The sequence below is a fragment of the Rhinoderma darwinii genome, chromosome 1 (assembly GCF_050947455.1).
Source record: "Rhinoderma darwinii isolate aRhiDar2 chromosome 1, aRhiDar2.hap1, whole genome shotgun sequence".
NCBI classification, from domain to species: Eukaryota; Metazoa; Chordata; class Amphibia; order Anura; family Rhinodermatidae; genus Rhinoderma; species Rhinoderma darwinii.
The window spans coordinates 180,778,970-180,851,058 of record NC_134687.1 but is presented as its reverse complement, the minus strand read 5'-3'; the positions used below and the strand labels follow the sequence as shown (position 1 = coordinate 180,851,058).

General features: G+C 42.0%; 1 protein-coding gene across 1 annotated transcript; it reads left to right on the top strand.

Moving 5' to 3' along the window:
- Nucleotides 1-16,738: 16,738 nt before the first annotated feature.
- Nucleotides 16,739-45,875, top strand: LOC142738593 (alcohol dehydrogenase 1-like). Its single transcript, XM_075849769.1, has 9 exons — nucleotides 16,739-16,824; nucleotides 31,292-31,393; nucleotides 32,569-32,710; nucleotides 35,663-35,750; nucleotides 40,948-41,167; nucleotides 41,675-41,935; nucleotides 42,592-42,727; nucleotides 42,823-42,961; nucleotides 45,625-45,875. The coding sequence occupies exons 1-9, from the start codon at nucleotides 16,807-16,809 to the stop codon at nucleotides 45,656-45,658; spliced, it is 1,140 nt and encodes a 379-aa protein (XP_075705884.1). The 5' UTR covers nucleotides 16,739-16,806; the 3' UTR covers nucleotides 45,659-45,875.
- The last annotated feature ends 26,214 nt before the right edge of the window (nucleotides 45,876-72,089 follow it).

Here is a 72,089-nt window from a genome sequence, read left to right as displayed (position 1 = left end):
GTATGTTCACACAGATTTTTCTGCAGGCAGAAAATTCTGTCTCAAAATTCCGTTTGGAATTTTGAGGCAGATTTTGATCTGCCTGCACGCCGTTTTGCCGCGTTTTTCTCTGCGTTTTTAGCTCGCGGCCATTAAGCCCCTCGGGCAAAAACGCAGTGAAATACGCTTTCTCTGCCTCCCATTGACATTGAGGTCAGAGACGTAAACGCCTGAAGACAGGGTATGTCGCCTCTTTTTCCCGTGAGACGGTTTTTCCGCTCGCGGGGAAAAAACGCCTCCGCCTCCCATTGAAATCAATGGGAGGCATTTTCAGCCGTTTTTTGGCACGTTTTCCGATGCGGTTTCCGAGTCAAAAAATGTGTAAAAAAAAACTGTGTAAACTGACCCTTAGACTGCAAAACAATACAATATCCAAAAATGGCGACAGCACACTGCGAACACTAATGGCACCTAAACAATATAAATAAATAAATATGCATTGCTGAATGTACTTACAATAGTGAGGTTCTTAGCGCACATTTTGATCAAATTGCCAGCCCACCTGCCAGCAGCAATGCAAATTTATTTATAGTGTTTAGGGGGCATTAGTGTTCGCAGTGTGCTGTCGCCATTTTTGGATATTGTACTAATCAAATTTTGCTGTCATATATATATATATATATATATATATATATACATATTTACTTTGAGGTGCTGCTATTGCTTCCTATATATAATGCAACAGTCTATATACAGTATATGTTGCGTGCAAATACATCCTAAGAAGAATGTGATCTGCTCACAAAGGGGAAGATCAGGTGATTCAAGTCTGTTGGAGTCGTGTTGACACTTGCTAGTGGTAAACTGTAAACTGTAAACTGTTTGAACGGTATTTGGTTTGTGATGTTAGCCAATAGGCCTTAGTTAGTTTAGTAGCGCCGGAAACATAGGACTTTTGTCTCTGTTTTTCATTTAGTTATATGCACCATTTTGTTCAATATAACAGAAATGGCAGAGGTCAGTTTTTAACCGAAAACCATCAGTTGTGGACTGAATTTCCTGGTGTGCCTTCTACTGTAAGTGGGTGTACCTCTGGAGATAGCGATTCCATGAGCTAATCCCATTTCATAGGGTATTTGAAGAATCATTTTTTTTTAAAATAAATTATTTTATTATAATTTTTAATATTAAGTATACGTTAATAAAATGCAAACATGAAAAAGCACAAACATCGGCACGCATGCCAATAGAAAGTAACTGTCACGTTGGGTATGTGGACCCACTGGGCCGTACCACCTAGATGGTATGGCAGCTGGCCAACAGGACACAGTCTATAGTTCGTATAGTGTACCTGTGGTAGCTCAGAAAGTAGTAAGGCAGGCTCGGCTGGGACTAGGCAGCAGGCAGGTGCCAGGCGTGGTGTAGCAGGATAGGTGTGGTATACAGTACAGAAAGACATCAGCTCAACACGGTACTTGACCAGGATAGCACGGAATACAGGTTACAGGTAGCAGGAACGGGCAACACTGGGAACTGGAAAACACTAGGAGACCATTTGCTTAGACAGACAAGGGTAACGACAACGAGGCAAAGCAGGAAGGGGCTGGGCCCCTCTTATAGTCCAGGGTACTCATGAGATAATTTTGTACATTAATTCAGGGACCCGGCTGGAAGAAGCGGAAGTGAGCGCTGGCGTCTCCTGAGAAGGAGACAGTTCCATTGCTGCGAGTATCAGGAGGTGAGTCAGCATGACGGCCCGCGGCCATGGGAATGACAGTAGCATTGCAAAAAAGAGAAACGATCAACAGCATAAGTGCACAAGAAAACTTGACGGCTACCCACTGTCGACATGTCACATTTGCATAATACATGAAGTACAATAGTATTAGAAAGAAGTAGAGAAATACAGAAGGGGAAATAGGAAGGAAGGGGAAGGGGGTGCGAGACCAACATACAGATCAAGACCAGAATGATTGGAGTTAAGAGACTACGATGGCCCTATATTCCGGCGAAGATTGAAGTCGAATCCAATTGCACCAGGTCTTGATGAAGTTAGCATGAGTTCCTCTCATAGATGCGGTAAGAGCCTCCATTTTCATGATCTCCTGCATTTTACCAAACTACATGGCAATTGACGGAGGGTGGGATTGTCTCCACAACGCTGGAATACAGGCTCTAGCTGCATTCACCAGATGGCGAACCACAGAACGCCTGTACGTAGACAACGGAACGTCACACAGATGGAGCAGGAAGAAGACCGGTGAACTCAGGAGAGGAAAAACCTTGAATTTTGAGGTGATACGCCACACTTCTGACCAGAAGTCAGTCAACTTCGGACATTCCCAAAAGGTGCGTAAAATCGTGGTACATGGTCTCCACATCTCCAACACAGCGGGGAGACCACAGGCACTGGCGTAGCTATAGGGGTCGCAGCGGTCGCAATTGCGACCGGGCCCCGAAGCCAGGGGGGCCCACAGCCCCCCGCACCACATCAATAAAAAGTTACTATAGTAACTCGGGCCGCGGGCCCCTGTTACTATAGTAACATACTTTACTTACCTTCCTGGTTCCGGATCGCAGCGGAGGTCCTGACGTCAAGCGCTGTGCGCAGCGCATGACGTCACAGCGCTATGCGCCGCGCACAGCATCGAGACGACAGAACTCCCGCCGTGGCCGAAGAGGAAGGTAAGATTAGCCCTGACTGGCGGGGTCCGACTCCCGGGACCCGCCAATCAGCTGTTTTGAAGGGGCCGCAGCACTCGTACGAGAGCTGCTCCCCTTCCGGTCACACTGTGAATCGGTGTCGGCGATTCACAGTGTGAGCAAGTAGTGAAATGAAGGGGAAGCAGCTCTCGTATGAGTGCTGCGGCCCCTTCAAAACAGCTGATTTGCGGGTCCCGGGCGACACATCAGCTATTGATGGCCTATCCTGTGGATAGGCCATCAATGTTTAGGGACTGCACAACCCCTAAGCCTACGATGTATCAGGCTTAGGGGGCCCATGAGACAGGATCACAGATTGTGTGATCCTGTCTGCTGGGCCCTGTATCTAAGCCAATCACATGGTAGGCTTAGATACATGGCCCATGCGTGATCCTGTCTGCTGGGCCCTGTATCTAAGCCTACCACACTGTAGGTTTAGATACAGGACCCCAGCACACAGTAATGTTATACAGTATAAGATTACTGTCTGCTGGACCCTGTATCTAAGCCTACCTTGTGGTAGGCTTATATACAGGGTCCCACAGACAGTATCACACATGGGCCCTGTATCTAAGCCTTAGGGTATGTGCACACACACTAATTACGTCCGTAATTGACGGACGTATTTCGGCCGCAAGTACCGGACCGAACACAGTGCAGGGAGCCGGGCTCCTAGCATCATAGTTATGTACGACGCTAGGAGTCCCTGCCTCTCCGTGGAACTACTGTCCCGTACAGAAAACATGATTACAGTACGGGACAGTTGTCCCGCAGCGAGGCAGGGACTCCTAGCATCGTACATAACTATGATGCTAGGAGCCCAGCTCCCTGCACTGTGTTCCGTCCGGGACTTGCGGCCGAAATACGTCCGTCAATTACGGACGTAATTAGTGTGTGTGCACATACCCTAACACATGTGTTACTAATCATTTTCTGTGTGTTTTCTTACAGGTTCGGTCGTTGGACTACGGCGGATTCCAGGACTACTTCGATGACAGCTTTTTTTTTATTAATAAAATGGTTAATGAGGGTTGTGTGGGTTTTTTTTTTATTTCAATAAAATATTTTTTCTATGTCTATGTGTTTTTTTTTAAACTATATTACTACCGCCTTAGTATTGGCCGCCGGCTGATTGACAGCATCCATTGCTAAGGCGGGGCTTAGTGTTAGCCGATGCAGAGGCTAACACTAACCCCCATTATTACCCCGGTACCCAGCGCCACCAGGGGTGCTGGGAAGAGCCGGGTACGATCCAGTACCTGACCATCTGTAGTGATGGTCGGCCACTGCGGTGGCCGCAGGCTGGTATTATCAGGAGGGAAAAGGCCAAAAACAGTGGCCCTTCCCACCCTGGTGATGCTAGGCTGCTGCTGCTTTATTGTATCTGGCTGGTTATGAAAAATGGGGGGGACCCCACGTCATTTAAAAAAAAAATAATAATAATAATTGGAAAGAACGATGTCGGGTCCCCCCATTTTTCATAACCTGCCAGATACAACACAGCAGCAGCAGGCAGCATTACAAGGGTGGGAAGGGCCACTGTTTTTGGCCTTCCCCAGCCTAATACTACCAGCCTGCGGCCACCCCGGTGCCTGCCCGTCACTACAGATGGTCGGGTACTGGTTCGTACCCGGCTCTTCCCAGTACTCCTGGTGGCGGTGGGTACCGGGGTAATAATGGGGGTTAGTGTAGCCTCTGCACCTGCTAACATTAAGCCCCGCCTTAGTAATGGAGGTTGTCAATCAGCCAGCGGCCATTACTAAGGCGGTGATAATAAAGTTTAAAAAGATACAAGCACATAGAAAAAATATTTTATTGAAATAAAAAAACAACCCTCATTAACCATTTTATTGGGAATAAAAAAAACGCCGTCATTGAAGTCCTCGAATCCGAAGTCCCAACAACCGAACCTGTAAAAAAACACAAACACACAAAAATAATCAGTAACACATAAAGACGCAAAATTATTATTCTTACCTATCCTGGGTCCAGCGCTGGAGCCGCAATGTCAGCGAGCTGGGCCCTGTATCTAATCCTATCATGTGTGATACAGTCTGCTGAGCTGTGTATCTAATCCAATCATGTGTGATACTGTCTGCTGGGCCCTATATCTAATCCGATCATGTGTGGTACTGTCTGCTGAGCCACTGTATCTAATCCTATCATGTGTGGTACTGTCTGCTGAGCCACTGTATCTAATCCTATCATGTGTGATACTGTCTGCTGGGCCACTATCTAATCCTATCATGTGTGGTACTGTCTGCTGAGCCACTGTATCTAATCCTATCATGTGTGATACTGCCTTCTGAGCCACTGTATCTAATCCTATCATGTGTGATACTGTCTGCACAGCCACTGTATCTAATCCTATCCATAGTTTATAGGGTCGTAGTGCTATAGATATGCTATGCTGTCTCATATACACACTTTTTTTTGGGGCGGACACATATGTATTGGGGCTATTTCCCGGACATTTTAAGCCCTGAGGGTATGTTCACACGGCAGCGTCTGTTACGGCTGAAATTACGGTGCTGTTTTCAGGAGAAAACAGCTCCGTAATTTCAGCCATAAAGGCATGTGCAGGCGTCTTTCGCTGCGTCCATTACGGACGTAATTGGAGCTGTTTTTCCATGGAGTCCATGGAAAACGACTCCATTTACGTCTGAAGAAGTGACAGGCACTTTTTTGACGCGGGCGTCTTTTTTACGCGCCGCTTTTGAGCCGCATTTTCGGACGTAATTCAATGCTAAAACGCCAGAATTACGTCCTTAAATAGTGTGTCTGAACCCAGCCTTAGTGACGCCCCGGCTGCTAGTGCGCATTGTTGGGTCACGTAGGAGACCCAGCGATGCAGCTGAAAGCGGACCGTCGGCCATGAGAAGTTTGCAGGGGGGGGGCCAGTAAGAATTTTTGCATCGGGGCCCATGAGCCTCTAGCTACGCCCCTGAACACAGGTATCAATGTATGCAATCTGGAAGGCACTCTATACCATCGCCATAGGATCTTAAACCCAGCTTCCTGGAATCTACTAGCCATGGAAGACTTATGAGTCATCGTAAATAAACGATCCTTGTGTTCAGAAGTAAAAGTTAGGTCTAAGTCTTTCCCAATTTACCAAATAGGAGAGCATAGAGAGATTGGATGGGGAATATAGAAGGACATAAAGTCGGGATAGCGTATGACATATTGTGCCCGTGCCAGTGCAAAGAAGTTGAAATGGGGTCTTGCATCGGGAGAATTCTGATGGGTTCGGTAATGACGTGAGAAAATGTCGTATTTGAGTGACCTGCCATGATGTAAAGGAGTGAGGGTCTGACAAAGATGCTTACATTTGACTTGGGCTAGTTAATTACTGATAGGCAGGATTAGTGTTTTGCTAAACACGAAATCTTCATAGTGGAATCCACAGCAGCAGCTGCTGATGCTGTATCAGCTCCTGGCACACACTGTGCTTGATAAAGCAGCTGATCTGCTAATAAGAGAGCTGCACAGAGATATCTATAGCAGAAGTAGCTGAAATACAAGAGATTCATAGAGGAACCCACAGCAGCAGCTGCTGACGCTGCATCAGTTCCTGGCACACACTTTGTGACAAGGAGGGTACCAGTCCCAACTTGGAACTAAAATATTTAAATATAATAATTTTTTTTAAAAAAAATATAAAAATATAAATAAATAAAAACCAGGAAAATTCTAAAATAAAATATAAATATAAATACTAGAGTGTGATGGTATTAACCATTTAAATCTCATTACGTATCCTTGGCCTATACAAATTTATTACATATGTCAATGTAAAGAGCGCAAGCACTAGTGAACGAACTTTATGGATACAATTGTATTACTATCTTAAATTGCTAAAAAGTTAAATAAATCTCACATTAAAGGTTAGGTTCTAACCAAAAAAAATTCCCATTGGTATTTATCCAGTGAAACACTAGACATCCAATTCCCATCCTGCAGGAAATGAACAGCTTGACCCTTACCAGCGATCAGCCAGCGCTGGAAGGGACCACGCTCTCCTCCATGGGGGAACGCAGGATTGCCCAGGATAGGGAACAATGGGGAAGTGGATGGAGAAATTTCATTCCGGTGAAAGATTCGTGACGCAACTGCTAAGGTGGGCCCAATAGTCGGGTGTGTCCGTGCTAAAAAGGGTACATGTTTGCCTAGCCAGGGAAATACCTGCAGCGGAGAATCAATGAAGGTCTGCTCCATAGATACCCATTGTTTAACCTCACTTTGTCCACACCAGTCCAGGATTCGTGATAAATGTGAGGCCTCATGATTTGAGGCAAAATTCGGGAGGCCAATACCACTCTCACATTTAGCACGGAAAGCATAGAACGGGCAATATGAGCTATTTTCCCTACCCAGATGAATCTGTGTAGTATGGATAACAATGTTTGGAAGTAGGGACAGGAAATCTGGACAGGCAAGGTGTAACGTCCGTGGTCATTGACCATGAACTCCTTCAATCCAGCCGACGCCCTTCTCTCCAGAGATGTCTGCACATGCGGCAGTCCTGTTCCAAAGTGACCACCAGGGTGCGCTCGCGAGCTCAGTCCAGCCTTAAAGAGGCTCTGTCACCACATTATAAGTGCCCTATCTCCTACATAAGGTGATGGGCGCTAGAATGTAGGTGACAGCAGTGCTTTTTATTTAAAAAAACTATCTATTTTTGCCACTTTATTAGCGTTTATAGATTTATGCTAATGAGTTGCTTAATGCCCAAGTGGGTGTATTTTTACTTTAGACCAAGTGGGCATTGTACAGGGGAGTGTATGACGCTGACCAATCAGCATCATGCACTCCTCTCCATTTAGGCAGCGCATAGGGATCCTTTTAGAGCCTTATGTACTGTCTTATACTAACACATTAACAATACTGAAGTGTTTAGAGAATGAATAGACATTCCACGGGATGTCTATTCACAATCTCTGCACTTCATTACTGTTTCTATGGTAGTTACAGCAGAGGAAGCGTGATCTCGTTGTAACCTGTCATTTACCGTGTAATCTCGCGAGATTATGCGTCCTCTGCTGTAACTACCACAGACAGAGTAACGAAGTGCAGAGATTGTGAATAGACATCCCGTGGAATGTCTATTCATTCTCTAAACACTTCAGTATTGTTAATGTGTTAGTATTAGACAGCACATAAGGATCTAGCAGGATCCCTATGCACTGCCTAAATGAATGGAGAGGAGTGCATGATGCTGATTGGTCAGCGTCATTCACTCCCCTGTACAATGCCCACTTGGTCTAAAGTAAAAATACGCCCACTTGGGTATTAAGCAACTCATTAGCATAAATCTAAAAACGCTAATAAAGTGGTGAAAACAGGTCGTTTTTTTTAAAATAAAAAGCATTACTGTCACCTACATTATAGCGCCGATCTTCTTATGTAGGAGATAGGGCACTTATAATGTGGTGACAGAGCCTCTTTAAGGAGCCAGGTGTGAGATTTAGCTGATTGCTCCCAGAGCACCCTGGACTATAAGAATAGCTCTGTATTGTCTGAGCCTTGCTGTCGTTACCTTAGTTTGTCTCTGCAAATGGTCTCCTAGTGTCTTCCAGTTCCCAGTGATTCCTGTTCCTGCTACCTATAACCTGTATCCCGTGCTATCCTGGTCAAGTACCCTATTGAGTTGGAGTCGTGCTGTGCTGTGTTCCACGCCTGTCCTGTTATACCATGCCTGGTGTCTGCCTGCTGCCAATGTCCTTTCCGAGCCTGCCTCGCTACTGTCTGAAGCAACCACAGGTACACCTATATGAACTATAGACTTTTACCTGTGTCCTGTTGGCCAGCTGCCATACTATTAAGGCGGTACGGCCCAGTGGGTCCACGTACCCAATGTGACACAAGGCTTGGAAAAGGTACAAAATCAGAGGAAGTATGTTAATTTTAAAGATCGAGCACTGACCAAACCAGGTAAATGTGACCGTCATCCAGGATTCTAGATCACTCTTTATTCGTTTAAGAAGTGGAGGGTAGTTCGTCGCATAAAGGCAAGACAAACACTGGTAAGTAGGACACCCAAATATTTGAGAGAGTTCCTAGCCCACTTAAAGGGGAAAGACTCAGACAAGTCCTCCACAAGAGATTGTAACAGAGATATTGAGAGCCTCCAACTGTAGGTAATTCATTTTAAAGTTGGATAGTATCAAGTAACTATTCAGCTCCGCCATCAGTTAGGCAAGGAAATCCTGGGGAGATAAGAACAAAGAGAAAATCATACACACATTCTGCGACTTTGTGGGTCATCCCCCCTAGAGGAACGCCCATTATATCTTGGTTGGAGTACACATAACATAAGAAGGGCTCCATGCATAAAATAAAGATTAAAGGGGACAGAGTACACCCCTCCCTCATGCCATTCGAGAGAACAACCGGGGAGGAGAGGTGACCATTAGCCTTAACCTGTGCCGAGGTGGAGGAATAGAAACTTGATATCCATTGCATCATATGTGTGCCTATTCCAATATACCATAGGGTCGCTAAAATGACGTCCCAATTGACCCTATCAAATGCTTTATCCGCATCCGTGGCCAGAAAGAACGTGTGTAGAGCGAGGCAGTAGTCTGATAAATTAAATTTATAGCCCTAGTGGTGTTATCACGTGCTTCTCGTAGAGGCATAAAACCCACCTGGTCTTTATGGATAACATTTTGTAAAAGGGGGGTCAGCCTATACACCAGAATTTTAGGAAACAGCTTAAGATTAACGTTCAATAAAGAAATTGGACGTTAGTTTTGACAAAGGTAAGGGTGCTTCCCCTCTTTGGGTATCATCGTAATGTAAGCACGGAGTGTGTCTTGGGGAAGAACACTCCCCGCAGTAAGTGAATTGAAGGCGTGCAGAAAATGAGGTGAGAGAAGGTCAGAGCAAGCCTTATAGTATTGCAAGGGTAGGCCATCAGGACCTGGAACCTTCTCTGACAAAGAATGCTTTAGTGCCCACGACAACTCCTCTGAGGAGATAGGAGCCTCTAGAGCAGCAGAATCAGAATCAGATTTTGGAACCACTAGGGTCTATTTCTTAGAAGATCATTTGTAAATCATATATTAGGCCTTATAAATTATATGTGAATGATAATAACAACCAAGGTTATGATGCTATTAGAAGTGGGCATGTACTGTATACATGGAGGGTGGACCCTCAGAATAATTTCCAATGTTGTGCACAAAAAACTCCAGTCCTACACTGTGCACACCTTTAACAGGTGGCTCCCCTTTATAGTTAGATATAAAGTAGAGATGAAGAGATTATTCCAGTAGATGAGCCAGTTGCCGTTGAACAGTAACCTTTATATATTTCCCAACAGTGTGGTACTTTACTATTGTTATACTACCTCAAGAGAACGTATTCAAGTAAACAGGTGATGTAACAAGCAGATATTTGTCAGGACTGAAGCCAGTGAAATAGACCAATTTATCCATCGAGGTTGGTTACACCCTGTGGACTTCTACCAGTCCTACAATGCCGCTATGAGTCTCAGGAAGGCTCCTCCCTATAACAGCCTCCCTCACCTTCAAGTAACCTGCGTGGTTGTACCAGTCACTTAGTTAAGATGTGCCATCATTTCCATGGATCCTTTTGGTTGCAACGCCAATACCTTTCCCAGATAATTCCAGCCAGCCGAAGCGCCGAGCTGCATCTCTCTCAAGCCAGGGGGCAGAACCATTGGCTCACTGCCCCACCACTTACACTTGTAGGCCATAGGCTGTTTAAGGCCTGGCACATTCTAGAGGACGTCAGCGTCCCGCTGCTGGTGACGTGACAACGTCATGGCGCAGGTGATGCGACAATGTCACGGCCCCGGTGACGCGGTAAAGTCGCGACGCTGGTGACGCAATGACGTCATGACGCCAGCCATGGAAGAGCACCTATCTGCCCCCTCATTGGAGTGGGGTTAGTTGAGTCTTTTTTTTTTTTTTATTGGCACAAAGAGGTGCTAGTATATGGAGGGCACAAGGGGGCCTAACTACTGTATGGAGGACACAAGAGGGGGTTACCTTCCTAACTACTAGGGGCGTAACTAGGAAAGACTGGGCCCCATAGCAAACTTTTGACTGGGCCCCCCTTTCCTAGGTGCCAGCCCTCCCCTACGTGCTCCTCTCCTCTAGGTGCCCTCCCTTTCCTAGGTGCCACACACAGCCCCCTTTCTAGACAGTGCCCCCAGTAGATAGTGCCCCCCTGTAGATTGTGCAATACAGCTCCCTGCAGATTGTGCCATACAGCCCCCCGTAGACAGTGCTATACAGCCCCCCATAGACAGTGCTATACAGTCCCCCCTGTAGACTGTGTTACACCCCACTTGCAGATAGCGCTTCACCTCTCCCTTGTAAATAGTGCCATACAGCCCCCTGTAGATATTGCCATAAAGCTTTGGCTCCCATTTAGACCAGGTTATTTTACCACTCATGGCTTCTCCCCCAGCGACAAACCCAAGCTCTCAGGTACAGCACCCCTCTGGCACTTAGGACACTTATCCTCTGCTGCGGCTCACCGCCAGTCTCAAGGCAGCATTTTTGATCCCACTCTGAAAATGTCCTCTCTGGCCTCCCGTTACTCCACGACATTGCCCACCACCAGCCTCACAGGGACTGAAGTCAGGACCCAAATGCAGACAGAGGATCCCACATCACCTCACAGGGTCTAGACACACTCTCTCCAATTGGCATAAACTCTTCTCCCTTATATCTCTTCTGGCCCTTCCTAACTAATATCCAGGTGCACAGCACAGTCACGATGAGAGCCTGTTTATACATGTGCACAGTGTAGTGAGCGCAATATTATTGTGTTGTTAATACTCATTCTGTAGGAAGCCATTTTAACATTCTGGGCTGGAGAGAGAGCCTACACTTTCTAAACAGTATAGGGCATATATTACTCTTAGGGCTCATGCACATGACAGGGCCCTATGCACAGAGCCTTACAACCTTAGTGTATTGGCGTAGAGGTTTCCCCGAACTTTGTTTGTACAGAAATATTCTCCTCTATATGGAAATATTCAAGGGAAGAATAACTCTATACATAAAGAGTCTGATGGAGCATACCACGATTTTTTTCTCTGTTGCATTCGAATGAAATCCAATAGAAAAAAAACCTGTATGCCTGAATATAAAATCAGAGGCATATAGGAGGTACTGTAGAGGGCTCGTGTACCTCTATTGCTGCCCTATTATGGCTCCGTACAAAACCAAGCTGTAGTACGACTGCGTGCATGAGCCCAGGCTAAGATTACACATGGCAGAATTTTTCTGTGGCAAAATCTGCATGTATAACACTTTGGTGCAGATTTTAAATGGATTGCACCCTTTGCAAAATCTGTAAGAAAAACAGCAGAGGGCCCCTGTGCAAAAACAGTATATGGGCCCCTTGATCCCCTTTAGCACATCATAGTGCACCCCCCTTATGTCTCTAACAATCCACCGGTAATTGGAAGCTATAAAATGAATTTGCTCATTCTCATATATGGAATATAAAAGCTAGCTGCTTTCTAAGTAGCAGTGGGTCCCCTTATCTCCTGAGCCCATGTGCAGCTGCACAGGTTGCACATATTGTACGTCTGCTCCTGCCGCATTTAGAGCATGTGGAAAAACCTGATGCATGCCCTAAAATACACATGACATTTTTCTGCAGCATATCAAAGGTTTTTGTTTTTTTAAAACCCCATTAAAATCTTTACATGTGCATCCTCGCAATAGTAGAATTGTATCTTACTTTACATTGTATTGGCTCTATCATTGCAAGAAAAGTCAGATTCACAATGACTCCATTGAAATTAGTTACCCATGATGCATTATTTGTGTGCATACATGGGTGTAGTTCTCAAAGTGAACAATTAATCTACATGAATGTTTGCTTTATTCAGCAAGATTATGTGTCAGACAAGTTGCCAATGGTTAAGAAGCCACTGCCAAAAATTATACATGATAAACATAGTGTGGGAAGGTAGGATTGAGTTTTCTTATTTAAATGTTCAGCGTCTTAATTTATCTGATAGCTGTGAATCCTTTACACAGAGCTCCCATGAGTCCCTCTTAAGTCCCTTTTATGTGGGCCAATTATCGGGCAACAAGCGTTTATTTGAACGCTCCTTCCAGATCATTGCCCTGTGTAAACAACCCCTATGGCCCTGTTCTCACTAGCGTCTTGAATTCTGTTCTTAATGGTATGATCAATCCATTGTCCGGTTTTAGATAGGTTCAGACAGGATTTATTTTTTGCATTAAAAAAAGGGTTTAAAAGTGTCTACAAAAAAGTTTTTTTTTATTTAGCAGGAAGTTCTGTCAGAAAGTCCACCCCAAATCCTGTTTCCTTTGGTGTTTCATTTGGTGTAGATTTTCAGCTGGATTTGCCAAAGAAAATGTGAGAAGAGGGGAATAATAAAAAAAAAAAAAGGGACTATATTCACCCACCCTGACACTTCGGTAGTGACGTGCCCCTGGCTGGTCTGTGTTGAGCCACCCACCTGGGATGACATCTCGTCCAATGTAATGCGGCAGCCAAAACTGTCATCCCAGGAGGCCGGATCAACACAGACCAGCCAAGGAAGCAGGGGCGCAATGCTATGAGAGTGCCAGGGGAGGTGAGTATTGTCTTTTATTTTTTTTCTAGTTGCGATTTTTGCCGTGGAGTAGAAAATGCAACATTTACCATTTGTTGCAGATTTTCCCTTCCCGATTGAATGCATTAGGGAAAATCTGCAACAAATGCTACAACAAATGTTCGGCAGCAGATATCCGCACCGCAGGTAAATTTCTGCATGGAAATTTTCTGCAGCGTGTAGATGAGTTTTGTTATACACTGGGCTGTGTAAAAGAACCCGAAGAGGAAAAACCCTCCATACATTGCATATAACGCTTTCAAGATGAGAAATGACCAATACATTTACCAGAGTATCCACAGGTTGTCATGTTTAATACATAGGATTTAGGTGCCTAAACAACCACTAAAAATGACAAGCGTCCCCTCAGATTAACAACATGCCTATATTCATCTCTTGGCCACACAGTGTGTGGATGTGTTTATGATTCACCATCAATATGCATTATACACCAATAGCACTTCTTCAGTATAATGAGTAACACCAATGGACTCCAGAGGAGAATGGAAATTGGGCCCTGTCACTCAAGTATTGCAGCAGCCTAAAGATATATCCAGAATGCAAACAGCGCAAGTTAAACTAATGATTCATTAGAGATTGTGAACGGTTTGCAAATGATAATTAGTATTGTAAATGGTATTTGTATATTTCATGAATACCGCAGTGATTTGCCTTTAACTAGCCACAGGCTCACAACAAATCACTGATAAGTAGCATTTATGTGAATGAATGCCATGTCTATTTTAACAAAAAAATCACGTAGAAAAGATTTGGTCACAAAATTTATTGGGTATTCTTAAAAATATTCATGACTGATTAACATTTTCTCTAAGCAAATAATATTAATTAGATTTATAAATCTGATTACAGTTCAAAGGAATGTTAAAATCCAATATAAAAAATAAGAAAAGAATATTCATGAAACTACAGTATCTTGTTTAATGAAGAAAGTTCCAAAATCTAATTACTAGAGTCTTTGCCGGTATAGGAGTAAATCTTTTGTCTTGTTTTTTTTTTGTTTGTTTTTTTAGCTCTAAAACAACCAGGCACCCAAAATTATCTGCATTGTTGTTACACCCTACAAGACATTGTCAATGCAAAAAAGTGCTAAAGGGAACTTGTCACCAACATTTCACCTTTTAAACCAGCAATACCTTGTGGAAGGGAAAAAATCATTTTTATATAACCTATATTTGTCTTCTAAGTAGGTTCTGTACATTTAGTATTCAGTTTTTTAGTGTTCCTGTACTGTATGCTAATGAAGCATAAAAGAGTAATATCTTCGTTGGAAAAGAGTCATATCTTCATTCCGCAAGCCTTTCCGAGTTAACCCCGTCTCCTTACATTTGACTGACAGATCCTCACCTCCCCCCAGCACACATGAAATCCCGCGCTTGCACATCAATGTCCTATTCTGGCGCGTGCGCGCAACGGAACACAATAGCGGCGCATGCGCAGTGACTAGATTTGAGGGCCGGACAAAGCAGGGAAGGGTATCGTACCATACATGACGGGCGCATGCGTGCTAGTTCAGATGAGATTTTGGCATTCAGGGTGGGACAGTTTTCGGCGATGGAAGGGCATAAGAAAAGTAACTAACAAGACTGCCGTGTTATCATAAAAGGCGCAAAATGTTTGCAGACCATTATTTACTGTCTGAGGAGGTGTTTAGGAGAGGGGATAACGGCAATGAACTGTTGACAGCAGCGGCCAGTGAGGGGTGAGTAGAGTTCAGTAGGTGAAATGCTGGTGACAAGTTCCCTTTAGGCTATGTTCACACGGAGTATTTTGCCGAGTTTTTTGACGAGGAAACCGCGTCGCAAAACTCGGCAAAAACGGCCCGAAGACGCCTCCCATTGATTTCAATGGGAGGCGTCGGCGTCTTTTTCCCGCGAGCAGTAAAACTGCCTCGCAGGAAAAAGAAGCGACATGCCCTATCTTCAGACGTTTACACCTCTGACCTCCCATTGACTTCAATGGGAGGCAGAGAAAGCGTATTTCACTGTGTTTTATGCCCGCGGCGCTCAATGGCCGCGGGCGAGAAACGGCGCGAAAATCGGCGTGCAGGGAGAGGAAAATCTGCCTCAAAGTTCCAAACGGAATTTTGAGGCAGATATTCCTCTTGCAAAATACTCCGTGTGAACATAGCCTTAAAGTGCCAAGGAAATGTTAAAAGAAAAATCTGAATTTCTCATGTGAATTTTTACGTGAAATCATGATGTCTAAAGCCGGTGCTGTTAGCACTAGATATCTACCGATTTTGCCTAGGACATTGTATAGAAATAGTTCAAGCATTCATTTCTCATCATCTTGTGTATGATCTTTAGTTGACATGTGGATGATTTATATCTTGAGTGGGTTTATTTTGAAATGTTGCTAACATATTATTTTCCTGTTTCATAATACATACTACCCATCACCCACATAAGCCTAAAAGCTTAATCTCTGGGCATACATACATTAAACACCTGAGCCATACATCATTAATACCTACTTCAGATTCGGACACCATTCTTTGTGTTTTTACTTTCCTCGCCCTCCCTAGGTAACACATTGTATTAATTCTTACATGTACAGTACTCAATATAAGCTTATGCAATTGTAACGTATTACATAATGTTATTTAAGCTGACATTGTGGAGTACAGTAAAGCTTCAGGAATAAGATTAATTATCTACAAAAACAAAATAGTGAAATCAACTTTTTTATAATGTTTACATATTAAAAGAGAATTGTTATGTATAGAAAAATATATAGTCTAAGGAATGACTCATTTTCAAATAGGGCAAAGCTTCATATTCATTGCTGATTCTCGACATTGGATTTATTTTACATTAGAATGCTTATTTTGGTAATACCTTTAAAAATATAGTCGTAGGACGATTGACGTCTTATAAAATTGGCCCAAATTTGTGTGTCTAAAATAAAGTCATTATTTTGCAAAGTTCACTGGCGACAGGGACCAATATAAGTGAATATATGCGGTTTGCACATCACTGCAGAATGTCCCTAGGAAAATTAATTTGATTCCATGTTAGTAAAGTAAAAAAGGCTGCGATAGTTAGAGCAATTGGTTGTGATTAAAGGGTAACTACAGTTTAAGGACATATTACATACACATTGCGGTATTCATATTATCACAATTTTTCCGTTACGGAACACTCAGATGTAGTTATCACACAGACAAGCTAAGCGTATAGGCAAAACTTATGACATTGTAAACAGAATGACTTTGCTAAAATGTCAAAAGACATGAAAAGAATAGGGCATGAACAAGTATTTGTGTGGACTTGTATATCGGACACACCTGGTGAAAATTGTCTTCTGGAATACTGAGCAAGTTTGTATATTTGATGCCAGGAAAGGGTTCTTTAATGGGTGTATTCAAATTTAGGCACAATCCTCTATATAAACTGTGCCTGCTTCAGTATCCAAGCAGACAAGTTTTGTCAGGCAGATAAAACCTGATAATCTGTTTTTCCATCCCTGGACCTTCTATCTGAGAAAAGATGTCATCTGTGGGGAAGGTGAGTGCTCTTATATCTGGTTTATTATAGTATGATATAACGTAAACTGGAACATCGAGCTAGTATGTATATTGTAGAATATCCAAAAGCTAAGCTGAGTTTATACATATAAATCCTTTACACTTATAAGTGTATGTCCATTGTTTTATTAAGCATATGACTTTTCACGAACAGATCTAAGAGAAAACTACTACAAAGACAATATACAAACAAACAAAGACTCAAAAAACACTCATGACTTCATTCTTTGTTAAACAAATGTCATTATAAAGTCAAATTCCCCTTAAACTCCAGTCAAATAAGGTCATTTTTGTGTTTTGCAATTTTAATGAGAATGTGCATCAGGATGACTGTGTAACTGTACGTTATAAATACATTTCCCTTATTCAAATGGACATTCGAAAACAACATAGAACCTTAGTCAGCCAGAATTTGGCAGGTCGAAGCAGATATTTATATATAGAAATGAGGTCTCATTGACCAGCTGCACTTTTGTTTTGCATCTCCATAACACCTCCTTTTTATGAAAACCATCCCTGATCTAGACCAGGTTTTCGTAACACAACTTCAATTCCCTTAAATCCTCTGTATAGCCTTCTCCTTTGGGAGAATCACCCCTCTAAAAAAAATATGGTGGGTGGTTGTCTCAAAGATGTGTGTCTGGTTCTTCACCTGTTCTGCTGCTGAATTGTTTGATATCTACAGTAGATTATTTTGTTTTGGTTCTTCACTTGTTCTTTTAGTATAGGGAGTTGAAATTTGTATAAAACATTTTTATAGGCATTGGTAATATTATCGGATCCATAACCTGGATAAAAGCAAGTAGGAATTCTAGAACAGGAAAACAATTTACATTTGTACAGGACTTAGAATTGCCCACTAATACACGGGCACATAAAGAACAACATGGGATAGCTTTTATGTTATTATAGGTGTGGATGTCTGAATATATCATCCAGTGATAACTAGAAGGCATTCAAATCCTAATTTATCACATGTACTAGAAAATTGTTTTACATGACACTACACGCACATTGTGATTTATTGCTTCTAATGTTAGATTCCACCCACTGTGCCAGTTCTCTCCATTGTAGTGGATACCCCTTTACCTCTGTATTGCTGCTTCATGGCTCCATACTGCATACAGATGACCTTATAGATTATAAACTACCCAGCCTGGATGAAGAAGAGACCTGTGGCTGCATTACGTTGATGCTGATTGTGAGAATTACAATGCCACACCCTATTGAAAGCTTGGAATAGACTTTGATCAATGAGGCGTCATTTGTATTTTTAATAAATGACTATACACATTTAAAATATTTCTACAATATCTAATAATACAAGTGCAAACATTTTCCCTGCACACACTTGACTTAGCCATTTGAGATTTGATTGATGTTAACAGGAAAATTACGTTGGGGGCAGATTTATTAATAGTGTCATGAAATTAGACAGAATAAAACTATACAGGCGGAAACCAAATTGATCACAATGGTGCACGCTGAATGATAAATTTGACGCAAGGCGCTAGACATGTAAGGCCTTGTTTAAACAGATTTTTTCACAAGCTGATTCTGATGCTTTTTCTGCACCAAAATCAGCAATAAAAACAGCTCTATTTTGTCTCCAATTGTTTTCAACAGGAATCAGCACCATAGTGAAGATTTTTCAGCGCACTTAGTCTATGTTCACATGCTTAACAAAAATCGGCTGAAAATACGGAGCTGCTTTAAAGGGAAAACAGTTCCCGATCTTCAGCCGTTTTTTAAGCAACTAGCGTTTTTTGCAGCGTTTTTTTACGCCCGTATTTTGAGCTGTTTTTCTATTGAGTCAATGAAAAACGGCTCCAAAAATGGCTCAAGAATTGACATGCACTTCTTTTTACGAGGCGTTTTTTTACGCAGCAGTTTTTAAAAACGGAACGCCATTTTTCCCATTGAAATCGATGGGCAGAATGTTTGGAGGTGTTCAGCCTCCGCATTTTTAGCCGTTTTTCACAGCCTTTACGGACAGAAAAACGGCTGAAAATAGGTTGTGTGAACATAAGGGTATACTTTTCTTATAGATACTTATATATACTTATAGATACTTTTCTCTTCCTTATGCGTCTTCATGATTGTCATACGTTTGTGGCAAAAAATTGTGCACACCATTAATAAATGTGGTGCATTTTATAACACTTAGCCACACCCTTTTTTCGTGACACTTTTCAAATATATTAGTATTATTTATTTATTTTTTAACTGCAATTCAGGATATAGACTGGGAAGAACTAATGTCAAATAATGGAACAAATGATAAATGGGAGATTTTCAAATCTACTTTGAGTTATTATAGTGCAAAATTTATTCCTACAGGTAATAAGTATAAACGACTCAAATTAAACCCCACATGGCTTACACCTTCTGTGAAAGGGGCAATACATGACAAAAAAAAGGGCATTTAAAAAATACAAATCTGAGGGTACAGCTGTAGCCTTTGTAAAATATAAAGAGCTTAATAAAATCTGTAAAAATGTAATAAAATTAGCAAAAATACAAAATGAAAGGCAGGTGGCCAAGGATAGTAAAACAAATCCTAAAAAATTCTTCAAGCATATAAATGCAAAAAAGCCAAGGTCTGAACATGTAGGACCCCTAGATAATGGTAATGGGGAGTTGATCACAGGGGATCAAGAGAAGGCAGAGTTACTAAATGGGTTCTTTAGCTCTGTATATACAACAGAAGAAAGAGCAGCTGATGTAGCCGGTGCCAGTGCTGTTAATCTATCAGTTGATATACTGAATTGGATGAATGTAGAGATGGTCCAAGCTAAATTAAATAAAATAAATGTGCACAAGGCTCCGGGACCAGATGGGTTACACCCTAGAATTCTTAAAGAGCTTAGTTCAGTTATTTCTGTCCCCCTTTTCATAATATTCAGAGAATCTCTAGTGACTGGTATAGTGCCAAGGGACTGGCGCAGGGCAAATGTGGTGCCTATTTTCAAAAAGGGCTCTAGGTCTTCCCCGGGTAATTATAGACCAGTAAGCTTAACATCCATCGTGGGGAAAATGTTTGAGGGGCTATTGAGGGACTATATACAGGATTATGTGACAATAAATAGCATTATAAGTGACAGCCAGCACGGTTTTACTAAGGACAGAAGTTGTCAAACTAACCTAATCTGTTTTTATGAAGAGGTGAGCAGAAGTCTAGACAGAGGGGCCGCTGTGGATTTAGTGTTTTTAGACTTTGCAAAGGCATTTGACACTGTCCCCCATAGACGCCTAATGGGTAAATTAAGGACTATAGGTTTAGAAAATATAGTTTGTAATTGGATTGAGAATTGGCTCAAGGACCGTATCCAGAGGGTTGTGGTCAATGATTCCTTCTCTGAATGGTCCCCGGTTATAAGTGGTGTACCCCAGGGTTCAGTGCTGGGACCACTATTATTCAACTTATTTATTAATGATATAGAGGAAGGGATTAATAGCACTATTTCTATTTTTGCAGATGACACCAAGCTATGTAATATAGTTCAGACTATGGAAGATGTTCATGAATTACAGGCAGATTTAAACAAACTAAGTGTTTGGGCGTCCACTTGGCAAATGAAGTTTAATGTAGATAAATGTAAAGTTATGCATCTTGGTACCAACAACCTGCATGCATCATATGTCCTAGGGGGCGCTACACTGGCGGATTCACTTGTTGAGAAGGATCTGGGTGTACTTGTAAATCATAAACTCAATAACAGCATGCAGTGTCAATCAGCTGCTTCAAAGGCCAGCAGGATATTGTCGTGTATTAAAAGAGGCATGGACTCGCGGGACAGGGATGTAATAATGCCACTTTACAAAGCATTAGTGAGGCCTCATCTAGAATATGCAGTTCAGTTCTGGGCTCCAGTTCATAGAAAGGATGCCCTGGAGTTGGAAAAAATACAAAGAAGAGCAACGAAGCTAATAAGGGGCATGGAGAATTTAAGTTATGAGGAAAGATTGAAAGAATTAAACCTATTTAGCCTTGAAAAAAGAAGACTAAGGGGGGACATGATTAACTTATATAAATATATTAATGGCACATACAAAAAATATGGTGAAATCCTGTTCCTTGTAAAACCCCCTCAAAAAACAAGGGGGCACTCCCTCCGTCTGGAGAAAAAAAGGTTCAAGCTGCAGAGGCGACAAGGCTTCTTTACAGTGAGAACTGTGAATTTATGGAATAGCCTACCGCAGGAGCTGGTCACAGCAGGGACAGTAGATGGCTTTAAAAAAGGGTTAGATAATTTCCTAGAACAAAAAAATATTAGCTCCTATGTGTAGAAATTTTTCCTTCCCTTTTCCCTTCCCTTGGTTGAACTTGATGGACATGTGTCTTTTTTCAGCCGTACTAACTATGTAACTATGTAACTATGTAACTATGTAACTTACAGAGATATGAGGATATTGCTATTTTTCTAATGTCTTGTGGATGCCATTTTCGCAAGAGTGACAACAGAACCCGCAGCCACATGTCTTTCACAGGCTAGGTTCACACCATGTTTCATCTATACATGTGTTTATACATCAGAATATTTTCCTGACATATACAATATGTCGAACATCCACATAGCCTATTATTATCTAACGTTCATACCTTTGCCTCAACTGTATTGAAAAGCGCAGTCTACTTTGCTTTTCAATACAACTGTATAGGAAGAAAAAATACACCGGAAAGCATACTTTTTTCAGTGGGAGTCAATGGCAGACGTAGACAACGATATAGAAATACAGATGCCTACACGTCTGGGGAATACGTTCGGTTGAGCGTTTCAAGCTGTCCCTCAAATGTAATTCCCGAACGTGGTGTGAACTTATCCTAATAACAATATGTTGCTGTAACGCTACTTCAAATGTCTATTAACCCCTTCCCTCTTTGGCCACTTTTGACCTTCCTGACAGAGCCTCATTTTTCAAATCTGACATGTTTCACTTTATGTGATAATAACTTCGGAATGCTTTTATCTATCCAAGCGATTCTGAGATTGTTTTCTCGTGACACATTGGACTTTATGTTACTGGCACCATTTTCTCGATATGTTCAGTATTTAATTGTGAAAATCACCAACATTTTGCGAAAAAATGCAAAAATTAGCATTTTTCTCGATTTAAATGTATCTGCTTGTAAGACAGGTAGTTATAACACACAAAATTGTTGCTAACTAACATCCCCCATATGTCTACTTTAGATTGGCATCGTTTTTTGAACATCCTTTTATTTTTCTAGGACGTTACAAGTCTTTGAACTTTAACAGAAATTTCTCACATTTTCAAGAAAATTTCAAAAGGCTATTTTTACAGGGGCCAGTTCAGTTGTGAAGTGGCTTTGAGGGCCTTATATATTAGAAACCCCGAAAAAAATTAACCCATTTTAAAAACTTCAACCCTCAAAGTATTCGGAACAGCAATTAGAAAATGTCTTAACCCTTTAGACGTTTCACAGGAATTAAAACAAAGTAGAGGTGAAATTTACAAATTTCATATTTTTTTGCAGAAATTTATTTTGAATACAATTTTTTTTATAATACAGAAAGTTTTACCAGAGAAATGCAACTCAATATTTATTGCCCAGGTTCTGCAGTTTTAGGAAATATCCCACATGTGGCGTGCTACTGGACTGAAGCACCGGCTTCAGAAGGAGCACCTAGTGGATTTTGGGGCCTTATTTTTATTAGAATATATCTTAGGCACCATGTCAGGTTTGAAGGGCTCTTGCGGTGCTAAAACAGTGGAAATCCCCCAAAAGTGACCCCATTTGGGAAACTACACACCTCAAGGAAATTATCTAGGGGTATGGTGAGCATTTTGACCGCACAGGTTTTTTACAGAAATTATTGGAATTAGGCCATGAAAATTAAAATCTACATTTTTTCAAAGAAAATGTAGGTTTAGCGATTTTTTTTTTCTCATTTCCACAAGGACTAAAGGAGATAATGCACCGCAAAATTTATAAAGCAATTTCTCCCGAGTAAAACAATACCCCACATGTGGTAATAAACGGCTGTTTGGACACACGGCAGGGCTTAGAAGGGATGGAGCGCCATTTGGCTTTTGGAGTTCACATTTAGCAGGAATGGTTTGCGGAGGCCCTGTCACATTTACAAAGCCCCTGAGGGGAAAAAACAGAGGAAACCCCACACAAGTCACCCCCATTTTGGAAACTACACTCATTGAGGAAATTATCTAGGGGCATAGTGAGCGTTTTGACCCCACAGGTTTTTTGCAGAAATTATTGGAAGTAGGCCCTGAAAATAAAAATCTACATTTTTTTCAAAGAAAATGTAGGTTTAGCTAATTTTTTCTAATTTCCACAAGTACTGAAGGAGAAAAAGCACCGTAAAATTTGAAAGCAATTTCTCCCGAGTAAAATAATACCCCACGTGTGGTCATAAACTGCTGTTTGGACACACGGCAGGGCTTAAAAGGGAAAGAGCGCTATTTGGCTTTTGGAGATCACATTTAGCAGGAATGGTTTGCAGAGGCCATGTCGCATTTGCAAAGCCCCTGAGGGGACAAAACAATGAAAACGCCCAAAAAGTGACTCCATTTAGGAAACTACACCCCTTGAGGAATTCATCTAGGGGTGTAGTAAGCATTTTGACCCCACAGATGTTTCATAGAATTTATTAGAATTGGGCAGTGAAAATAAAAAAAATCCTTTTTCTTCAATAAGACGTAGCTTTAGCGGAAAATTTTTCATTTTCTCAACAAATAAAGGAAAAAAAGAACCCAACATTTGTAAAGCAATTTCTCCCGAGTATGGAAATACCCCATATGTGGTCATAAACTGCTGTTTGGGCACACGGCAGGGCTCAGAAGGGAAGGAGCGCCATTTGGAGTGCAGATTTTGCTGGATTGGTTTCTGGGCGCCTGTGGGACCAAAACAGTGGAAACCCCCCAGAAATGACCCCATTTTGGAAACTATACCCCTCAATGCATTTACCTAGGGGTGTAGTAAGCATGTTAACCCTGCAGGTGTTTTGTAGAAATTAGTGTGCACTCGATGTTGCAGAGTGAAAATTGGATTTTTTTTCCATAGATATGACAATATGTGGTGCCCAGCTTGTGCCACCGTAACAAGACAGCACTCTAATTATTATGCAGTGTTTCCCGGTTTTAGAAACATCCTACATGTGGCCCTAATCTTTTCCCTAGATATGCCATTTCAGTGGCAAATATGTCATGCCAAGCTTATGCCACTGGAGAGACACCTCCAAAAATTATTAAAAGAGTTCTCCCGGGTATGACGATGCCATATATGTGGAAGTAAACTGCTGTTTGGGCACACTGTAGGGTTCAGAGCGGAGGGAGCGCCATTTGGCTTTTTGAGAGCGGATTTTGCTAGGTAGTAGATTTGTTTGAGTATTGCTGGTGTTTCCATTTATAATGTGGGGGTACATGTAAGCTGGGCAGAATACATCAGGGGCATAGTCAGGTGGCATAATAATGGGGTAAAAAAAACAATAAAATTATCCATAGATGTGTGTTACGCTGTGAAGCAATCCTTTCTGCACAGGCCAGTGTCGCACTGATATATGCTCCTTTTGGTCCACACTCCGCACCTTTGCAGTTTGGGGAATTTTGCTGGGAAAGTGTTGTCCTGGTATAATACGGGCACCGTAGCTTCCAGCAGATATGTCTGGGCCCTCCCCTTCCTGGTTCCCTAATTTTAGGTCCTTGATAAATCGCCTCTTGAAACAGAAGAAATGTTCCCCTCGGGGTTTTGTTTTTTTGTGGGACGAGCTGTAGTTATTATTGGTACCATTTTGGGGTACATGCGGCTTTTTGATCACCCTTTATCCTATTTTTTGGGGGGCCAGGTAAACAAAAAACCGCAATTCTGGAATTTTTGTTTTTTGTTTTTTTTATACAGCATTCACCACACGTTATAAATTACATGTTAACTTTATTCTGCGGGTCAGTACGATTCTGGCGATACCTAATTTATAGCACTTTTTTATGTTTTACAACTTTTTGCACAATAAAATTACTTTTGTAAAAAGAATGTATTTTTTCTGTCGCCAAGTTGTGGGAACCATAACTGTTTAACTTTTTAGTCGACGGAGCTGTATGAGGGCTTGTTTTTTGCGAGACGATCTATAGTTTTTATAGGTACCATTTTTGGATACTTGCAACTTTTTGATTACTTTTTATTCCAATATTTGTAGGGCAAAGTGACCAAAAAACAGAAATTCTGGTAATGTTTTTTTATTTATTTTTTTACACTGTTCACTGCGTGCAATAAATAATATAATATTTTGATACCTCAGGTCGTAACGGTCGTGCCGATACCAAATACGTATGTTTTTGTTTGTTTTTTTCAATAATAAAGGACTTGATAACAGAAAAAAGGCGATTGTGTTTTATTCTATTACTTGAAACTTTTATTGTTTTCAAACTTTTATTTTTTTCACTTTTTTTTACACTTTTTTATACTTTTTTTTCACTTTTTCTCAAGTCCCACTAGGGGACTTGAAGGTCCAACTGTCAGATTGATTTTTTTCTAATACATTGCACTACCTACTTCCATACAGCTTGCGTAATGGCAGAGAAGGAGGCCATTGTGTCTCCTGTTGCCATAGCAGCAGTCGCCAGTCCTGACTGCTTGTCAGGGCTGGCGATCTGCTAGCAACCGCTAAGATGCAGCGATCGCTTTCGATTGCTGCATCTAAGGGGTTATTGGCATGGATCGGAGCTAGCTCCGTTTCCTGCCGTTACAGATGGATGTCAGTTGTAACATACAGCTGACTTCCACCGCTGATGACGCCGGATCAGCTCCTGAGCCGGCGCCATTTTTCCGGCGGCTACAGAAGCCGATCAGGCTGGATCTTGACCGGCTTCCGTGCTAGGCAGACTGGGAGGCCAGTATTAGGCCTCTGGTTGCCATTGCAGCCACCGGAACCCCAGCAATTTTATTGCTGGGGTTCCGATGAGCTGCAAACACCTTAAATGTAGCGATCGCGTTTGAACGCTGCATTTAAGGGGTTAATGGCGGGGATCGAAGCTAATTTTGGTCCCCGCCATTACAGCCGGATGTCAGCTGTAAGATACCGCTGAGATCCGGCGATGATGGCCCCGACTCGGCTTCTCAGCCGGTGCCAAGCATTTGGCGTATGGATACGGCAAATTGCGGGAAGCACTAGCTTTCCATGGTGTACCCATATGGCAAATGTCGGGAAGGGGTTAATATATTAGGGGATCATACTGTCACATTTCCTAAAATGTACTATTACATAGCCATGCAGAAAATATCTGCAAAAGTGGAGATGTTCTTTTGGAATGAATATAGATACAATAACAATACTGGAAAGTGAAGTCTCAGTTTCAGAAGGATTTCTGGTTATCTTTCTGTAATGGTAAATACTTGTTTGCGGTACTATAATCACTTAGACATAGAGGATTGTGAAAAATTTCAACACACAGTTCAGATAACATTTTAACATCAAATGGAAGCATATAAAAAAAAACTTACGTAGCGTGAATGCCAGCTTACTATTAGGGTATGTTCACACCGTGGAAAAGTCGGAAGCAGAACGCCTCCAAACATCTGGCCATTGATTTAAATGGGAAAAACGGCGTTCTGTTCCGACGGGGCGATTTTTACGCGGCCAATTTTCAAAACGGTTGCATAAAAAAATGGCAGCGAATAAGAAGTGCATGTCACTTCTTCAGCCGTTTTTGGAGTCGTTTTTCATAGACTCTAGAAAAACAGCTCCAAAAAGCGGCCGTTAAAAACGCAGCAAAAAACGCGACTTTGGTTAAAAAACGGCTGAAAATCAGAAGCTGTTTTCCCTTGAAAACAGCTCAGTATTTTCAGATGTTTTTTATTTTGTGTGTGCACATACCCAAAGGCTGGATTCACACGAGCACTTTACGTCAGTAATGGACGGAACGTATTTCAGCCGCTAATCCCGGACCGAACACACTGCAGGGAGCCGTGCTCCTAGCATCATAGTTATGTACGATGCTAGGAGTCCCTGCCTCTCCGTGGAACTACTGTCTTGTACTGAAAACATGATTACAGTACGGGACATTTGTCCCGCAGCGAGGCAGGGACTCCTAGCATCGAACATAACTATGATGCTAGGAGCCCGGCTCCCTGCAGTGTGTTCGGTCCGGGATTAGTGGCCGAAATACGTTCCATCCATTACGGACGTAATGTGCTCATGTGAATCCAGCCTTACATGCAGGCATGGACAGAAGAGCTGGATGGGGTGGGGCGGGACAGGAAAGATTTAACTTTGTTCTGAGTATCTTTGGCAGGCACAGTGTTGCTGCTTGAGGTCATTTAAGGACAAAGCTAGAACATAGGATGTATCCAGTAGTAATTTGGTTGCATGAAGAACACTAAACACTAGCAGAGATCAGTCTTCTAGTCTATTGTTCAACTCGGCCAAATAGCAAACTGATCTTCGCATTACACATGAAGGATTGTAATGGGGCATAAACATGCTGCTGAGGTGTCGTAATACATCAGTTCACGACTTTTGTAGCGTGACTTCCCAATTTTAACTATCTAGTGACATCTGCATTGCACGGGAGTGCAATAAGTTACATGCAACTCTAAGGTTGTGCTCACAAGTGGTATACTTGCATTTCTGCAGCATAAACAAACGCTGAGGAAAACTTGACAGTGTATGCCTATGGGCAAAATATTCTGCAACGCAAAAATTAGAGAAATCTGACTGGGTTGCAGAATATGTTGCCCATACATTGAAGTTTTCAAAGCAAGTAAGCCACGTGTGAGCGCATCTGAACGGCAGAGTTTGTTGCAGAAATTTCTGCTATTGAAAATACATCTGAATGTCGTAATTGCTGTAGCAGGTGAATTTCTGCAAGTTTTATTCAGAGAAATGGAACTGATTTTCAGTCACAGAAATTTCTGCAACAAATTCTGCCACGTGTGACTGCACCCAAGGTATTCCTATGGTCTGCAGCTGCGGCTTGATAGTAAAGCTTGGAAAGTCACAAAATAAACGCCTCAATATAGCCCCAGCATAATACTAGTAAGCATTTAGAGTGACGGCACAGAATCCTCAATGTAATAGGCCAAAGGAAAACCAATGATAACCAATTGTAATGACAAAAAGGAATATTCATTAAATTTATTGAGATTCTATACATATGCAAAAAAAACAACACGCAAAACACCACAGACTGATTAAAAAAATGATTAAGAAACACTCAAAGATATATCAAGGGAGTGTACATGATAGGACAGCCCCTAGCCAACATTACCAAAAATTACAAATAAAGTGATACTGCTAGAACACATCAATACTGCAATATAAATGAGGCAGTATAAACAAGTTACCTGTCACTGAATCTTTTCTAAAGCTATAAATTCAAACATACACAGACACACAACATCCAGCCATAACATTAATATCACTGACGGGTGAAGTGAATAACATTGATTAATACAATGGCAGCGTTCAAGGGGTGGAACGGCAAGTCTTGTGAGGTCTTCCCGGATTGCAGTGGTTAGTACCTACCAAAAGTGGTCCAAGAAAGGACAACCGATGAACCAGCAACTGAGTCATGGGTTTCCAGGTCTAATTGATGTTTGTGGGAAGCAAAGGTTAGTCTGTCTGGTCCCACAGAAGAGGTACTGCTGCACAAATTGCTGAAAAAGTTAATATTGGCTATGATAGAAAGGTGTCAGAACACACAGTGCATCACAGTTTGCTGCGCTTGGGGCTGCGAAGCTGCAGGCCTGTCAGAGTGTCCATGCTAACCACTGCCCACCACCGAGAGTGCCTACAATGGGCACATGAGCATCAGAAGTTGACCAATGGAAGAAGTTAGCCTGGTATGACGAATCACGTTTTCTTTTACATCATGTGGCTGGCCGGGTGTGTCGCTTACCTGTGGAAGACATGGCACCAGGATGCAATATGGGAAGAAGGCAGGCTGGCTGAAGAAGTGTAATACTCTGGGCAATGAATGTATTGCTGGGAAACGTTGGGTCCTGGCATTAATGTGGATGTTACTTTGACATGTACCCCCTACATAAACATTGTGGCAGGCCAAGTACACCCCTTCATGGCAATAGTAATTTGTATTGAAAATGAGTTCAGGGTATTTACTTGGTCTCCAAATACTCCAGATCTCAATCTGATTGAGAATCTGTGGGATGTGCTAGAAAAACAAGTCCGATTCATGGAGGCCCTTCCTCTCAACGTACAGATTTTAAAGGATCTCCTGCTAACATCTCGGTGCCAGATACCACAGGACACCTTCAGAGGTCTTCTTGAGTACATGTCTTAAAGAGTCAGAGATGTTTTGGCGACACAAGGGGACCTACACAATATTAGGCAGGTGGTTTTATGGCTGATCGGCGTGTGTATAAATGCAGAAAAATTAAGGGAAGGGACCAATAAATAAGTTGATGCGGAGTATAAAAATGTCCTCTCATTGGCACCACATTGGTCTAATCTGGTGTCCTAGCTTCATTAGGTCTGATTGGTGGTGCATGCTCAGTTATTCATTTAAAAAAAAATTATGTTTTTTTTAACTAAAACACAGACATTCAGATGAAAGCTGTTAATAGATCCCTGTGCTAAGTTATTAACAAATAAATAAATTGTAAAATGTTTGCCACTCTTTTCCCTTTAAAATAGCGCCACCCAGGGCCACACCATCCATGAGGCGAGATGATCCTCATCTCGCCTCAGGTGGTGGCATTCTGCCTCTCTGAGGGGGCGTCAGTGCCACTGAAACCAGCCACCGCCACCCCCTCCTGCACTATAACTGTACCTGCGTCTATAGGACGCAGATATAATTACATGCATAAGCGCTGAATGGCGAAACGTTTAATGAGGTAATGGCGTGGTCACGTCATTGTGCCGGTTGCATCATTGAATGACAGGGCAAATCACGCTGCCAATCAGCGCCTTTCAACGACGCAAGTGGTGCAATGATATCATTGTGCCTTTTGCGTTGTTGAAAGGCGCTGATTGGCAGGGCAGAATGACTTGCCCTGCCACTCAACGACTTTTAACGATGCAAGCCCCTATCTACAGGGGGTTGTATGTGGGGCACTATCTACAGGGGGATCTATGTAGAGCACTACCTACAGGGGGGTACTATCTATAGGGGGTCTATGGGGGCAGTATCTACAGGAGGCTCTATAGGGGGCACTTTGTATGTGGGGCACTATTTTGGGCACAGTCTACAGGGTGCTCTATGGGGGACACTACCTACATGGGTTGCACAGTGGCAAAAGGTGAGGGATCAACGCCGCTCCTCAGACTATGCGTGGAGTGGAAAAGAATAGGTTGCCAGCTGCCACCCATTGCAGTCCTTCGGTGCTAAAGCCTTAATACCGGGGACAATGTATGTAGAAGGAAAAAGAGCAGGAAAAGGTGCAGTGCAGTATTGGGTCAGTAACTGACCTGACGAAGGGACCAGTCCAGTCCAGAAACGCGTCGTGCTTTGAATTAAAGATCTCCTTGATCAAACTTACCTGGCCTCGTTCCTTGTCCTCTTGAGCCTGGCGCCGATGCCCGATACTGCACTGCACTATATACATGGGGCACTGTGTGTGTGGGGGGGACGCAGTGTATGGTGTTATTATAATTAGAGGTGCAGTGTATGGCGCTATTATATTTAGGGGCATAGTGTGTGGCACCATGAGAATTTTATCTTCATTTATAGGTGCATAAATGTTTGATAGTGAGAAGCTGAAGACATCTGAGTGAAAAGCTGCAGAAATGGGCTGTGGCCAGGAGAATTCATCATAGAGGTCTGGACTGGATGGAGAAGAAAAGAGAAAAAGAACAACTAGAACCTGAGAAGACGCCACCTGTGAGCAACTTAATGTACATGTTTATTCTGCCCCTAATCATTACTGTAGTCACTGTATGATGTGCAGTGAGATAATGGGTGGTATGATTTTTATTTTTCTTGTGAGGCTGCAAGTGATGTAGAAAAACCAGCAGGATGTCAATCTAGATTTGGGGGGGGGCGCTATTTCAATTTTGTGTCAGGCAGCAGAAAAGCTAGAATCGGCCCTGGCGCCCCCTATAATTTAATTAACATCAAGCCACATGCAGTGACACTAGTGATGAAAAGCCTTTGTCTAGTGTCTGTAATTAAAAATAGAGGCGTCTGTCATTATTTTGAAGCTGGAGGAGTTTGTGCAGGTTATTGGTATTGTAATTGTCATCATTTTACAGTTCACAGTAAATGCAGCTAATGTGTTCATATCACTGTTCAAAGCTATAGGCACATATCACATATAAAATTTATCATTCATTTTTGGTTTTACATTCAAATAGAATGGTCATCTTGTTACATAGGTCAATGCTCAGCAATGGATATGTGATAAATCCCAATAATATTGAACATGCCTGTACTGGGTTTTCTTTATAATGATTTTAGAGTGACAACTGACTACAGAAAAAAATAAGTTAACCATTTTCTATGCTTTATTCTAGGTCATCAAATGCAGGGCTGCAGTTTCTTATGATTTTAAAAAGCCATTTGTTATTGAAGAAATAGAAGTTGCCCCACCCAAGGCTCATGAAATTCGGGTCAAGGTAACGAAATGGATGTTAATGTGTAATATCTGTAATTCACTATATATAGGCAATGCATACATGGTATTTATTTTAATCAGTGTTGACTGTTTAGCTGCTTTTCTGCTCTGGTCTATTAGGATGCAGCTGGAAATATCTTGTTTGTTTATGCACTCAATAAAAAAAAAAAAAGGATGCTGCTATAGTATGATGCTTGACTGCAACTCAGCTGCATTGTTCATGGGAGTAGTATAAAGTAGTATAAAAATTCACCTTATATCTTATCAGAGACTCCTGCTACTGCCGTCCCACCATGCAGCCCTGCTCATTCAGATTGGTTGCTTCACTGGGAAGTCAATGCATGGAGAGATAGAAATAATGACATCACTAAAATGTAAAGGCATTTTCCCACTATCAAAACTCGCCGTTATGCTACAGCTACAAGATGCTATACGCCCCAAGATGAACACGGGCATATTCACCTGTAAACTGCCTCTTTTTGTCCATTTCAGTTTTCCCATACAAATTACCAACTTCCCTTCCGGACCTCCAAAGTGAGGTCTGGAAGGGACGTGATGCTGTTCTTCTACAATTTCCTGCTATCCTCCATGCAATAATAGAAAGGGTCTACAAGTTCTGTGCTTGCACAAAAGATCAAGTTCTCAACAAGCAGGCTATAGGGAGAGGTGTACTGCGCATGCATAACCACCAAATAGCAGTGCCACAAGTGGACATTATCCACGGCAACTGCTTTTATAAACAACATAGGGACACAGCTAAATAAATAACTTTATAATGGTGCATTTAACATTTTTTTTAGAAAATATAATGTTTTTTTTATGAGATCCATTGAATTGCCATAATTATATTAGTAGGAAAACCTATTTAAGTAGTTAATGTTTTTGATTTGGCCAATAACAAAAGTATTAAACCCCACATTCTTCATGTTCTGTGTGTTTAATAAAACAGTTTTAAAACTGATACTAAAAACATTCTGAAATTATGCTAGAGTATAGTACAGTTCCTCACTGTAGTGTCAAGGATCTACCGTATTATATGATCCTGATCCAAGTGCCTTTTGATGGCTCTTAGCTTGGTGCCAATAACCATTCATATGGTTCTCAGCTTGATCTGAACATTCAGTAATACAATGACAACATTTCTCCATCATTCATTACAAAATGTTTCCATTACAGGTCTGTGCAAGTGGAATTTGCCACACTGATGACCATGCCCTGGGAGGTGGAATGGCTGGTGTGAAGTTTCCCGTCGTTTTGGGACATGAAGGAGCTGGAATCGTTGAGAGTGTTGGGGAAGGTGTATTCAAAGTTCAGCCAGGTAACTTAAAGTGATAGCTATTAACATTTCAAAGAATTTCTTTAATTCTGTCGTCTTGAACATACAAGTGCCCACAAATGCAATTTTGTGGTAATGATCCCATTGCTGGGCTGGGCATATAGATAGCATGATATACTGTCACCTTGTCGCTAATGAAGTCTTTGACTTGCCTAATACAGAAAAACACCTAAATTCTCTAAAGAAATAGCTAAATGGCCCCGTTATTCATCCAACTGTAGTTAGTTACATTCATAGATTGTTACATACAAACCATTTATATTGTCCCTAGATTTCTCACTGACCTTTTTCTTGAATGGGTTGTCTTATCATCACAACCACTTTCCACATGCTCACATACAGACATCAAAGAGGGAGGTCCCCCACTCTGGTGGACCTGACACGTCCATGCTTACATGGATGGCCATTAATTTTAATGAACAGCATGTAATCAGTGGCGGATTCCCATAGGTCCATTATTAACGGCCGCCCAGGGCCCGAGGCTCCTTGGGGGTCCATGGCCGCCCAAAGAACACATCAAGTTTTTCCGCGGATCGCGGCAAAAAACGTGACAAGACTGAAGGCCCCTGGAATCAATTGTATCCACATTCAAAGGATGCAGATACAATTGATATAATTGCCAAGGCAAGGGAACCGTTGGTTCCCTTCCCCGCCATTCAACCTTTTTTGTTTATGCAGACGGCGTGATGACATTGGTGCGATGACTTCATCATGCCACTTGCTTCAGGCCTGCCTCATTAGAGAAGAGAACGGTCTTAGAACGAGGTCAGGTAATGTTGGCTCTAACTACAGGGAGTTGGCGCATCTACAGGGGGGGCTGTGTGGCGATTTCTACAGGGGGCTGTGTGGCAATTTCTACTTGGGGGCTGTGTGGCGCTTTCTACAAGGGGTTTAGTGCTATCTATAGGGGAGGTGTGTGGCACTATTTACAGGAGGCTGTGTGGTGCTATCTATAGGGGGATGTGTGGCACTATTTACAGGGGAGATGTGTGGCACTATCTACAGGGGGTCTGTGTGGCACTATCTACCTGGGATCTGTGTGGCACGATCTACAGGGGGTCTGTGTGGCATGATCTACAGGGTTGGTGTGTGTGGCACGATCTACAGGGTTGGTGTGTGTGGCACAGGAGGGCTGTGTGTGATGCTATGTACAGGGGTTGTGTGTGGCGCTATGTACAGGGGGGGTGTGGCGCTATATACAGGGGGCGTGTGGTGCTATCTATAGCGGATGTGTGTGATGTTAACTACAGGGGTGATGTGTGTGGAACTATCTACAGGGGGCACTGTGCATGTGGTGTTTTACATTACAGTGTTTGGCACAATTATTTTCATGGGCGCAGTGTGTGGTGCTATTATATTTAGGGGCACAGTGTGTGGCACCATGAGAATTTTATCTTCATTTATAATTGTGGAAATGTTGAAAAAGTGAAAAAACTGAAGACATCTGAGTGGCAGATTCTGCAGAAATAGATCATGGCCGGGAGAAGTCGTCATGAGCTCTGGACCGGATGGAGAAGAAAAGAGGAAAAAACTACTAGAATCTGAGATGTCGTCACCTGTGAGTCACTAGATTTATAGAGAATCTGTCACCTCTCCTGACATGTTTATTATAGGAAATCCTTGTATTTCACAAATAGACTTTGTGCAGAGTCCAGGACTGATAGACAAATGGGTGTTACCATTCCCCTTGTCAGGAGGATGTGTCCCTGCACAGTGTGATACTATCAGCGATGTTTGGAGACTGTCAGTATGTAGGGACACAGCCTTTTGACAAGGGGAATCGTAGCACCCCTTTTGATAACGCTTACACAAAAAGGTAGTGTTAACCATAGTTATGGCGCGGCAGGGCGGCGGTGGAGAAGGGGCCCCAAGTTTGGGTAACAACCCAGGGCCTATGGTCTACTTAGTCCGCCACTGCATGTAATGCTACATTTCCCTTGCAGTAACCACTACCGGGTTAGTGTGCAGCTGGCCATAGCTAACCCCGATGATAACAGCCGATTGTCGGATAGTATTTGTCAAAAAAGGGTTGTCTTCATAAGATGACCCATTTAAAAGGATCTCTGCAGTCTGGATTATACCGACATGCTATGGAGGGCAATGTGTATGTTAAAGTAGTGAATTGCTATTTATGCAATTCCCTAATATTCTTGTTCCAATAACAACAAAAAAAGCAACATTCACTGGATGAGGCAGAAATATTTGTGCTAAAAATAAGAAAGTGGATTTTGGTTGGATTCAACTTGAACTCATCTGATTCTGCTTTGATATATCCTTTTGAATTGAACAAAGGACTGTTAGCAAGATATATATATATATATATATATATATATATATATATATATATATATATATATATAGGAGATCCAAACATAGGAGCAGCACTGTGTCAATAGCCAGAAACGGTTGGTGCTAGCTTCAAAATATCAAGGAGTGACGAGCTCCTCATGCATATATCCAAGAAAAAGAGACTGGAAGCAGCACTCAGCAAAAAAATGTGAATTTATTCACCCAACACAGCAACGTTTCACTTCCTCCATGGAAGCATTTTCAAGCCTTCAAGCTTGAAAATGCTTCCATGGAGGAAGTGAAACGTTGCTGTGTTGGGTGAATAAATTCTCATTTTTTGTGCTGAGTGCTGCTTCCAGTCTCTTTTTCTTGGATATATATATATATATATATATATATATATATATATATATATATATATATATATATATTTATTTATTTATTTTGTGTGGTTATCCATCAATTAAAAATATTGTATATAGTTATAGGTGCCATTGTTTAATGATGTCAGGACCAGGGGAAGAGCTGTGACAATCCATATTTATTTTCATGAAAAAAAGGGTTTGTGAGCGTAGAAGAACTTATGAGTCAGACATGTTGTTACCATATTACTTATCAGCATTGATTTCTTACCTCTATTTTTAGGAGATCATGTTATCCTGTTGTGCAGTCCAATGTGCATGAAGTGTAAAGCCTGCCTGCATGAAGACAGTAACTTCTGTGAAAAAAATGAGTATGTTATTTTCCCTTTAAATTTCATATGATCTTTATCATCTTATGTTAATACCTATGCAGTGGCTAGATACTCATTAAGAAATTGGTACTTCTGATTGGCCGAAAGGGCTCAGAATAACTAATTTGCATACAGCTTAAAGGATATATACACCTTTGAAAGGCAACTTTTTTTCATAAAAAGGTGTATCTGTGTGTTTTGTGTAACTTTGTAAATACTTTTTAATAAAAATTATTTTTACGTTTTTAGATCCAGCTGCTCTGTATTCTCTTATAGACAAATGTCTCACAGGGACAAGTAACTGGTTAGGTACGACCAACATTGGTATCAGGCACCCCAAAATATCACAGAATAGCAGACTCACTGATAGCATAGCATATATTGAGAAAAGAAAGAGTCCTAAAGCTATATGTAAAGTAGAAAAGATGAATTTTATTACACATAAATTACACATCAAACAAATTGATAAAAAACATGGCGAGGTTTCTAAAAAGAAGAAGTTGCTTGTGGGTCACGTAAGAGTAATACATAACCATGGGGACCTAGGCATAATTGGATATAAATGGTAGAGGAGCATGCAGAAGTACAATATAGTAATTGATAATTACAGAAGAGCTGCTGTCTATCAGATATGAATCCAATGTGTCTATATCATTCCAGAGAAAGGGGGTCCATAAGAATAGCCCTTTTCTCAAATGCATATCTAACAGATCCGGACATCCTCAATAATGCTCGAAGGGAAAACATCAAATCTTAGTATCAAATGAAAGTACCATACAGAGAATCCCCGAGAAAAAAGAGTACCATCCAGTCCAAGTATAGCTTCAATAGGTATGCAAGGTATACGGGGTATGCAAAGCTACTCATCTGGAATCACCAGAGAGAGCCAGAAAGAAAGCACTCACCCATGGTTAAAGAGGTAATAGTCGTGATCCACGTGCAGAAAATAGCCACCCCAACGCGCGTTTCGCTGTATCAGCTTCCTCAGCTTCCCCTGTAATAAAATTCATCTTTTCTACTTTACATATAGCTTTAGGACTCTTTCTTTTCTCAATATATGCTCTGTATTCTCTATGCACAGCAGCTGTATCTAGTGCTATTCGTTAAATCCGCCAGTCTCACGGACCTGACGGGTTCAGTGACAGCAAGTCCTGCGTGTTTCTGACACGCAGGATCCACCTGTAAACTATCATATCTAAGTTATGAACTTAGTTGTGATCAATTACAGTTGGATCCTGCATGTCAGAGACACGCAGGATCCGCTGTCACTGAACCCGTCATGTCCGCGGAACTGACGGATTCAGTCAGAGGCGTAGCTAGGGGTTTAACACAGGGGGAGGCAAAACATATCTGAGTGGGCCTTTACGTCTAAGGGCACTGATTGGCAGGGCAGAATGACTTGCCCCGCCAATCAGCGCCTTTCCGTCATTAAAAGGCGCTGGTTGGCAGGGCAGAAGGACTTGCCCCCTCAATCAGCACCTTTCAACAATGGAAGCGCTAGCGTTGTTGAAAGGCGCTGATTGGCGGCGCAAGTCATTCTGCCCGGCCAATCGGCATTATTGTTATTTCCACCATCTCAGTGGGCCCGGGGCCACCGCCCACCATGCCACCCGCTAGCTACGCTACTGGATATAGTGAATAGTGCTAGATATAGCTGCTGTGAAAAGAGACTACAGTGCTGTTGTATCTAAAAATGTAAAAATAATTTTAAATAAAAAGTATTTACAAAGTTAAATCATCACACAGATACACCTTTTTTTAAAAAAAATATTGCCTTTCAAAAGGTTTATATAGGCTTTAAAAGGACAAACTGTACCCAATCAAGTCATTGGGTGACCGATTGGTGGGTGTAGATGCTACCATGGGCTTGGCCTTTTTAGGGCATCTCATAGGTGCCCTAACAAGAAGAGCTTTCTGGTGACAAATTTTGGGGCGGGACGAAAAGGGGGACAAGTAAAACTTCCAAACTTGATGCTAATACTATCATACTATATACATATATGTGTATGTATGTATGTATATATATATATATATATATACACACACACATACATATATACATACACATATACAGTGAAGGAAATAAGTATTTGATCCCTTGCTGATTTTGTAAGTTTGCCCACTGTCAAAGACATGAACAGTCTAGAATTTTTAGGCTAGGTTAATTTTACCAGTGAGAGATAGATTATATATAAAAAAAATAAAAATAATCACATTGTCAAAATTATATATATTTATTTGCATTATGCACAGAGAAATAAGTATTTGATCCCTTTGGCAAACAAGACTTAATACTTGGTGGCAAAACCCTTGTTGGCAAGCACAGCAGTCAGACATTTTTAGTAGTTGATGATGAGGTTTGCACACATGTTAGATGGAATTTTGGCCCACTCCTCTTTGCAGATCATCTGTAAATCATTAAGATTTCGAGGCTGTCGCTTGGCAACTCAGATCTTCAGCTCCCTCCATAAGTTTTCGATGGGATTAAGGTCTGGAGACTGGCTAGGCCACTCCATGACCTTAATGTGCTTCTTTTTGAGCCACTCCTTTGTTGCCTTGGCTGTATGTTTCGCGTAATTGTCGTGCTGGAAGACCCAGCCACGAGCCATTTTTAATGTCCTGGTGGAGGGGAGGAGGTTGTCACTCAGGATTTGACGGTACATGGCTCCATCCATTCTCCCATTGATGCGGTGAAGTAGTCCTGTGCCCTTAGCAAAGAAACACCCCTAAAACATAATGTTTCCACCTCCATGCTTGACAGTGGGGACGGTGTTCTTTGGGTCATAGGCAGCATTTCTCTTCCTCCAAAAACGGCGAGTTGAGTTAATGCCAAAGAGCTCAATTTTAGTCTCATCTGACCACAGCACCTTCTCCCAATCACTCTCAGAATCATCCAGATGTTCATTTGCAAACTTCAGACGGCCTGTACATATGCCTTCTTGAGCAGGGGGACCTTGCGGGCACTGCAGGATTTTAATCCATTACGGCGTAATGTGTTACCAATGGTTTTCTTGGTGACTGTGGTCCCAGCTGCCTTGAGATCATTAACAAGTTCCCCCCGTGTAGTTTTCGGCTGAGCTCTCACCTTCCTCAGGATCAAGGATACCCCACGAGGTGAGATTTTGCATGGAGCCCCAGATCGATGTCGATTGACAGTCATTTTGTATGTCTTCCATTTTCTTACTATTGCACCAACAGTTGTCTCCTTCTCACCCAGCATCTTACTTATGGTTTTGTAGCCCATTCCAGCCTTGTGCAGGTCTATGTTCTTGTCCCTGACATCCTTAGAAAGCTCTTTGGTCTTGCCCATGTTGTAGAGGTTAGAGTCAGACTGATTCATTGAGTCTGTGGACAGGAGTCTTTTATACAGCTGACCATGTAAGACAGCTGTCTTTAATGCATGCAGGCACCAAGTTGATTTGGAGCGTGTAACTGGTCTGGAGGAGGCTGAACTCTTAATGGTTGGTAGGGGATCAAATACTTATTTCTCTGTGCACAATGCAAATAAATATATATAATTTTGACTATGTGATTTTCTGTTTTTTTTAAAAATATAATCTATCTCTCACTGGTAAAATTAACCTAGCCTAAAAATTCTAGACTGTTCATGTCTTTGACAGTGGGCAAACGTACAAAATCAGCAAGGGATCAAATACTTATTTCCTCCACTGTATACATACACACATTCATTCAAACTTTAAAATAAGATGTAAAAGAAAAGAGAACCATCTCTTGCAATATAATTTTTTTCTTCATTTCCAATAAGTTGCTTTCTGTAATTTCATGTTGCCTTCGACATGTTTATTGATTCCCTTTCAAATGATCCCACAAAGAAACACCAAATAGCCACACAGGTTGAGTTCCAGATGAGCTATTCTCTAGAATTTGGAGTTACTTGTAGGATCATAATTAAGTGAAATATTTGACTTTGACCTAAATCCATAATTGGATTTGCTTACCATAAATATTGATTTAAAGTGTATTCTATCATCAGCAAGATCTTTTAAATAAATTTTTCTTTATGAGAAAAAAAAACAATATTTAATTTTTTTTTTACATTGTTTATTTTTTTATTGTGTCATGTCTATACCTGAAAAAAAATATCTCGTTTTACAGTTTTCACATGTGCTGACATAGCAGGTTGTACTAACTCAGATAAGACCTGAAAGGAAGACTGTAGACAGAAGAAACAGAGTGAGTGGGATAGGCTATGTTCACACCTGTGTTGGGGGCTTTCCATTGTTCTGTACCAGCCGAGTGGCAGAACAAGGGGGAACCGTAAGCGACGGTTCCGTTGCATAACGGACACCATTGGCGGCCGACAAGGCCCAATCACTTTAATGGGTCCCTTCGGCTCTCAGTCTGGGTGTCCGTGGTTTTACCAGAAACAATAGCGCAAGTTCCCGTTGCATGCACCGATGTTTTAATAGGCCCCATTGACCCGACGGATGCAGAAAGTATGTCCTTTTGCCATCCGTTAGGCTGACATACGTCCGTATACCTTTTAACTTTATAGGAGCCTATGTATGCCACTGTATGCCTGTACAGTAGCATTTATTGGAGGCTTTCATCACAGGTATATGTTTGGAAATCCTCCCGAATTTTACCTCTAATGTACACAGTAAACGCAGTTTGAATAGACACTTATCTGGGGAAGGCTGGTGATGTCATTGGGGTCCAAATACCTGCACCCACACAGATTATCTGACTGTAGGGGCCGCGGCAACAAATGCCTGGGATTGCAGCTTAGTCCCATTTACTTGAATGGGACTTGGATGTAGAAAACTGCTACCTCAGGCACAGCCGCTACGTGCTGGGCATAGTAAACTATGAAGAGGCTGTGGAGTTTGTCTTCATGGCCCCGTCAGTGAGCTAATAGCTAGGGATGCCAGGAATCTCACCCCCATCGTTCCGAAGAATAGGCCTTCACTGTGAAAGTCCCGGAAAAATCCCTTTAATGATCTTAAGATTCTGATCAATGGAAATCTGCTTTATAGAATTAAAAAAATATCATTCATGTTTAAAAGATTTTATTGGTCATTTGTAACACCTACTTTACTATCATCTGAGAAAATTATGGGACATTGATACACACAATTTTCCATGGTAAAAAAACATTTTTTATATTACAAGCTATACATAAAATATTTTTCTTAAATATTTGCCAATTTACTAACTAATTGTATTTGTTTTTTAGTGTCGGAAAAAATGTTGGACTCATGCTTGACAAAACCAGCCGATTTTCTCTCAAGGGGAAAATGATCCACAACTTCATGTCCACAAGCACATTTACCGAATATACTGTTGTGGATGAATTTGCAATTTGTAGAATTGATAAAGCTGCCCCTATGGATCAGGTGTGCCTTATCGGCTGTGGCTTCTCCACTGGTTTTGGAACAGTTCTTAACACTGCAAAAGTAAGTTTTCTATAATAATTCTATAAAATAGATTATTTTCATCAATATGTCACCAGAAAGCAGCTAGGTAACAAATCACTACAGTACGGACACTTTTTCTGGGTACTAAAAATGTCTGTGAAATATTTCTTTCCACTAATATTTAGAGGAATAATATTTATCTGAATGTCCATATTACAGAAATCTAGATATTTACATTATTGGGCAAGTGGGGAGGCAGAGTTGTATGGAATTAGAAAAAAAATTGTAATACTCTTGTCCATGGGCTATATCTAGTATTAAAGTGAATATGGATAAGCTTCGATACCTGACAGTCCATAGCAAGGGATCAAATTTTATGAAAAACAATGTACATGATGATGGGAGTAAGTTGGGAAGTAACATACAGTAAAGAATGAATTTAGTTGTTGCATATTCTTCAAACATTGCATTATTATTACACATCAAAATACAACATAGTCCTCTTTTGATTCTATTAACCATCTACATTTTCTCATTTTATGGCAGGTGAAGCCAGGAAGCACATGTGTGGTGTTTGGTCTGGGGGGAATAGGCATGTCAGCTGTCATGGCCTGCAAAATTGCTGGTGCCACAAGGATTATTGGCGTTGATATCAATCCAACCAAGTTCACCAAAGCTAAAGAGTTGGGCTGTACCGAGTGTGTGGATCCAAAAGATTGTTCCAAACCCATCCATGAAGTTATTACAGAGATGACAAATGGAGGAGCGGATTATGGATTTGAATGTATTGGCAAGGTTGATGTGATGGTAAGAATTGCTTTATATAGCATGATACATTATATTTTTCATAAACTAACCAGCATTTTACAATTTGATATTTAGGCCTTAGAAAATGTTGTAAATATTTTCTCCTTGACTATATGAATACAATTTTTGGTAACTCTCCCTTTACAGTAGCTAGCTCTGCAATTTAAAATTTCCTATGCTTACCCTGAAGAATCTTTAATCATGATGCAACAACCCCTGTACATTCAGTATATCCTATTACAGTATCTGGACATCGTAGAGGGGTGTCCACTACTCGGGACCCTCCTTTTTGAGCCAGAGCATCATAGTGTTGCATGGTGTTGTGTTACCCATGAATACCACATAGTAACGCTGTACTATATTGTAATACTACATGTAATAAATTAATCTTATGTACCCAGTTTAGTATCCATATAGTAATGCCACTTTGTAGTTTTCACATAACGGATTCCATTGTAATAAAACCATTAATACAGAATGGAGTCCATTGAGCAGTTGTGTAATCACCAAATTGCTGCCATGGTCACCTCGGGAGCAGATCCTCAGGCCAAGTTCCACAGTATTCTAGGTTCAAACACTGGCTGAAGCTGCTGTTTATTCCTACCAAAAGCATAAAAAAAATTTATGTATTTATTTATCCATTTTTTTTATCTTAGGCATCCATGATTCAGTCCACTAATTATGCCTATGGATCTGCCAATATTATTGGTGTTCCTAATTATACAGACAGACTCTCTCTGGATGTGATGTGGCTGCTAACTGGACGTACACTGCAAGGAGCCTTTTTGGGAGGTAGGTTCAAGAAATTCACGTAACATTTAACAATAAATATAATATTTTTTTTATATTGGTATAGAAGACCAAAACTATTATATTCTGTTTTGCAGATTACAAGGCACCTCTAGACTTTCCTGGATTAGTAAGTGATGTCATGGCTGGGAAAATCGACCTTAATGCCCTGGTGAGTTACAGGCTGCCATTGGAGAATATCAATGAAGGCTTTGACCTCATGAGGAATGGAAAAACGTGAGTAGATCTTCAAAAGTGTCATTTTCAAAATTATCTGAAATGCGTTCACTTAAAAATGTATGTTTTAATAATCAGAAAAATGCAATGTAAACATGGATGTCAATTCACATCAAAGCTTAGTGGTACTTACCTTTACTAATGAAAGACTACCTAAGTTTCGTATGTTCCTGGATTTCTTAGCCTAGATTTGTATATTAATCTGTCCCATTTTTGATCCTCTTGGTTTTCTACTTCCAGTTTTTATGCCTCCTTTGATCCTTATCTGCTAAAAGAGCACTATCTATTCTATACTCACTCTATTCACTTTACTTATTGATCACTTGAATTGTATACTTACCTATGATATTTCACAGTTTACCGTATAGATATTAACTATATATAATTCTATAACTTGCAATTACTTTGCTTTACCTCCTCCACAAAATGTTACAGTAGGCACTATGGATTCCTGAAACACCTGATCTCAATATTTGAGTTTGTGTCCACATACTTTTGCCTATATAGTGGTGTATAAACTGTGCCCCAGAGAGCTATAGTGCCATAAATACTGTGCCCCAGAGATGTACAATGTGCCACCAATACTATGTCCCTAAGACATACTGTTCTGCCATAAATGACCTCAAAATTAATTCAGACCCCAAACCTCAAAATTAATTTAGATCCCAGATCAGACACCAACTTTAATTCAGACCCCAGACCAGATCTCAAAACTAATTCAAATTCCAGAGGAGGCCCCTAAGTTAATTCAAACCCCAGAATTACTTTAGACCTGAGGCCACACCCCATAACTAATTCAGACCCCAAACCGGACCCCAAAATTAATTCAGAACCGAGAATGAATTCAGACCCCAGAATGAGTTGGCACCCCAAAATAAATTCAAATCCCAGAGATAATTGAGACCCCAGGCCAGACTCCAGAATTAATTAAGAAACCAGACCAGACCCCAAATTACAACGTTAATACAGGCCCCAGATCAGACCCCAAAATTAATTCAGGCAACAGACCTGACCCCAACATTCATTCAGATGCTAGTATTAATGCAAACCCAACCAAGAACGACCACTGCATTTACTTACCGCTCCTTGCTGCAGTATTCTTCGTTCCTGAGCACTGCTGCACACATCCTAAAGCTGGCCAGCGTCAGGATGTTGTGTGTAGTGGCACCTGGAAGTAATGAGGACCTTTCCCCAGGAGCAAGGGACCGTAAGTAAAATCCTCTTGCCAAAAGCTGAAACGTGGGGCAGGGAGCCAACGGCTCACTTGCCCCGCTCCTAATCGGGAGGTTCGAAGTAAAATTAAATTCATCAGGAACTAAGCACCCATTTGGTTCTAGGTGTTGGTTCCTGTCTTGTTAACCTGAATTTAAACTGCTCATCTATTGTACAGACACTGATGTCTGTACAGACACCGTACCAGCAGGGGGATTGTGCGTGAGGCAAGGTCATAGCTGAGAAGAAGCCAACAAAGTCCTGAATGCAGTACTGAATGAGAATGTACTTTGTACTGATCCGGACATCAGTTCTTAAAGTGTAAAATGGTGTTACAAGGCAAACCACAATTTTTCTCTTAGCTCTCTCACCTAACAGGTGTAAGAGTTCAACTAAGTTTATTTACTTATGACATTTATACGTGGTTGTCTCCTTTTGTAAACCTATGCTCTACTTAATACAGCTATTTATTTAAATGACATAATTCTTGCTGCCTGCAGCCTCTAGAAGTGTAGTGCATATGGGTTTATACAGTTGCCGTTGAATTCAATAATACATTTATACATAGTTAGCTCCCTCTTGGTCTCTGCTGTCAACCATCCTCAAACTAATGACTTTAGGGGCCTTATTTTCAAGTACTGTAAAAACATGGAGGTCCAAAATAACTACATTATAAAGACATATGCATCTGCCAGTTGGCCGACTATCACATTATCAGGGCTTTTTTCTCTGCAACAGAGGCTGCTAGGACAACTGCAGTTATTTGGAAAAAATGTAGTGTTAAAAGAAAATCTATAAAATAATAAAGTACTCCAAATCTTTTTTTTTAAATCTTTTGGGGAAAGACATTGTATTAAAAAGGTAAAAGAATAAATAAATAAGAAAAATACTAATAATCAATAAAAAAATACTACAACACTTCCCGTTCGGCAACCATATTCCTAAATTAGACCAAAGAATATATCAAAATAAACAACATATGACAGAGTACAAAAATATTGATTGAATTAGAAATATGTATTGATGATTAAATTGACATAATGTAAATTCTAAAAGACGGTAAAAAAATAATTAAAGTCTAAGTGTTCGCCTAAAAAATAAAAACGATATAGGACCTGGGTAAAATATTTGAATATTGTTTGGTTATTAATGCTTACAATAGATCTGGTCATTAAGGGTTAGTTCTTTGGTTATACTGTATAGGAGATATTGGAAATTGTATTGTGAATCGGAAAAATTTACTTCTGACCCTAATAAATATATACTATAGAATTACCCATCACCAAATTTTGGACCTAAAAACAAAATTATGTACAAATTTTGAAGGTGCTTTAGGGTACTTTAGGTCATCAAATAATGTTGCTGATATTATGCTTATAATTGCTGATACTTCTTATAAAAATATATCTGTATAAGTATTAATACAAGTCTTTGTTCTTTTTTATTTACAGTATTCGTACAGTTCTTTTAACTTGTAAGAAATAAAGGAAATCCATCAAAATGCCTGTGACTGAGGATCCCAAACATGTTTGCATTTCACTTTTATATAAACAACCAATCGGAGATTTTTTTGCCTTGGCTTACTAGCTTCAGTTTTGAGGTTTAGTGCTTTTGCTCCTGCTGTATGTTTGGTAATTTTTCTGTATAATGTCAACAGAAAATTTTTACTAAGATTTAAAATTTACTCTCAATATCTTTTCTATAACCAATAATAAAATGTATGATTCTGTTTTCAAAGGTGCATTGTGGTATTGAATTCTTTGTATTTAGCATATTGGTAGGATGGGCACAGTATTAACCATTAAAGAGGTTGTCCCATAATTATATATTTCATTTCTGTGTTAGATCACGCAATATGTGAAACATTTTTCGATTGAAATCATTTAAAGAAATACTCTTGAATCTAGATATAATATTGTAGAGAAAAAAGAAAGTGGAAGAAATTGACTACGTGAGGATGTATTCCGTATTAATGCTTTTGACAGTATTAGATGTAAATATGTCCCTGCCTAGTAATAGTGATATTGCACTGAAGGAAGAAGAAAAGTGTAGCAGGTAGAAGCCAGATACTTAATGGTGTTTTTATAGTGCAAACGTCCGGTGTGTCATAAGATTCAATTATGCGTTTTAAGCTACAGTATATATTGTCAATCATATAGCTTAAAATGTGTAACGCCATTATCTTTGTCTGGAGTTAGTAGGGGGGACCGAATAAATGAACTACTCCGTATCCTAGACACCAGACGTTTGCACTATAAAAAAAACTAAAATGCATTTGCATTAGGGGCATGTTAGACCGGTCTAAGTTCTGAACTGATCAGACGCAATCACAAACAGAATACATACCTATTACATCTAGCGACTCGCAGTTGGCGTTTTCTCTCATTGTAGACCTTCTCTTTCCTTTTCTTCTCCATCCTGCCCAGATCGCTGAGACATAGTCTCCTGATGACTACAGAGTGTGCTGCTGAGACATCCTTAGGCGGGATTCACACGACCGGGTCGGGTCCGAGCCCGAGTGCCGGCCGGTAAAATCGGCCATTCTGCCCGGCCGGTTTGCATAAAGTTATGCATCCGTGCCGGGCCGGGCAGATCCAAACAGTGACATCAGCGGCAACTCCTGAAAGGGAATCCCCATGTGTTCGGGGATTCCGCTTCAGGAGTTTCCCCTGATGTCACTGCCCAGATATGGACAGAGACATCAAGCGCTCTGTCCAGGAGCGGAATCCCCGAACACACGGGGATTCCGCTCCTTCAAGGAGCTAAAGTGCGGCTAGCACATAGCAGAGCGGGGAGATACCTCCCCGCTCTGCTATAGTGGCGTCGCTACAGTAGTAGCAGCCGCAGCTGCTGCTGCAGCTGCTAGCGGCGCCATCAAAGGTGTCGCCGGGCCAGGGCGCTTTTAAAACAAACAGGAGAAGGGAGCCAGCGCAGCGCTCCCTTCCACCTGCTGTACACCCCGGCCCTGCCACACCGTGTACAGCGATGCCATTCGTCAGAATGGCATCAACTCCTCCTCCTCACATGCACTCTGCGCTGTGAGGAGGAGGAGATAGAGCGCAAGAGCCGGAAAACCCGGCCGTCACTCGGGACACATCCCGGTGATGGCCGGGTATTACCCGGCCCCATAGACTTCTATGGGAGCCGGGCGGCCGGGTACCCGGGCGAAAATAGAGCATGTCCTATATTTTGACGGGCGGTTTTCCCGGCCGTCAAAAAATCGGTCGTGTGAATAGCCCCATTAGGGGTCTATTATTTCTAATGCAGCCGGGTGCCGGCCGATTTATGAACGGCCGGCACCCGGCCGGGAAACCCTGCCGTGTGAATGAGGCCTTAACCTTGGCCCTCCTGCAGCCACTTCTGCAAAATTCATTCCGACGCCTGATCAAACCAAAATAAATTCAGACCCCAACCAGATACCTAAATAATAAGTTCAGACATCTGATGAGACAAAAAAAAGCCTCTATTTACCACTCACACACAGATTTTACATACACTGTACTCCATAAGCACTAGATACACACACTATTCTCCCACGCTACTTACAACATACCACTAACAAGCAGTCGCCGACTGCTCTTCATGTACCCCTCCCTCACAGACTGCTCCACAACACCTTCTCACAGACTGCTCCCTATGTACATAGTTACCAACATTTTAAAATGTTTTCCAGATCCACTTTGATCATCCAGACAATTTAGGGCATGTCCTACTGGATGTTGACTGTACACAATGTAGAAAGGAGAAGAATAATTTTCAAAAGAATCCACAGGCCAACATTTTGCCTTAAGAGTTTATTTGACATAGTAGTGCTCCAGCACCAACGGAAGACGCATCCACGGTTGGAGACCTTGGGAGAGGGATTCGACCATTCGGTGAGTCGGGGGCCTATTGTGCAAGCCGGAACCCCAGCCTAAATTTTGAAGCAGCCCTGACAGCGGCGGTTTATTTATTATCCCGGGGACCGGACTGTCAGGGAAAGCAGCTCTGGGACGGGACCACTGCCAGTGGATCCCCTTTACTCCAGGACTTCCCTTCCCCAGGGGAGAGCACTCCTTTTGTAGCAACAAGTGCTAGTGAAGAACACTAGGCCTAGAGGAGGGACAAGATCCCCAACCTAAATTTATTTGTGGCCTTTGCGACCTGCGGCCCACCGCTTCTCAATTACAGGTGCTTGGAACAAGCTCCACACTCTTGCTAGCAACCAGCACCTTAGACTCATGTTAGAGCAGTTTTGCCACATTCCAGCTGGGACCCTGGGCACTAAAAAGGCAGACCTATTGTGCTGGAAACATTCCACAGAGGACTGGTGTTACCCTGTATGATAATACACATCTTGCTCTTGCTTCAAAAAAAGTACCTGAAAGTGTCCTTGAGATTATATAACCCCAGTAGTGGCAGCTTTCATTGCTGCACCTGGGCTGAGCAATACATACAGCTGAAGCTGCATTCTCTTCATCAGACATATTGTAGGGTTGGCAACTTGAGGTGCTATATATGAGTTGTTACTGCCATCTAGCAGACATTATCTGTTACTGCAACTAGATATCCCTACTGACGCACAGAACAGTATACCGCATCCTAAGAGATTACACCTCGATTTTTTTCTGAGATTTTTTTTCCTCAAAGTCTAACACGACTGTTAACGTCCATCGCTCTTAAAGTGGAGACACAGTCCATCACCATTATGGTTTTCCACTAGATCTTATCTCACTCACTCCTGTTACAATGGTGTAATGATTGAAATCGATATAACGCGGCAATGGCTGGGGAAATTAAATAAAATGTTTACCTAGTTGATAAATACCGCAATTACCTCAGCAGAAAATGGTCAAAATTGGACAGCAGAAAAATAGAGAGTCACATAATACTTCTAAAGATAACAGTTTGGATATCTTTCTTAAAAAAGCTTCAACGACCCATCAGAATTCCACCACTAGGAGTTCACAACATGAAAAGTCAACACAAATTAAAAGCATGGATGTGACGCTAAGAGAAAATGACGACTTAGGTGACGAGGGCCCACTGGCAGCATAGGGACTTCCTGTATCAGGATCTTTTATTAGCAAAACACTCATGAAAGCTTTACACCCTCTAGTGTCTGAGCTACAGGAAATTAAGCAAGATGTGCGCCAAATAGGACAAAGAGTAGAACAACTTGAGACCATTCAGACTCAAATTATTTCTTATACAGAAGTGTCTTCCTCTATGTTTGCGACATGTCGAGACCACATGAACAAAATGATTGATTGGATGGAAGATCAGGATAATAGGGGTAGGTGTAACAATCTGAGAATTAAAGTCGCTTCTGAATCCCTACCACCTGAATCCCTCTACACCTCCGTCAAGCAACTCTTCATACAGATCCTCGGAGCCAATTACACTGGTGAAATCACCATTGAAAGTGCTCATAGTGCTCTTAAACCAAGACCTAAACCGCAAGAAGCTCCTAGAGATATTATTTGTCGCTTGTTTAGCTAAAAAACTAGAGATTGTATTCTGAAAGTGGCCAGAGGACAAGAACCGATTTCCTGGGAAGGAACTAATATACTCATTTTTCAAGACTTAGCGAATATCACTCTGTCCAAGAGACATATCCTCAAACTACTTAAAACATACGGATCTACCAGAGGTCATGGAAAAACTTGCCCTAACGAACTTGGCCATAGCAGATTGGTCCACGGTGCAAGATCTTACTAGCCTTTCATCTTTTACTCCTCCCACTTCCTGGCAATTGGCGGGCCAAGGGAAAACTAAAAAAGCTCGTAGACGTACGGGCAAAATCACTCCGAAGAAACTCAACGTACACCCAGACTGATTTCAACTGGAACACGTGAGAAATTCCTTTGAACGCTACAACGTTGTTTCATGCTTTGTTTTTCACTTGTTTTTGAATATCTTTGATGCTACAGATTGCATACATTCTCGTACAGTTATATATTCTCTGTTAATCTTCTATTTCATTTTGAATCATATCACTATGTATATCTTAATGTTTCCATAACTTGTTTTCCCCATCATCTTTAGAAGGTATACCGGTTCTCTATACAGAGGAAGGTAAAAAGTGAGGCAGCACGACCAAGTCAGTTAAAAATAGTGATCCTGTTTATTCCACAAGCAACGTTTCAACTCAGTATGAGCCTTTTTCAAGCATTGATTGAGAAACGCTCATACTGACTGCTGCCTCACTTTTTACCTTCCTCTGCATTGAAGGGTCATTGAACTGTGACCCAAGAGGCGTGCACCCATCTAATCCATCTGTCCAGTGCTTCTACTTGTTCTTTACCTGTTCTCTATATGATGATACTATATGGTGAAGGTTTTTTTTCACTTTCTCCAATACTGCACACCTTCCCATGGAACTACCTATCCATAAGAACATCCTGTAATGTTAACGTTTTTAATGAACCGAAAAAACGTAGCCATATTTTGTCTCTCCTACATAAATCCAGTAGGGACATCTTACTTCTCCAAGAAACACATTTTGAGCTGAACCATATCCCAGACCTTTCCAGGTCCAAATACTCCAAATGATTTCACAGTGCACATCCCTCCTCTGCCTCAAAAGGGTGTGAACATTGCGTTCAAAGCAACTGTTCCCTTTGTTCACACACTCTCACAATCTGATTTAGAAGGGAGATTCTTATTTAAGTTGACTATGGTTTCCATAGCCAACATATACGCTCCTAACCACTAACAGGTTGACTGGTTGTTGAAAACCTTGGAAAGATTCCATGATTTTGCAGGGGTGTCTTGTTGGTGGGTGGGGATTTCAACTTGGCGTTTGACCCGTTGCTAGATCCCATGTAACCTTTGCTGCTCTGAGGAAATTTAAACAGTGCCTCCACCAGCTGGATGTAATCGATGTCTGGCATTTACAACACCCTCAGGACAGGGACTACTCCTTCTATTCCCAAATCCATAATTCGCACCATAGATTGGATTATATACTGGTGTCGGGAAAGGCTTTGCCTAATGTACAGTCATAAAGTATAGCCTCCATCACCTTATCCGATCATGCCCCAGTCACGTTATTCATAGTTAGTTAATATTCCACACAGGTCTTGGACATGGACGCTCAATGAGACTTTGTTAGATAATTTAAAAGAAGCTCCACAAGCTGGCGAGGCCACTCGGCTTTTCTTAGACTCTATTCACCTACCCTCCCTTTCAACTGCAGAAAAACTAGCCCCATTTCAATGGCCTAGTCACCAGTTTAAATATCTAGGTATCCAACTCACTAAAGACCTCTCCAAACTTTTCTCTGCAAATTATCTTCCATTAATACGCAGGATACAGCTTCAATTAAACTCTCTCAATGTTCCCTTTATGTCATGGTTAGGGAGAAAACAATATTTAAAAGCTTATATGCAATTGCTTTATGTTCTTCAAAAAGTACAGATTTTTATCCCAGAAACATTCTTCAATACAGTCCGAAAAAATGTTTCAAAATTTTTATGGAACACTTGAGCACCCAGACTTTCTTATAGATTATTAACTCTCAAACCCTCCTTGGGTGGTATAGGACTTCCTGACACTCTGCTTTATTATAGGGCGGTCCATTTGAGCAGATGGGTGGACTTGTTCAGGCATATAGATAATTCCCCTAACCTAGATGCCGAAGGAGCCCTGTTGGGCAAACCAGGACTAGCACTATTATGGTGCTCCAGTATCAACTTTAACCGACTTCTCAAACCTAGCCCAACTATTAAAGGAACTATTTCAGTTTTTCACAATTTATTTAGACTCCCTGATTCCATCCAGGTCGATTTCTTCACTGGCTCCATTACAGCTGTTACTTTATTTTACAGATTCTAAGGGCTCTACTCCAGCGTTTTGGGAAAAATTAACTGACCAAAACATTTATGAAACGTTCAAAGACACGGATTCAATAGACTTAAATGTATTACTAACGTCTCTGGGTTTGCCTGGTCCCGCCTTTCTGCACACTATTAACTTTTGAAAGTTTTGCACTATGTTTCGACAAAAGTTCTCGATTGTCCAGGAACCATGGTGGCTTGGAACTTATATCTTGCTCCCTAAACCAGTTAAAGGGTTACTATCTAAACTATACTCGTGAAAAGAGATCATGCTAAACCAATATTTTTTTCGTGCCTGGGAGGGAGAACTTAATAGGACTCCCGCCATCTAAGTAACTCTCACGGTTTCTCAAGATGTGTACGGGTGCAAGAGAACTGTTATAAGACGGTAACCAGATGGTATAGGACTACTGAGTTCTTACAAAAAATGTATCCGATGGTGTCGGATAGATGCTGCAGATGCAACACACATAGAGGTTCTATCTCTCATCTATGGTGGTTTTGTTCCCGTATGCAACCCATTTGGACAGAGATCGAATCTTGCTGTGGTTTGATTACCAAACAACAGATTACATTGACACCGTTTCTGATCATACTATGGCTGCCTTCGGGCGGTTTCACCCCAAAAAAGAATGACTTGCTCATTCACCTTCTAACTGCAAAAATGCTCATACCCTCACATTGGAGATCTGAGCAGGTCCTTTCCATCACCAAATGGATTGCCAAAATTGACATGATGTGCTGAATGGAGGAATTCTCCAGTTGGGAATTAGGTAGACATGAAAAATTCCTGGATACATGGAAACCCTGGAAACTTGTTTGACCAAAACTAGTAAAATAAGTTTCCAAGCACATATACAGATAATAAAGCGCTTCTGTTTCTCCTAAGCTCTGAGTTGGCTGCTATGGTTTAGGTCCTTTATTGTCATAATTCACCACTTCCTGTAAATTACTCATCACTTCCTTACCATGTAGACATATCTTATTCATCTAAACCTCTAAGTATACCTTACAAAGATACTTGTTACACTTGGGACACTTGTATATAGTTCTTAGTTTACTATTTCATTTTCCATGTGAGGCAAAAATTATGGAAAACTTTATGCTACTCTGCATAGTACTGTATTAAGCTGATGAATACTATAATTTTCTTATTGTTAAGCTATCCTGATACGACAGTGTACTGATGCTGAAATGTTTACGTTTGCCTTATTGTCTCTTAACCCCTTCAGGACTGAGCCTGTTTTGGCCTTGTGGACGCAGCTAATTTTTTTAAAATCTGACACGTGTCAATTTATGTGGTAATAACTTGGGAATGCTTTTACCTATCCAAGCGATTCTGAGATTGCTTTCTCGTGACATATTGTACTGTATGTTAGTTGAAAAATTTGATCAATAAATTCAGTATTTGTTTGTGAAAGTCACCAAATATTAGAGAAAATTTTAAAAAATTTGCATTTTTCTAAATTTAAATGTAACTGCTTGTAAGACAGATAGTAATAGAGCAAACAATAGTTACTAATTAACATTTCCCATATGTCTACTTTATGTTGGCATTGTTTTTTTGAATACCCTTTTATTTTTCTAGGATGATACAAGGCTTAGAACTTTAGCAACAATTTCTCACATTTTCAAGAAAATTTCCAAAACCTATTTTTATAGGTACCAGTTCAGTTCTAAAGTGGCTTTGAGGGCCTTATATATTAGGAACCCCCATAAGTCACCCAATTTTAAAAACTGCACCACTCAAAGTATTCAATACAGCATATAGAAAGTTTCTTAACCCTTTAGGTGTTTCACAGGAATTACCAGAGAAACGCAACACAATATTTATTGCCCAGATACAAATATCCCACATGTGGCCCTAGTATGGTAATGGACTGAAGCACAGACCTCAGAAGCAAAGGCGCACCTAGAGGATTTTGGGGCCTCCATTTTATTAGAATATATTTTAGGCACCATGTCAGGTTTGAAGAGTGTAGTGCCAAAACAGTAGAAACACCCCCAAAAAGACATCATTTGGCAAACTACACCCCCTCAAGGAATTCATCAAGGAGTATAGTGAGCATTTTAACCCCACAGTTTTTTTTGCTGAATTTAGTGGAATTAGTCCGTAATAATTAAAATCTAAATTTTTCCAAATAAAACTTAGAAATTATCAATTTTTACAAGGAATAAAGAAGAAAAAGTGCCCCAAGATTTGTAAAGCAATTGCTCCTGATTACGGCAATACCCCATATGTGGTAATAAACGGCTGTTTGGACACACAGCAGGGCTTCAAAGGGAAGGAGCACTATTTGGCTATTGGAGCTCAAGTTTACTCAATTGGTTATCGGGTGTCATATCGCATTTGCAAAGCCCCTGAGGGACCAAAACAGTGGACACCCCCAGAAGTGACCCCATTTGGGAATCTACAGCCCTAAAAAGTTTTTTTTGATGAATTTAGTGTAATTAGGCCGTCAAAACGTCAATTGTTTTTTGTTTTTTTTACGGCGATCACCGTGAGCTAAAATTACATATTTCATTTATTCTGTGGGTTGATGCGATTACGGCGATACCATATGTATATAGGATTTTTATGTTTTACGGTGTTTGCACGATAAAATCACGGTTTTAAAAAAATTATTTCGTTTTTGTGTCACCATATTCTAAGAGCCACAGCTTTTTTATTTTTCTATCAGGAAAGCGGTGTGTGGGCTTGTTTTTTGCGGAACAAACTGTCATTTTTATTGGTACAATTTTTTGTTACATGCGACTTTTTAATCCCTATTTATGCAATTATTTGTGAGCTAAAGTGACTAAAAATAGTGATTTCGGTATCGTTATTTTATTTTTCTTATGGCGGTCACCGTGCGGGATAAATGACATTATATTTTTATCGTTCAGGCAATTACGGACGCGGTGATACCAATTATGCAGAGTTTATTTATTTTTTTCTAATAATAAAGGGCTTTATAAAGGGAAAATGGGCGATTTTTAAATTTTATTATTTTGACATTTTACTTTTGTACATTTTTTTGTAACTTTTTTGAACTTTTTTTTTAGTCCCACTAGGGACTTGAAGATCCAATGGTTGTATCGTTGTTATAATACCCTGCAATACTTATGTATTGCAGGGTATTATACCTGTCAGTTTCACACTGACAGGAGGCATATTAGGTCCTGCCACTAATCGCCTTCCATAGACGGCAGACCGGAAGCCTTTGTTAGGCTTCTGGTTGCCATAGCAACCGTGTAGCGAGATGCCGATGTTGCTATAACTTAAATGCGGCGGTCGCTATTGACTGCCGCATTTAAGGGGTTAATCGGTTCGGATCACCGCTGTGATTCGACCCGATGTTTTCCCTCAGTACTAAGGCTGCTAGTAGCAGCCTGTACTGGGAGATGCCGGGCTGCGGGGAGCGCCTGTGTGCTCTGTTAGGAGCACACGTAGATTAACGGGCTGCAGGCACAAGGACCAGTGCTGCAGCCCGTTAATCTACGTGGAGTGGTCGGGAAGGGGTTAATGTCTCTTCATAAGACTCTGTATTTTGTGATTAAAACAAATAAAAAGAGATTTTCAAAAAAAGGAGGATGCAACCACCTCCAGAAAGAACTGCCGAGATACATCAGGGTGATTGAGAACTGAGGCTGAGGTGAAAGCGCTCTTGAGGTTGGTAAATGCTGACTCTTCCTCCGGAGGCCAAACCTTGGCGTTCACCCCTTTCTTGGTGAGGGCAGTAACTGGAGCAGTCAGAGACGAGAAGTTCAGGATAAATTGCGAGTAGACGTTTGCGAATCCCGAAAATCGTTGTATAGACCGAAGACCCTGTGGACGTGGCCACTCTAAGACGGACTTCACCTTCTCTGGATCCATCTTGAGTCCACGGTCAGAGATAATGTAGCCCAGGAAGGGCAGAGAGTTCCTCTCAAACACACACTTCTTTAGTTTAGCATATAGTTGATTCCCCCTTAACCGCAACAGAACTTGGCGAACATGCTTCCGATGCATCGTCATGAGTAGATCAGGATGTTGTCCAGATAGACCACCACACAGACATACGGGGAATCCTGGAAGATGTAATTTACAAACTCCTGGAACACAGCTGGAGCGTTACACAGTCCAAAGGGCATCACGAGATACTCGTAGTGACCGCCTCGGGTGTTGAATGCAGTTTTCCAGTCATCACCTTTGCGGATACGGATCAAGTTATAAGCCGAACAAATTCTGTAGAAGAGTTCTGAAATGAGTGCCAAGGGGTATTTGTTTTTGACCGTGATTTGGTTCAAACCTCAGTAGTCGATACATAGACAAGAGATCCATCTTTCTTATTCACAAAGAAGAATCCGGGTCCGGCCAGGGACGAAGGCTTCCGGATGAACCCTCTCTCAAAGTTCTCCTTAACATAGGCAGACATGGCTAGGGTCTCCAACAGGGAGAGAGGATAGGCCCGCCCACGAGGGGGTGAGACATCAGGAAGCAATTCAATAGGATAATCGTAGATGCGATGGGGAGGAAGGGTCTCTGCCTCCTTCTTGCTAAAGACGTCCGCAAAACTTGTATAATGTGAGAGTAGATTGGAGAGTGACTGAGGCAGTGGAGTCAAAACAGGACGAACCTGTGGCAGGCAGCGGTGGAGGCACTTGGACCCCCATTGGAGGACTTCTCCGGAACTCCAGTCGAGAACCAGAGTATGTAGACGAAGCCAAGGCAGGCCCAGCAGAATTGGGTCGATAGCTTTAGGCAAAATGAAAAAGGCAATCTGTTCCGAGTGAAAAACTCCGACTTGTAGTGTCAGTGGTTAAGTGACGGACACAATAGGATCGGGCAATGGTAGTCCATTCACAGAGGCAACAGCCAGAGGTCTATCCAGAGGAACCGTGGATCGATGCTTGTGAACCAATAGATCCCACTGGATAAAATTTGCAGCTACTCCGGAATCCAGATAGACACAGGAGGAGTGTGATCTATCTCCAGAGACAATGGTAACAGGAATAGATCATTTGGGAGAGGATTTGGCGTTTGGCGTCGTTCCACCTAGAGTTGTCTCTCCAACCAACCCTAGGTGCTGGAGTTTTGTGGGCATTGATGCACAAAACGGCCTTTGAGGCCACAATACAGACACAAACCTGAAGAGCATCTGCGCGGTTTCTCCTGCTTGGACAATTTGATTCTGACCACCTGCATAGGTTCTTCTGGTGGAACGATGGATATGGCAGTAGGGGACTCTGGAATGAGGGTGCCAGTCTGTAGAAACGTCTCTCCCGCCGAACCTCCTGAGCATGTTCCTGGATCCTCATGTGGACCCGGGTTGCCAACAGAATAAGAGCATCCAGGGTGGAAGGAAGATCGCGAGCTGCTAGCGTGTCTTTGATGTGCATGTACAGTCCTTGTGAAAAGGTTGCTAACATGGCCTCATTGTTCCATGACAGCTGCGCTACCAGTGTACGGAAGGAGATGGCATACTCTCCTACTGTTGACTTCCCTTGCTTGAGGGGTTAGCAGAGTGGCAGCTGCAGAGGATGTTCGACCCAGCTCTTCGAACACTGTACAAAAAGTCTCTAAAAATAATGCTAGATCTGAGAATTCCGGGCGCTTCCGTTCCAAGATGGCTTTCGTCCAAGCCAGGGCCTTGCCAGTGAGAAGAGAAATGATGAATGCTACCTTGGCCTCATCAGAGGGGAAGAGATGAGCACACAGTCTAAAATGGATGGTACATTGATTAATGAAGCCTCTAGAGGCTCTAGGATCTCCATTGTAGCGAGGCGTTAGAGGTAGCAAAACTGTAGATCCAGAACAGGCAGGAGGGATAACAGGCAGTGGAACAGCACTCAGAGGAGGGGCAGGAGAATGATCCAAAAGGTGATAATAACATTTACTGCCAGTAGGAGCTGATCCTGGCATGCACACAGGTCATGCATGTCCATTTGCATCACCTGAAATGACTTTCCTAGGTTGGCCAGCGTGTTCCTGAGTGTACTGTCATGATCTAGGGGTATGTGGACCCACTAGGCCGCTCCACCATAGTGGAGTGGCAGCTGGCCAAATAACAGTCTATATAAAGTCTATGCAAAGTCTTTAGCACAAGAGTACCTGTAAGAGTCCAGACAGTAGCAGAGACATTGGCACGGATGGAGCTTGACATGGCAGATGACACCAGACGTGGCGGATCTTACCAGATGTGGCAGATGATACCAGACATGGCAGATGACACCAGACATGGCAGATGATACACACGACTCCAACTAAAGGATTAGGCATGGGAAATAACACAGCAATAGGATACAGGAAGCAGGATACGGGAACACTGGGAGCAGGATATAACTAAGGGACCATTTGCAATATGAACATGGGTCGACAACAACAACGCTCAGGCAAGGGGTGGAAGGGTGGAGCTCTTTTTATAGTCCAGGGTGATCTGGGGATTGGTTAGGGAACTTATAGTATGTGTGCGCGCTGGCCCTTTAAGACCAGGAACGAGCGCGCAGGCACCTTAGAACACAGTCCAGGGCAGGACGGCCATGCAAACTGGCGTCTGTGAGGAGGGAGACACTAGCAGGATGCTAGATGTCTGTGGTCGCGGCCGTCCGACGGTGGGGGGGGGCAGTGGTCCGCGACCGCAGCCGTTACATACTGTCACGGTCACAGGGTATGTGGACCCACTAGGCCGCTCCGCCATAGCTTGGAGGCAGCTGACCAGGTCACAGTCTACATGAAAGTCAATAGCAGATAGCAACGCTTGGGTACCTGAACTAGTCCAGACGGTGGCTGTGGCTTCAGCACGGATGGAGGCCGGTGCGGCAGGTAGCACCAGACGTGGCGGGCAGTATCCGATGTGGCAGAAGACACTGGACGTGGCAGAAGGCACGGGATGTGGCAGAAGACACTGGACGTGGCAAACGACACTGGACGTGGAAAACAACACTGGACGTGGAAAACGACAGCAGGTGCAGTAGACATGACTCCAACACTGGTAGGCACAGGAACAAGAACAATACGGGATACAGGAACGGGTAACAGGGCACGGGTAACAACTGGAAGGGGGAAACACTAAGGGACCATTTGCAAGACAGACTGGGATAGACTAACAATGCTCAGGCAAGGATCAGAAGGCCTGGGGCCTTCTTATAGACCAGGAAATCATGGCAGCTGATGATGATGACGATTTCCTTTGTGCGCGCGCTGGCCCTTTAAGGCCGTGCACGAGCGTGCGAGCGCACCCTACGGGACACAGCAAAACGGAGCGGAAGTGAGCGCTGGCGTCTCCTAGGAAGGAGATGGGGACCAGCACTCACGGATCCATGGCTGAGGGCGTCGGGAGGTGAGCAAACCCAACGGCCCGCGGCCATGGATGCTACAGTATGCCCCCTCTTACGCCCCCTCTTCTTGGGGCCAGAGCGAGAGAGGAACCTTTTAATAAGAGCAGGAGCACTGAGGTTCTCTTCTGGCTCACAGGACCTCCCCTCAGGACCAAACCCTCTCCAGTCCACAAAATAGAAAGTCCTTCCTCCTACCCTTTTGCAGTCCAAGATCTCCTTCACCTCGAATATATCAGAAGGACCGCTGGGAGCAACTGTGGAACTAGTCTTGCTGTAGCGGTTCAGGACCACTGGTTTCAGGACACATGGAAGGAGTTGGGGATTCTGAGGGTAGGAGGCAGCCGCAGCTTATAGGAGACAGGGTTGATTTGTTGCAGAATCTCGAAAGGACCAAGGAACCTGTGAGCAAACTTGTATGAGGGTACCTTCAAGCGAATGTTCAGAGAGGACAGTCAGACTTTAGTCGCCAGAAGATACTGAGGCAGCTCTCTTCTCCTAGTATCTGCCTTTCGCTTCATGCGATCTACTGCCAGCAAAATACAGGACCGAGTCTGTTGCCAGATTTGCAGGAAGTCCCCATATGCAGAGTCAGCAGCGGGTACCTAAGATGAAGTCGACACAGGAAGAGGGACTCTAGGATGTTGACTTTATACAATGTGAAATGGAGTGGAAGTGGTGGACTCACTTGTGTGGTTGTTGTATGAGAACTCGGCCCATGGAAGAAGCTGTACCCAGTTATCGTGCTGTGAAGAGCTGAAGTGGCAGGGATAATTCTCCATAATCTGGTTGATCCTCTCAACTTGCCCATTAGACTGGGGGTGATAGGCTGAGGAAAAGTCCAAACTCACATCCAGGAGTTTACAGAGGGCTCTCCAGAACTTAGAGGTAAACTGTAACCCCCAGTCGGACACAATGTGAAAAGGCAAGCCATGCAAGCGAAAGATGTGTTGAATGAAGAGACTCACCAGTCGGGGAGCAGAAGGTAGGCCGGTCAGCGGGATAAAATGTGCCATCTTAGAGAACCTGTCCACTACCACCCAGATGGTGTTGCATCCTGCTGAGGGAGGAAGGCCTGTGACAAAGTCCATCGCAATGTTCTGCCAGGGGGCATTGGGTACAGGCAGAGGTTTAAGCAGGCCGGCAGGCTTGGAGTGAGTAACTTTGTTAGAGGCACACACCGTGCAAGAAGAGACAAAGTCGAGAACATCTTTAGGTAGCGTGGGCCACCAGAAGTGACGAGCAATCAGGTCTTGGGTTTTACGGACACCAGCGTGCCCAGCCAGTTTAGAACTGTGTCCCCAGCGGAGAATTCTTCTCCTGTCTGCCAACCGAACAAAAGTCCTCCCCGGAGGGATGTATCTAGTCTGCAGAGGATTAGCGGTGACAACGCAGGACGGGTCTATGATAGTCTGAAGGGACTCCACCGTGTCTTCCATATCAAACGATCTGGACAGGGCATCGGCCCTCACATTCTTGTCAGCGGGACGGTAGTGGAGCAAAAACTGGAAACGGGTGAAGAACAGCGACCACCTGGCTTGACGAGGATTCAGTCTTTGAGCGGACTGAAGGTAGGGAAGGTTCTTGTGGTCAATCAAGATGGGGTGAGCTGCGCCTTCTAGAAGATGTCTCTACTCCTCCAGAGCCAATTTGATGGCCATTAGCTCCCGATCTCCAATGGAGTAATTGCGCTCAGCAGAAGAAAAAAGTCTCGAGTAGTAGCCACATACTACTGCCTTTCCTTTGGAGGTCCTCTGGAACAGAAGTGCACCTGCACCAACAGAGGAAACGTCCACTTCCAGTGAGAACTGCCGAGATACGTCAGGGTGATGGAGGATCGAAGCTGAAGTGAAGGCTTTCTTGAGGCTAATGAATGCGGACTCTGCCTCTGGAGGCCACACCTTGGCGTTCACACCCTTCTTGGTAAGGGTAGAGATGGGAGCCGTAGAGATGAAAAAGTTCGGAATAAACTGCAGGTAGAAATTGTCGAATCCCAGGAACCGTTGTATGGCCCTTAGGCCTTGAGGGTGTGGCCACTCCAGGACAGACTTTAGTTTCTCAGGGTCCATCTTAAGACCCTGATCCGAGATGACGTAGCCCAGGAAGGGCAAAGACGCACTTCTCCAACTTGGCATATAAGCGATTCTCTCTTAGTCGCAGAAGAACTTGACGGACATGCCTCCGATGGGTCATCAGATCTGGGGAGAAAATCAAAATATCATCGAGATAAACTACAACAAACATATAGAGGAGATCTCGCAAAATATCATTGACGAATTCCTGAAATACTGTGGGAGCGTTACACAGTCCGAAGGGCATCACTAGGCATTCGTAGTGCCCATCGCGGGTGTTAAATGCCGTCTTCCATTCGTCACCCCGGCGAATCCGGATTAGATTATAAGCCCCCCGCAGTTCTAGTTTAGAAAAATGTTTGGCTCCTCGTATGCAATCAAACAGTTCGGATATAAGTGGCAACGGGTATTTGTTCTTGACCGTGATCTGGTTGAGACCACGGTAGTCAATGCAGGGTCGAAGAGATCCATCTCCCTTCTTAACGAAGAAGAAGCCTGCCCCAGCCGGGGAGGAAGATTTTCGAATAAAACCCCTCTCCAAGTTCTTCTTGATATAGGCTGACATAGATATAAAGTCTCTGGCAAGGAGAGAGGATATACTCGTCCACGGGGAAGAGAAGCATTAGGAACCAGTTCAATGGGACAGTCATAATTCCGATGTGGAGGCAACGTTTCAGCCTCTCGTTTGCAGAAGACATCTGCAAATCTGGCATACTGAGATGGTAGACCGGAGAGTGATTGAGGCAGAGGGAGCATAACAGGACGGACTTGTGACAGGCAATGGCTATGGCATCTGGAACCCCATTGAAGAACCTCTCCGGAATTCCAGTCAAGGACCGGGGCATGTAGGCGGAGCCATGGCAGACCCAGTAGGATAGGATTGATAGCCTTAGGTAGTACCAGGAAGGTGATCTGTTCTGAGTGAAGAGCTCGGACCCGTAGTGTCAACGGCTCCGTGATGAGCATAATCTGATCGGGCAATGGTAGACCATTCACAGAGGCAACAGCTAGGGGTCTCTCCAGACGGACTGTGGGTAGACGTAAACGATCCACTAGATCCTGCTGGATGAAATTAGCAGCTGCTCCAGAGTCAAGATAGGCGGAGGAAGGATGTGACGTTTCTCCAGAGACGATGGCCACAGGAATCTGGAAGAGGTTTTAACGTTTGGAGACGGTCCACCTAGAGTTGCCTCTCCAATCAACTATAGGTACTGGAGTTTCCCGGTTTCTGTGGGCATTGGCGCACAAAATGACCCTTAAGGCCACAATTCATACATAGTCCAGAGGAGCGTCTGCGTTGCTTCTCCTGTTCAGATAACTGGATTCTGTCTACCTGCATGGGTTCTTCAGGTAGCGCACTAGGGGAAGACAATAGTGGTCTCTGGACCGAGGGTGCTGGTCTGTGGGCCCGGCTCTCCTGTCGAACCTCCTGGATTCTCATATCAACCCGGGTGGCTAACAGAATGAGGGCATCCAAGGTAGAAGGAAGGTTGCGGGCCGTCGGTTCGTCTTTGATGTAAGAGTACAGTCCCTGCCAGAAGGTCGCCACCAGTGCCTCATTGTTCCATGCCAGCTCGGCTGCTAGGGTATGGAAGGAGATAGCATACTCCCCTACTGTGGAACCTTCTTGCTTGAGGGTCATCAGAGTGGCTGCGGCAGAGGATGTTCGACGCAGCTCCTCGAACACGGCACGAAAGGACTGCAGGAACAAGGCTAGGTCCGCGGATACAGGTCCTTGTTGCTCCAAGATTGGGTTCGCCCATGCGAGGGCCTTGCCAGCGAGGAGGGAGATAATAAACGCCTTTTTGGCCTCCTCGGAGGGGAAGAGATGACGCCGTAGCCTAAAATGAACCGTGCATTGATTAAGAAATCCTCTACATGCTCTGGGATTTCTGTCGTAGCGAGGAGGAAGAGGCAGAGGAACTGTGGATCCGGAACAAACAGGAGGAGCAACGGGCAGTGGCACAGCAACAGCTTCAGGAGGAAGAACCGGGGGTGAAACAGTGAGTAGATCCAGACCAGGATAGAATTCACAGCCTCAATGAGTTGATCCTGACGTGTGCGTAGGTCATGCATCTCCATCTGTATCTTCTGGACTGCGGTCTTGGGCGGGCCAGCGGGTTCCATGGCCTGAGCGTACTGTGACGGTCACAGGGTATGTGGACCCACTAGGCCGTAGCGGGGAGGCAGCTGACCAGGTCACAGTCTACACGAAAGTCAATAGCAGATAGCAACGCTTGGGTACCTGAACTAGTCCAGACAGTGGCTGTGGCTTCAGCACGGATAGAGGCCGGTGCGGCAAGTAGCGCCAGACGTGGCGAGCAGTATCCGATGTGGCAGAAGACACTGGACGTGGCAGAAGACACGGGACGTGGCAGACGACACTGGACGTGGCAAACGACAGCAGGTGCAGTAGACATGACTCCAACACTCTGGGGCCTTCTTATAGACCAGGAAATCATGGCAGTTGAGGATGATGACGATTTCCTTTGTGTGCGCGCTGGCCCTTTAAGGCTGTGCACGAGCGTGCGCGCACACCCTACGGGACACAGCAGAACGGAGCGGAAGTGAGCGCTGGCGTCTCCTAGGAAGGAGATGGGGACCAGCACTCACGAATCCATGGCTGCGGGCGTCGGGAGGTGAGTAAACCCGACGGCCCGCAGCCATGGACGCTACACATGCCACCAGGTTGACAGGTAAGACACTAAATCAGTAGTTGTCCATTTGATCTATTTACTCTGTCCATTTGATCTATTTATTTTATGAACACATTATATGCTTAGAAACAGGGCCCCGTCAGACAGTATCACACATGATAGGATTAGATACAAGGCCCAGGAGACAGTATCACAAATGATAGGCTTAGATACAGGGCCAGCAGACCTATTGTTCACTTTATAACGTTACATATATTTTAAAAATCTGTAAATATGGTTTTTATTTTATTCTCCATATCATTAAGCTATAGATAAAAAAAAAAATCTTACAGTTGTCACTCTGGCCACTGAGCCTCATAATAGTAAACCTATATATGTCTCAAACACACGATTTGTGTATCAAAATCGTTCTAGACACAAATTTGTCCAAAAATATACTTTATTGTTCCATAAATATGGATAAACCCCCCAAAAAAACAACAAATATACATACAAAAATTAAAACAATACTTAACCCTTTCAGGACCAAGCTCATTTTGGCTTTTTGGATCAGCCCCATTTTTTTAAATCCGACATGTGTCATTTTATGTGGTAATAACTCTGGAATGCTTTTGCCTATCCCAGAGATTCTGAGATTGTTTTCTCGTAACATATTGTACTTTATGTTATTGAAAAAATTTGGTCAATAAATTCATTGCTTATTTGTAAAAAACATCAAAATTTTAAGAAAATTTGCACAAATTAGGATTTTTCTAATTTTAAATGTATCTGCTTGTAAAACATATAGTATTTCACATAATCCATGTCTACTTTATATTTGCATAGTTTTTTTAACATTATTTTATTGTTCTAGGACGTTACAAGGTTTAGAAATTTAGCAGCAATTTCTCACTTTTTCAAGAAAATTTCAAAAGGCTATTTTTCAAGGACCATTTCGGTTGTGAAGTGGTTTTGAGCGCCTTATGTACTAGATAGACCCCATAAATCACCCCATTTTAAAAACTGCACCCCTCAAAGTATTCAAAACAACACTCCGATAGTTTCTCAACCCTTTAGGTGTTTCACATGAATTAAAGCAATGTACAAATTTTATGTTTTTTGCTGAAATTCATTTGTAATACATTTCTTTCTGTAACACAGAAGGTTTTACCAGAGAAATGCAACTCAATATTTATTGCCCAGATTATGCAGTTTTTAGAAATATCACACATGTGGCCCTATTGTGCTAATGGACTGAAACACAGACCTCAGAAGCAAAGAAGTACCAAGTGGATTTTGGGGCCTCCTTTTTTTAGAATATATTTTAGGCACCATGTCAGGTTTGAAGAGGTCTTGTGGTGCCAAAACAGTGGAAACTCCCCAAAAGTGACACCGTTTTGGAAATTACACACCTCAAGGAATTTATCTATGGGTTAAGTTAGCATCTTGATCCCACAGGTCTTTTGCTATATTTGCTATTATTGGAGTTTGTCTGTGAAAATGAAAATCTACTTTTTTTCTGAAAAAATAGAATTTTTTTAAATTTTTACAAGGAATAAAGAATAAAAAGCACCACAAAACATGTAAAGCTATTTCTCTCGATTACGGCAATACCCCATATGTGGTAACAAACTGCTGTTTGGACCCACGGCAGAGCTCAGAAGGGAAGGAGTGCCATTTGGATTTTGGAGTGCAGATTTTGCTGGATTGGTTTTCAGTGCCATGTCGCATTTGCAATGCCCTGGAGGGACCAAAACAGTGGAAACCCCCCAAAAGTGACCCAAGTTTGGAAACTACACCCCTCAAGGAATTTTTCTAGGGGTATAGTTAGCATTTTGACCCCACACTTGTTTTCCGGAATTTGGTGGAATAAAGAAAATCTAATTTTTAAAAAAAAAAAAAAACTAAAAATGTTTAATTTTTACAATGAATAAGGGAGAAAAATAACCCCAAAATTTGTAAAGCAATTTCTCCTGATTATGGAAATATACCATATGTGGTAATAAACTGCTGTTTGGACTCACGGCAGGAGAATGGAAGGAGCGCTATTTGGCTTTTGGAGCTCAAATTTAGCTGGAATAGTTTTTGGGTGTCATGTAGCATTTGCAAAGCCCCTGAGAGACCAAAACAGTGGAAACCCCTCAAAAGTGAGCCCATTTGTGAAACTACACCCCTTAAGAAATCTATCTAGGGGAATAGTGAGCATTTAGACCCTACATGTCTTTTGCAGTATTTATTAGAATTAGGCCGTGAAAATTAAGATCAACATTTTTTTCCACAAAAATGTCGAATTTTTTAATTTTCAGAAAGGATAAAGGAGAAAAAGCGCACCAACATTTGTAAAGCAATTTATCCCAAGTACGGCAATACCCCACAAGGTCATAAATGTTTTTTCTTTAGAAATTAATTCACCCTTTCAGGACTGATCCATTTTTTGCTATTTAATTTTAGTTTTTCCCTTCCCGCTTTCCAAGAGCCTTAACTTTTTTTATTTTTCCGTCAGTAGAGTGGTGTGAGGCTTATTTCTTGCGGGAGGAGTTGTAGTTTCTAGTGACACCATTTAAAGTACCATTTAATGTACTGGGAAACTGAAAATAAAGTTTTTTGCATGCTGAAATTGGAAAAAGCTGCGATTCCTCCATTGTTTTTTGGGTTTTGTTTTTACGGCTTTCACCGTGAGGTAAAAATGACAACTTAAATTTTTTCTGAGACTTGGTACGATTAAGGTGATAGCAAATTTATAGTTGTTTTTTTTTATATTTTACTACTTTTACAAGGTAAAAACTATATGTTAATAAAAACAAAACGTTTCAACACATCCGAGAACCATAACTTTTTTTATTTTTTGGTCGATTGAGTGGTTTGAGGGCTTATTTTTTTTGCGGGACGAGCTGTAGTTTTATTGGTACCATTTTTTGGTACATACAACTTTTTGATCACTTTTTATAAATTTTTTTAAAAAAAGCTAAGGTGACCAAAAAACAGCGACTTGGGCGTTTTAATTTCTTTATTTTTTATGGCGTTCACCGTGCAAGTTAAATAATGGTATATTGTAATAGTTCAGACTTTTACGGAAGTAGCGATACCAATTTTGTTTATTGTTTTTATTTTTTACATTAATTTAGAGGAAAAATGTGAAAGGGGTTTTTTTTTTTACTTTATATATATTACATATTATTTTCACGAATAATAACTTTATTTACTTTTTTTTTTTTTACACATTTTATTATTCCCCTTAGGGGACTTTAACCAGTGATCATTAGATCGCTGGTACAATACACTGCAATACTAATGTATTGCAGTATAATGTAATTTTTACAGGCTCCTGTAACAGCACGATCGCTGTTCCTGTCCGTTAGTCCCGGGGGTCAGCTGTAATACACAGCTGACACCTGCAGCATATGGAGCGGGCTCAGCGCATGAGCCCGCTCAATATATAACCCCCAGCACCACGACATGCTATTAAGTCGTGGTGCGCGAAGGGGTTAATGCGCAGCGGATGGTGCAAAGTGAAAATTAAAACTTTCCACTGATATGCCATTTTAATGCACAATATGTTGTGCCCAGTTTGTGCCACTGAATACAAATACCTCATACAATGTTGAGCGGGTTCTCCCGGGTATAAAATGTCATATATGTGGGTGTAAGTTGGTGTTTGGTGCCATTTGGCTTTTGGAGCGCAGATTTTGCTTGGTAATAGTTCTGTTTGGGCTTTTGCTGGTATTTCAGTTTATAATGTGGGGGCATATGTAAGCTGGGCAGAGTACATCAGGGCATAATAGGAGGGTATAATAATGCGGTAAATAAATAATAATTCATAGATATGTGGCCAGTGTCGCACTGATAAATGGTGTCCAATCTTATCCGCTATTGGAACGCTCTGCACAATTTCTGTCGCTATATTTTGAGAATCAGAACTTTTTTTATTTTTTCTCCACCAGAGCCGTATGAGGGCTTATTTGTTGCGGGACAATCAGTAGTTTTCATTTGTACCATTTTGGGGTGCATGCGATTTTTTGATCACTTTTTATTCAATTTTTTTTTGGGCAAGCAAGGTGACGAAAATACATAAATTCTGACAATGTTTTTTTGCCCTTTTTTTTTTTACAGTGTTCACCGTGCGCTATAAATGACATTTTACTTTATTCTGTGGGTCGATACGATTACGGCGATACCATATGTATATGTTTTTTTTTATGTTTTGTGGCATTTGCGCAATAAAATTACTTTTCTATAAAATAATTAACTTTTTATGTCACCATATTCTGTGAGCCATAACTTTTTTATTTTTCAGTCAAAAAAGCTGTGTAAGGACTTGTTTTTTGCGTAACGGGGTTGTAGTTTTTATTGGTACTATTTTGGGGTACATACAACATTTTGATCACTTTTTATTCTATATTTGGGAGGGGTGGTGATCAAAAAATAGTGATTATGGCATAGTTTTTTAATTACTTTTTTTGCGGTGTTCACCGTGCGGGAAAAATGATATTAGATTTTTATAGTTTGGGTCATTACGAACACGGTGATACCAAATATGTGTACTTTTTTATTTAACATAAAAAGACTTATTATAGGAAAAAAAAGCATATTTTGTTTTTGGAACTTATAACTTATTTATACACTTTTATTAAACATTTTTCTTACCTTTTTTTTTACTTTTTACAATTTTTTACTTGAAGACCTGCAGCACTGATAGGTGCTCTAATACATTACACTACCTAGGTAGTGTAATGTATTATAAACTGTCAGTGTGATGCTGAGTCACACTGACAGGAAGCCTATGAGGACCTGCCTCTGGCTGGTCCTCATAGGCATCCGTGCATGGCAGACCCGAAGGCCGTTGTATGGCCTCCGGTTTTGCCCTGACAACCGATGGCAGCACTCGGAATCGGTCCCCGGGAAAATTTGTTGTAGCAACAAACTTTCCAGTTTGTTATAGCAACAAACTTTCCAGATTGTTACTACAACAAACTTTCCCTGCGAGTACATGATCGGGACCTGAACTTATCAGGTCCCGATCATGTCTCTGGGACCAGAGGCAGGGGTTAACAGCGCGATCCGGGTGTCAGCGCTACTCTGAGACACCCAATCGCACTTTTAACACCAACCGTGAATTCACGTTGGCGCTACAAAGAGCCCAGCAAGCGCAACGTGGATTTACTGTGGGCGGTCAGGAAGCGGTTAAAATGATAGCTCTAAGAAGCATCAACAAAGTGCCAGCATAACCATAATAAATATAAAGATCATATAATATGCAACAGGTTTACAAAAAATGCAGGGAGAGCGTATAGTGAACCTCAGTCCCAAATCCCCCTTATACAGTAATATGCTAATGGTAGTATATATACACAATTATAAGAGGCATGAAGTAATCTCAATTGCCTGTGGCTGGCATAATAGCTGTCAGTGATCTCAGAGAATAAACACCTCAACGCGCGTTTCACACCCTTCGTCAGGAGAGAACATAGTGTAATGGAAATGAGTTTTTAAATGCTACTCCTGTCTATCAGTGACTAATGGCGCATAGCGATTGATAAGACCGACCCAGGTGTGCCTTCCGCGTTATGAGCGTCAGTGCAGTGGGAGGTTTTCCTCCATTATGTACACTTCTGCCCAAACTTTGGCAGCTTCCGGCATAACGCACTGAACGGTCCGTCAAGCGCATGCACACATCACCAGTATATACCAAGATAGTTCAACACAGGTACAAGAAATACTGAATCTTATCATTATTTCAAAGTAATTTAAAGGGTTCCTAAAAGCCATTAAAGAGACTCTGTCACCACATTATAAGTGCCCTGTCTCCTACATAAGGAGATTGGTGCTGTAATGTAGGTGACAGTAATGCTTTTTATTTAAAAAACCGATCTTTTTTCACAACGTTAGGAGCGATTTTTGTTTATGCTAATGAGCTTTCTTAATGCCCAAGTGGGCGTACTTTTACTTTCGACCAAGTGGGCGTTGTACAGAGGAGTGCATGACGCTGACCAATCGGCATCATGCACTCCTCTCCATTCATTTACACTGCACTAGCGATATAGTTATATCGCTATGTGCAGCCTCATACACAAACCCTAACATTACTACAGTGTCCTGATAATGAATACACATGAAATCCAGCCTGGATGTCATGTGTACTCAGAATCCTGACACTTCTGAATCTTTTCTGTGAGATTCCAGAAACGGATACGAAATCTCGCGAGATCACGGAGCTAAACGAGATTTGGTTTCACTTGCCGGAATCTCACAAAAAAAGAGTCAGAAGTGTCAGGATTCTGAGTACACATGACGTCCAGGCTGGATGGTCATGTGTATTCATTATCAGGACACTGTAGTAATGTTAGGGCTTGTGTATGTAGCTGCACATAGTGATATATCTATATCGCTAGTGCAGTGTAAATGAATGGAGAGGAGTGCATGATGCCGATTGGTCAGCGTCATGCACTCCTCTGTACAACGCCCACTTGGTCGAAAGTAAAAGTACGCCCACTTGGGCATTAAGAAAGCTCATTAGCATAAACTAAAATCGCTCCTAACGTTGTGAAAAAAGATTGGTTTTTTAAATAAAAAGCATTACTGTCACCTACATTACAGCGCCCATCTCCTTATATAGGAGATAGGGCACTTATAATGTGGTGACAGAGTCTCTTTAAGCCAAATCACAATAGAATTATAAATATATATATATAAAAATATATATACACATACTTGTATTTAAGCGCTACTGAACTCATTATTGAAGATATAGATCTCATTAATACTCAAATAATGTAGGCAGTATAGATATAATTAATACTCCAAATATATAACTATGTTCTAATCCGAATTAATAACAGTAATTAGATCAATCATGAACAAAATCAATCACAAAACCAATTAGTAAAAAGTTATATATCAATTCTACACCAGTTATATACCAATTCTAGACCAGTTACATATGTACATATATGTATGGCGAGGACCATATGGAAAAGACTAACACCAATGCTCCGCACTGATTGTGGAAATTCTCCACATGGACTCCCCACAATATAGACAAACATTATACACAATCAATATGATGTAGAGACAAGATAAAAAATGCGGCATTCACAAAGAATGGTAGAAAAACTTCTTTAATATGGCACAGCGAGGGAGGACAAAGCAGACAGCTGGCAAGGTTACAGCCTGTTTCGCGCTATATAGCGCTTCTTCCGACCTACCTATTATACACAATCAGTTATATACATCAGTCATACAATTTCCTGGTAGATGGCTGCGTTGACACTGGACTTGATATAACACAGTGTACCAACACCAGCAGATGACATGGCTCCCAAAACCATCACTGATTGTGGAAACTTCACACTGGACCGCAAGCAACTTGGATTGATGCCTCTCCACTCTTCCTCCAGACTCTGGGACCTTGATTTCCCAATGAAATGCATAATTTACTTTCATCTGAAAACAGAACTTTGGACCACTGAGCAACAGTGTTGGTCCACTGTGTTATATTAAGTCCAGAGTCAATGCAGCGTCTACCAGGACATTTTTGAGCACTTCATGTTTCCCTCTGCTGACAAGCTTTATGGAGATGGTGATTTCATTTTCCAGCAGGACTTGGCACCTGCCCACCCGCCAAAAGTACCAATACATGGTTTAATAACCACAGTATCACTGGGCTTGATTGGCCAGCAAACTTGCCTGACCTAAACCCAATAGAATTGATGGGGTATTGTCAAGAGGAAGATGAGAGAAACCAGACCCAACAATGCATAACTCCACAGCAGTGCCACAGGCTGATTGCCTCCATGCCACGCCGCATTGATGAAGTAATTCATAAAAAAGGAGCCCCAACCAAGTATTGAGTACATATACTGGACATACTTTTCAATAGGACAACATTTCCGTATTAAAACTCAATTTTGAAATTGGGCTTATATAATATTCTAATTTTCTGAGACACCAAATTTTTGGTTTTCATTAACTGTTAGCCATAATCATCAACATTAGAAGAAAAAAATGCTGGAAATAGATCACTCTGTCTGTAATGAGTCTATATAATATATGAGTTTCACTTTTTGAATTGAATTACTGGAATAAATTTACTTTT

What these genes read in the sequence shown, in the direction of transcription:
- LOC142738593 (XM_075849769.1), top strand. An exon ending in CTCATGAAATTCGGGTCAAG is followed by an intron (nt 31,394 to 32,568) that starts GTAACGAAATGG and finishes TTTCCATTACAG; the next exon opens with GTCTGTGCAAGTGGAATTTG. An exon ending in TGTATTCAAAGTTCAGCCAG is followed by an intron (nt 32,711 to 35,662) that starts GTAACTTAAAGT and finishes CTCTATTTTTAG; the next exon opens with GAGATCATGTTATCCTGTTG.